This window comes from Saccostrea echinata, unplaced genomic scaffold (genome assembly GCF_033153115.1).
Source record: "Saccostrea echinata isolate AGI-Se365-2 ecotype Australia unplaced genomic scaffold, CSIRO_AGI_Sech_v1 ptg000028l, whole genome shotgun sequence".
Taxonomy (NCBI): Eukaryota; Metazoa; Mollusca; class Bivalvia; order Ostreida; family Ostreidae; genus Saccostrea; species Saccostrea echinata.
In genome coordinates, this window is record NW_026889777.1 from 6,836,228 (window position 1) to 6,908,316 (window position 72,089).

Below are 72,089 nucleotides of genomic sequence, written 5' to 3' on the forward strand. Positions count from 1 at the left end.
CACTCTGTGATGGTACATATTGTCGTTTTGTACATATTGTCGTCCATCGGTACATGTAGTCGCCGGCTGAAAAGCTACACGTGTACATATTGTTACTAGCGACATTATGTGCCTTACCCTCACTGCACATATTGTCGATCAACAGATATTGTTGCTTAAAGATTTTTTTGGTAGTTTTGTGATTTTAATTGGTTTGTTGTGAGTTACTATATATGTTGAGTAAATTTTTTATTATGAAATTTTACCAGTGGACTAAATTGAGAGTATATACAAGTTAAACAAACAGAATTTACAAACAAAAAACAAAAACAAAAAAACAATTACCGTAAAGCAGGATTTTTTAGCGGGGTGCTAATTTTTGCGGTTTGCTGGTAGTACATGTTGTCTAACACTTTAATCGCTAAATTTGCAACTCTGCCTGAAAACTCGTCTGGAAGATGACCTTCCTCGCTCTGCAATGTCACTGAACTCTGTGTCCGCCAAAATAATTTGAATATCTTTTAGCAAGCAACACGCCAAATTTTACACCCGCAAAAGAAATCCGCTATACAGTAATTCAATGGGGGAGGGGGGGGGGGGGGCTGTGCTAGACCCGCCTTTGGTTCTTGTGAAGAATTTTTAAGATGTTCTGTATATATTCCATTGTGGCCCCACCCTACCCCTGGGAGTCATGATATGAACAAAATTGATTTTGTTTTTGTTTGCTTGTTTTAACGTTCCTCTTTTTTTTTTTTACTTTTAATATTATGAAGCAGGGATGCATGGGGTAATCGTAATCAGCTGTAATCGATTACAGTTTGCAATGTAATCATGAGTAATCATTCAGCAATTTCAGAATACATGTAATTGTAATTTAACTGATTCCTCTGAAAAAAGTCGTGTAATCATGGTTACTTTTTGATAACAATGATTGGAAAGTGCATAAAATCGTGATCTTTGATGATATACAGTGTATATTTTTCAGTGTGCAACTTTGTTTATAAGCATTTTTTTTTTAAATTATAGGCTATATATATATACATGTAAGTATCATCTCTCTCGATCGATCGATCGACCCCAGTAAATATTCTTCAACACAACATGTAAGCGACAAAATGTGCAAATGTTTAAAGTACATATTGTCGCCGACGACAAATTGTGTCGATACGTGACTGTACATTTTGTCGACCATTATGCATGAGGAAAAAGGGTAGTCTCGGTACATATTGTCGCCGGAGACAATATGTACCAATGGACAACAATATGTGCAGAGAGAGTAGGTACATATTGTCGCCGACGATAATATGTACAGAACGACAACATGTACCGCCACAGGCTTCTTCTCTTATTCAACGTTTAAAATGTTGAAAACAATCTTATGTTTTCAGCAAACTTTTACAAATGTTCTATGCAATTATTATCTAAAATTATTAAGTTTTTTCTTGACTTGTCATAGCACCAATATACTAGTCTTGCTTCTTTCAATTACATATTTTTCCATAATGATTGTTTATTTATTTGTTTTAATGTTTACATTGAAACTAAAATTAAATTGATAACAGACATCAATTCAAGTTCTTAATGAACACATATTTCGAATTATTTGCAAAATGCAGACTAGAAGAAAATTATTAAGACGTATAAGTTTCTTGATACATTCCCATTGTGTACCGGATAACTTTCAGGGCTGAGTTCATCTACCCTAAGCACAATTATTTTGATATTGACTTTAAAATATGACCTTGATATTTCATATATCACCTTGCACCCAGGACACATCTTTATCTTACGAAAAGTGATATATACTGATATTGAAATAATTCCAAGAGTTCCTAATTTTGGCTTGGACACGATTTCACATCTTTATCGTGCCAACGCCTACCGTGACACGGGGCCTCTGATTTTAAGGTTTCATCCGAAAGACCCGCAATTTTCATTTCAAGGTGTTGACCGTTTGCCGAAGGAACAGTGGCTACCTAATTTTTATCGACTTAAGTCAGTCGCGGCCGTGATTTGAACACACGACCTTCCCATCATGGAGCTACATGTATATGAAGATAGCAAAGGTACTCATGATCAAAGATTCATTGAAACAATTCAAATTTTGAGCAGAGCAAACAGGGACCTGTAAAAACAACTGAGTGGGACCAGATACAATGCAGGGGTAAGCCCATAAACTATACTTCCAATGAATACGAAAACAAATCTGCAAATAACCGGTCGCAATTAAATGTAATATCCATGGGAATTCCAACAGATTGTTGGAAGACCAGATCAACTGGTACATGTATGTGCAGTGATGAAAGACGCAGTGCAATGTACTGGACTGTTTACTGGGTACTAGTGACTTGTGATACAATGTGCTGAACAATTTAAGTATAGTATAAAGCACTGTTATGTTTTGAATGCTTTGAAACATTTTTGTATGATTAATAGTGATGTACATGTATTGTGCATATTTCTTCAGAAATATCAAGAGCAAATCTTAAACATAAAATTATAGAAAATCAAACAGACTATTGGTTCAATACATAATCAAAGCATGTATGTATAGAAATAAAAAAAAATGATACAAATGCATGAACGTGCATGCACAGAGTTAACGTAAGAGATATTTGTACAAGCAACCATTGCCGAAAAAGAATACTTTCACACAATACCTAAGTCAAAAAATAAAATTTTGTCCTGAAATAAATGTAGGTCTTGCATACTTGGACTCAAAATGGGGGGGGGGGGGGGACCAATAACTAAAATCCATAAAAGATTAACATACATGTATTTGCTTACAGATTTTTGTTTCTTCAACATACAGTGGACTCCGGGTATAACAAGATGATGGGGACATTGATTTAGATCCTATAACCGATATTCGTTATTTCCAGTGTCTGCATTTTACAAGCTGAAAGCTGTTCTTTAATTTATCATGAGGAATGGTCGTATAAAGCATAAAAAAAATCATATGTTCATGTTTTAAGAAACTTAAGGTTTTTTGAGTTTTTTTAGAATATGAATTGATTTACAACACTTCTTGAGTATGTTGTAGCACAATACGTCTGAAGTTTCTCCTTCACAGCAGTTAATATTTAGGAGTAAGGATATGGGCTTGGTTGAACATTAACTGGACCCTGCAATATATCTTTGTAAGGATTTCAAAAATAAGTTTTGGAATCCAGTATAATTATGGTAAATCAAAAACTCTTTTCCATTGACTAGAATGTTAAAAGATTTTAAAATTGAAAGGTGATTTTAATAAATTTCATCTTTTGATTACCATACATATGTGGAATTAAAACTGAGTTCTTCAAGAAGTTGAAATAATGAACTGGATTAAAGATTGATCACTGTTCGTTTACATTATATAAGATCTTCTCTTGGTAAATAAATTTAGTCACTTGAAAGGGTCTTATCAAGTGTATTCTAGTAAAAAAAAAAAAAACAGGGGGTGCAATTTAAAATTGTTCAAACTACATAAAATGGAAATAATTGTATATGATAGGACAATGCCCTAGATGATTACCAAAAATCCGCATGCTCGAGGAATTGCTTGAGGGATGAATACCAGAATAACCAGGGGATTACATCATTATGAGGAGGGAAATTCCCTGGTCCCCTGGTCTTAGGGACAACCTTGTATTAAGATAATTATTATAACAATAAAAGTTAAAGAATTTAACTATAACTTCTTCTTACAGACTGTTCAACATAAAGACTTGTATAGGAATAAACAATAAGGGGATTAAGGGGAAGCATGCAAATTCTCATCATGGACACTAGATTGTTGTTAACTGGTTGTTTTAGGTTACATTTCATTTTCACAACAATATAACATACTACAATTACATATATATCATATTTCAAATTGATCAATATTATAAATGTGTTAAACATTATGAAGTTGAATAAAAAATATATCCTTCCAATTAATTTTGAAAATAAAGATCAATACATAATAACACATCATGCACACTTTCAATCTTGAAATCTGTGTGACATATGTATTTTCTTTTCTGAATGTACATTTCTGAATGTACAACATTACCTGGACATAGTAAACCATGACTCAAAACTCTTGATACAATTTTAAAATGGAGCATCCACGTCACCCATTTCCACATAGACAGACTTAACCTGTGTGTAGTAGTCCAACGTGTCAGGGCCATTTTCCCGACCTAATCCTGATTTCTTGTATCCTCCGAAGGGTACCCCTACAGGGTATACATTGTAGTTGTTAATGTATAGAGACCCTGCCTCTAGGGCTGAGGCGACACGGTATGCTCTCTGAAGGTTGCTGAAAGAGAAATAAATCTTGTTGAATCAAAAGAATGTATTCACTTTTCATACAAGTGAAATATAAAATACTCATCTTGGATGTATTTTCTGTAGATTCTGTTTACCATTCTACTATTAATTTTGCACCTTGCCATCATTTACCTATATCTTTAAGGTCAACTGCTTAAAAGAGGACAAAATTAGGGATATATATTTTGCAAAGGTTAACACCTTTCCTAACTGGTACAGTTCAGGATGCCCTCTTAATAAATGTAAAGTTGAACTTTCAACTCAATTAAAAAATCATGTTCATTGAAATGTTTTTCAAAATACTGAAATAAACCAACTTTGTAAAGATTCCAGCAGCTAGTCCAAACTCTGTATTGTTGGCACGACTGATGACTTCTTCCTCTGTGTCAAAAGTCAAAATGGACATGACGGATCCAAACACCTCGTCCTTGACCACAGTCATGTGATCCTCGCAGTTGACTAGAATACAGGGACTGACAAAGTATCCCCCCAAACTAGGGTCAGGATGTACTCTCTCACCCCCACACACCACAGAGGCACCCTAGGGTCAAAAGAGATACTAAGCTTATTTACAAAGATACAGTGAAACCTGTCTAATCTGACATGGACTTGGAGACAAATGCTTATGTACAAAGATACAGTGAAACCTCTCTAATCTGACATGGACTTGGATACAAATGCTTATGTACAAAGGTACAGTGAAACCTGTCTAATCCGACATGGGCTTGGAGACAAATGCTTATGTACAAAGATACAGTGAAACCTGTCTAATCCGACATGGACTTGGGAGACAAATTTTGTTTGGAATAGACAGGATGTTGGATTACACAATGTAAAAACATTGAAAACAGTGAAATGAGACTGAAAATAAAGGTCAAAATTCACAATGAAACGGATTGAAAAGGTGTCAGATTAGATAGTTTTCACTGTAAGTAAAATTTTCTGAACTTTGTAGTTGTACTATGTGAGTGTTTTTACTATCCTTTTTTTAAGTTATGTTGTTTTCAAACAAAATATGGTAAAACAAATAGAGACATATTTGAATGACCTTGGACATGTACTATATGAAATTATTTGAAGTCATTGATATTTTCCGTAAATTTTATAAAACGAATTCATCTTGATTTTTGCTATCTTAAAGCTAGTCCACATGGATTTTAATGGATTTCAAAAGGATACCTTCATTTATAAGCCTGTTACTCTTGAGTGCACTGTAAACATGGAAACTACTGCAAAAGGTACTTTTTGCAATTTTTGTCTACTATACATGATACTAGGATTGGAAGACCATATTGTGTTTAGGTTAAGTTTTGTAAATTTTTCACTTCAAATTACCCCCAATGATAATATTTTCTCGTTTGCAGAAACTTGTTCACTTACCTCTTTTTTGGCGATTTCGATGTAATGCATGACTTTGTCGAATTGCTCCTTACTAATTGTGGCTCCAACTGTTGTATCATCATGGAATGGGTTTCCAATCTTCATGCGTTTGGTCCTCTCTACCAGCCCTGCCAGAAATGGTCCCATAATGCTCTTGTGAACAAACACTCGAGTTCCATTCGAACAAACCTAATAAGAATCATTCTCTTAATCAGATTGATGAAACATGACATTGCCAAAATGAGAACACATTACTTTGCCTTTTATAAATTAGACATCAGTCATAAAGAGATGAAACTGAATTTTCCCTGCATTAAGACTTAAGATTTGACTTGTTTATTTATTAACACTTTAGATTAGACTTGTTCATTTGTTACAACTTAAAATTTGTCTTGTTCCTAAGTTCCATAGTTCAGAGTTAAGATTTTACTTGTTCCTTTGTTAAAACTTAGATTTAACATGTTCCTTTGTTAAGATTTAAGATTTGATTTGCCCCTGTGTTAAGACTTAATATTTGATTTACTTGTGTACTACATACTGTAAGACTTAAGATTTGACTTACTGGCGTGCTAAGACTTAAGATTTGACTTACGTGTGTGCTAAGACTTAAGATTTGATTTACTTGTGTACTAAGACTTAAGATTTAATTTACTTGTGTACTACTTAAAATTTGACTTACTTGTGTGCTAAGACTTAAGATTTCATTTACTTGTATGCTTAGACCTAAGATTTGACTTACTTGTGAGTTATGACTTAAGATTTGACTTATTTGTCCCTGTGTTAAGATTTCTAGAACTCAGGATGTTACTTGTCCCTGTGTTAAGATTGCTAGAACTCAAGATGTGACTTACTTGTCCCTGAGTTAAGATTTCTAGAACTTAAGATTTGACTTACTTGTCCCTGTGTTAAGACTTAAGATTTGACTTACTTGTCCCTGTGTTAGGAAGTTGGCTAGCATAGCTCCAGACACTGCATTGTGAAGATCAGCATCCTCAAATATAATACAAGGGGATTTCCCTCCCAATTCCAATGTCACATGTTTTATATCCTAAAAACATGGGTACCAGTTTTAAATGTATAATACTGAAAGACTCATCATACAATATGCAATTAATTATTTTATAATACTTTCTGTAAAGTTGAATAACAACTACATATATGATCAAATATTCAATCTGTTTTCAGCTGCATGTATATTTGAGGACATAATTAAAATTTACTGGACTGTTACCTTGGCACAGGTCTCCATAATTTTGCTGCCAGTTGGCACGCTGCCAGTGAATGACACCTTAGCAACATCAGGGTGAGAGGTTATCAGCCGTCCTGTCTCAGTCTCTCCCTAAATAACACACATACACACAACTGACATGTATTAACATAAATAACATTACAGTAAAACTCGGTTATAGCAAAGTTCTGGGAACCTGTCAGTTTGCTTTGCTATATCCGTAATTCGTTATATCCGTATAAGGAATTCTGAAAAGTATGCATAACCAATTCACAATATAGATTTTTTCATTCAAGTATGACTACCAAATGTATTTAGATAGTACGAAATACAAAATCAACCTTAGAGTTCAATAGTTTTCAGATGAATTGAGTTTCAAATGTAAATTCTTACAAAAAAAATGTCAGTTCAATATTTTGAAAATGTAGATCTTTGAAAATTCTCCGTAAAAGATGTAAAATTTGTAATTTTTAACTTCTAGGGGACACAAAATCAATTGGCTATAACCATAAATTACATAAATCTGAGTTTGTTATATCCGCAAAATTTTACTAAAATTGTTAAGAATTTTTCTGGGGATTGCAAAAAACTTTGCTACATGTATATCCTTGTTCCTACTAAACAAGTTTTACTGTATACAGTACATAATTTGCTATATCCGTATTTGTACTAAACAAATTTTACAGTATATACAGTCCTTAAATATAATACATATACATCCATTATTAGCAGTATAAAATTATTTTATGACTATTATAGACACAGTCAAACTCCTGATAAACTGTTGCCTAAGCTATTTTCAGCTTTGCTCTACCATTAATAAGATAAATCAACCTAACATATTTCCATAGACAGTCATTAAAAATATTAACAAGTAAAAAAGATTCCTCTTAACTCCACATCACAAAAACACAGACTTGTTTTACTCCATAGATTAATGTATACACACCTGTTTCACATTAAAGCAGCCATCAGGAAGCCCCACCTCCTTATAGATTACTGTATAACATAAGTACACACCTGTATCACATTATAGCACCCATCAGGAAGCCCAGCCTCCTTATAGGCCTCTCCTAACATGACAGCTGTCAGGGGGGTGAAAGGTGAAGGTTTAAACACAAAGGTGTTACCACAGGCAAGGGCGGGGCTGGATTTCCAGGAGGCCATCTGGAGGGGATAATTCCAGGCCCCTATACCCCCAACCACTCCCAAAGGCTCACGGACTGTGTAACTAAAGCTTCCATTGGATAGAGGTAGGAATTCACCTAAAAGAAAAAACAGAAACAGTGATAAGGGTGCCCAGCACCAGTGTGTGAACTTTTCCATGTATAACAAGAGGTCCATGGCCTACAGTGCTCACCTGAGTCCTGACAAATGAATTTTATATATGTAAAAAATGCAGTCTCTAAATGTCACCTTCACAATAAAATATTATTTGAACAAAATTAAAAAAAAACTTACAGTATATTAGGCTTGTTGTTAACTTTAAGCAAAAGGTCGATCGACCACAATGCTCACCTGAGTTTCTTTAATATAGTTCTATGTGAAATTTTGATCACCTATTGTGATGCCACCTTACCCTGGGGTCGTGAGTAGAACAGTTTAGAAACTACACTACCTCAGGAAGCTTTCACATAAATTTCATCTTTTCTGGTGTAGTGGTTCTTGAGAAGAAGATTTTCAACGATTTTTTCTTTGTACAGATAACTCTTGATGGCTCAAAATTCGATCTCTCAAAGTTCTCGATTGCTATAAGTGAGTCTTCGGTCAAAATTCTTTCCCTTTTATACCTAAGCATAACATCCAGTTAGACTAATTTTAAAAACTATCAACAAAAAAATTCCAGAATCTTGAAAACTCATACTCTTGAACTCGACATTTTTCCACTGTCCCACAGACACTGAGGTATTGAGAGGTACCTCCATATTTCAAAGTAAAGCTTTCATCACTTGATTGTGGCCCAAAGGGGGGTAATGATTTGAACAGTTTAGAATTTATGTCTGGAAGCTTTATAAATTTCATCTTTTCTTGTCCAGCAGCTCTCAAGATTTCTAATGATTTTTTTTTATCATATTTCAATGAAAAACTTTCATCCCCTTATTGTGGCCCCACCTCACCCCAGGGGGGCCATGAATTGAACAGCTTAATAATGACAAAAATAATGAGAAAAATAGACATCAAGAAAAAAAGTACCAAAAGAATTCTTACTCTCCGCAGATAATCATTGACTTAATCTAAATATAGCATATTCCTGCACCAACCTGAGATCCTGGCAGCGAGTCCCCCATAGTAATCTATTGTATCAGCACAACCTTGTATATCAAATCTCGCCTCCCAGATTGGCTTTCCTGTGTCTAAAACCTCCATCTGGGCAAACTTCTCCAGCCGCTCCTATATAAACAATTCGAAACATTGTAAAAAGATCTTCTTTTAACCAGCATTGTAATGCTTTATATTTTACTGGTAGATTTTGCAACAATAAATAAAATTCACTGAAAATAAACTCAATACTAGTAAACCTGACCATATGCTTACATGCAAGTTTGTGTGATTTACACATCAATAACATTCACAAACTGAAAAACATTCTTCTATTTACATTCAAAATGTTTAAAATCAACAAAAATATACAGCAAAACTGAATTTTGAATTTTTGAATTTTTTGTTACCCTATATTGCTACATTTACATCACCATCTCTTTAACCTTATTGTGACGTCACTTGTCCGAGTTTCTCCTTGTATATTTTTAAACTTGACTTTACACAAAAATGGTATTCCCATCAATTTCATAGTTGGTTTAGTAGAGAAACAGCAAATGTAAATACATGTATTCACTTATATTTCCTCTAAAAATAAGTAGCTTTATATTGGTAATTAGTTTCTATAGCAGTTATGATGCAATATACCATGGCATTCCAAAAATAATCCTCATGTGAAGAAAAAAACAGTATTCGGCCTAACTAACTAAAACATGATAATATAAATCGTTACAGTAAATTTCATTTTAAGTTTGACCCTGTGCATGTACAGATATAAACAGTATCCATGGGCAGATCTAAAGGGGGTTCAGGGTGCAGCTGCAACCCCCCCCCCCCTTTGGAATTTTTGGATTATTAAATTTCTTTTTAAAACTAACAAAACAATACCTTGGCCCCCCCCCCCCCCCCCCCCCCCAGGAAACACGGGACTCCTCTAAAAATGGTAAGAGATTCATCCATTTGATTAAAATTGGTTTAGAAAAGTGTCTTCTCCTACCAACCAATCAACCCCCCCTTCCCCAAAATAGGATTTTCAGGGTTGCTTAGTTTCCTTTTTTCTAAATCTGACATTTGTTATAGTTGTGGGGACCTCCCTCCCTGAAAAAAAAATCCTGAATCCACCCCTGCATAGAGCAAAATTTGTCTAATCTGGATACCTACCACTGGTTCCATAGAAAATAAACATTAAAAATAAATTTTAAAAAATAATAAATACATAAATACACACTCAATATTTGAAAACATTTTAAACAATTGGATTTACTGAAAGGGACTTAAAGACTGCATCATAATGAACAAGAATTTGGAATACACAACAGATTAGACAAGTTTTTCCATATATACACATATTTTTTTGGCACAGATTCAATCTAACAATGAATAACCTTTAGATTTTCACCTATTGATCTTTAATATTCTTCATGTAAAGACTCATTCATTATCTGAAATTGATCATTTGTCAATCAGACATAATTACATAAAGAATTCAATTAACAATTTCAATCTGAAAATTCCCAAATTGTGATAAAAAAAATTGCTGGGAAATTTTTCACCATAATTTAAAGAAGAAGAGTAAATTTTAAATCCTTTTATTGTAGCAATGAATACTAAGCCCTGCATACAGACAGATGGACTTGGCTATTCCTACATTCAACCCATACTTTGTTTCAAGAGGGAATATTAAATGACAGCTGATTATGTAGATTACCCTAATTATGTTTGCTGTTCTCTTGAGGACATTGCCCCGTTCGAACCCTGACAGCTTGGACCATGACCTGAAGGATTCCTTAGCTTGACCCACAGCTTCATCTACATCCTTCTGACCCGAGGAGGGCACTTGTCGTAAAACTTCATCTACAAAGAAAAGGAAGAAATTGCATTTTTAATGCAAGTTCTGGCAGAAATTTCTATTTCATCATAGCATCACTTCCAGCTTTTATTTTTTACACAATTTGCATGCAAAAGTTCAAATTATAAGCATAAATAACATATTCCTGATATCATAACAGGTAAACTAAGCTGTTATATTGATTCTTGCCACCTTGTTAAATCTTTATCTTCTCTTTGAATTAATTCAAGGATTAATTATCATATTTAAAGAAGCAAAGACATGGCATCAACATTATGTAGAGATGTCAGATATCAACATCATGTAGAGATGTCAGACATCAACATCATGTAGTGATGTCAGACATCAACATCATGTAGAGATGCCAGACATCAACATCATGTAGAGATGTCAGACATCAACATCATGTAGAGATGACAGACATCAAATAAATATCATGTAGAGATGTCAGATATCAACATCATGTAGAGATGTCAGATATCAACATCAGGTAGAGATGTCAGATATCAACATCAGGTAGAGATGTCAGATATCAACATCAGGTAGAGATGTCAGATATCAAATCAATGTCATGTAGAGATGTCAGTTATCAACATCATGTAGAGATGTCAGACATCAACATCATGTAGAGATGTCAGACATCAACATCATGTAGATATGTCAGATATCAACATCAAGTAGAGATGTCAGATATCAAATCAATATCATGTAGAGATGTCAGTCATCAACATCATGTAGAGATGTCAGACATCAACATCATGTAGAGATGTCAGACATCAACATCATGTAGAGATGTCAGACATCAACATCATGTAGAGATGACACACATCAAATCAATATCATGTAGAGATGTCAGATATCAACATCATGTAGAGATGTCAGACATCAACATTATGTTGAGATGTCAGATATCAACATCATGTAGAGATGTCAGACATCAACATCATGTAGAGATCACAGACATCAACATCATGTAGAGATGTCAGATATCAACATCATGTAGAGATGTCAGACATCAACATCATGTAGAGATGTCAGACATCAACATCATGTAGAGATGTCAGATATCAACAACATGTAGAGATGTCAGACAGCATGTAGAGATGTCAGATATCAACATCATGTAGAGATGCCAGACATCAACATCATGTAGAGATGTCCAACATCAACATCATGTAGAGATGTCAGACATCAACAACATGTAGATATGTCTAGGCTAAACTTAGGAAAAGAAGGACATTCATTTTCTAACATATGAACTATTTATTTGGATTGAATGGACTTCACCTGTTGCTGGATACTTCAGGTCAAATTTTCCAGCAGTGTCTGTCGGGTCACAGCGTCTACCCTGGAGGAAGTTCAAAGGTTGCTGGACCTGGGGAGAGGAACCAGTGACCGTCACCACATGTAGACTGCGATGGAAACAACGAGCAAATGGACAGGGTCTTAACATCTTCAGTCTGCAACAATATTTACATTTGTCATGTGTATATATAAATACCATGCATCTCCAACAGTTTAAGAACTTAAAATAAACATGAATAGCTGACTTTGTGATGGTACATCAAAATGAAGATTATTGCATTATGATACATTAGACGGGGGGATAAATCAAGGCAACTTTTAAGATCATAGAATCCAACCTATAGCTGCTAGGCTAGATAGCTTGGTCTGCTAAATTCACTGTCTGAATTAATGTTTGTTATGATTATGATGAGTCTAGCATACTGTTCATGATCATAGCTGCTACATTCTTGAACGTTGCCCAGCACTATCAAAGTGGATCAATTAGCTTAGATAAAGAAAAAATATAACATTTTTAAAACACCTAACACCTTGAATTAGAAAAAAAAGAACTTTAAGCCTAGATCCAAAAATAAAATACAGTTGAACTTCGATCGGTATCTTGAACACCGATATCTCGAATACGATGGATATGTCAAAGTGGTTTTGAAAAGTCCCAAACCACATATTCTTTAAGTATTTTACCCTCATTGATATCTCTCAGTTTTTTTCTCAGTCCCATCAAATTTGAGATAACGAGGTTTGACTGTAATAAAACAATCGTGAGTAAAGTAAATCAAGGATTCTTTAATTATGGTCTAAAAGAAAATTCTTCAGTGTTTTGTTTTACTTAATTAAATGACAAACAAAAAATGAAGAATAAAACTCAGTGTTCAAAGCATCTTAAAAACTAGAGATCTTATTTTTGGAAAAAAAGTGTAATTTCAACTTGGAATTAAGTTCCAGAGGTTTCAATAATTTTGAAGTGAAGAGGTGAATTTATCCATTTGAAGAGTCTGTTTTAAAATTATTTTCAATAATTATAATAGTTTATTTTACCAATTATGAAACTTAAAGCACTGCATGCCAATCATTAAAACAGTGATAAATCGCCTCTTGCCACCCTTATTGAACAGGTCTAGGTGGCCTCCATTATTGGGACACCACCTACCAGACTTTTCATAACAAAGGCACTTAAGAGCCATTCTCTGTAATGACTTGAAACTTTATATAGGAGCTGTGGCACGCATAGTCTCAGAATTTCCCTAAACTCTCTATGATGAAAGTCTTTGATATCGTAATCTCAAATTAGGAAATAATTGGTTGCTATATGTCAAGGTTACTATGGCAACGAACCATAAAGTCTGAAAAATGCCATATTTTTCAACATGTTCAATCCCATAGTTAACGTTTGCAGCAGTGCAAACAAGTGGCAGTTATATGACTAATTCCAAAAGCTGAAGTCCAGATGTCTTGAATGCATGAAAAACATTTGGGAATTTAAATCAGCTAATATACAAGTAATGAAGTTACTATGGAAACAAAGTATTCAAAAATATAATTTCATTCATTCATTTTTATAAAGTCATACACTCAAATATAATAAATAATTTCACATTTCAAAAAAAAAATCAAATATAATCCAGTACATTTTTTCCATGGTTACACTGCAAAGTAGCAGTTACTTTTAATTTTTCTTATGTTATCTGTGTTACAAGGTCCTAGCAAAGTATGTCATTGCATTTGCCAGTCTTGAATTTCAATGATTACTAGCTTCTCTGTGACTAGCATACACAATCTTTACATTTTTTTATCATATCATTACACCTTTTTGTCAATGTATATGTAAATTGTTAATAATATACATGTACTGGTCAGAAAGTAAATCTTTATGAATGGGTTGCTAAAAATGACATTATAAAACTTTAGTGGTGTTGGTGATTTATTCTATTTTCAACAATCAATTTATTTGACAATTTCTACTTGAAGCACTTCTGTGGATTTCTGATTTTATCGTATCTTTTAATTAAGATGTTTCAAAATACATATGTTCAACCTATTCCCTTTAGAGATGTAGGCGAAAGCCTGTCCACTTCTCTAAAGAGAATAACGTTCAAGCAAATAATTAAAACTCAAACATAAACTGTTCACACACCGATTAAACAGATAAGAAGGTATATCCAGCAGGGACCTAACTTATATAGGTCCCTGCTGGCTATACCCTCTTATCTGTTTAATCATGTAAACAAAACGTGATATTGATAAACTTAACGTTACATGTAGATGTGTTTGTTTCTGCTGAACATGTATCTAACCATCGTAAAACCTTTAAAATTATTTAATTCTTTTATTAATTAACTTTTTTCTTTGGTGCACTTACTTCTTCGATATATTTCCTATAGAATTTGAATTCCTTTTATTTTCTGTCAACTCTAGACTGAAGGAAATTCAGAATACCCACCGGTACGCTTTTCTACCTTCTCTACTAGAGAGTCCGTCGTGAAGGATAACTCTGGCTGGATGTACTTTTTTTAATTCTTAAAAAGGTAACAGATATAAGATCATTAAATAAATAATGATCATAAGTATGTTCATGCTTATAAATTGGATTGGGTGTTTTACATAGCAGGAATAATCTTTTTTTTTTATATTTTCATAATACAGTGGCAAAAATAAGGCAGAAGTTGAGCCTTTTGTGTAATTTTAAAAAGGAAATTAGAGTAGAGTAATAGGTATCATTTTATTACTTTATTTTAGGTTAAAATTATCGAAATTTAGAAACAAACATATACCATCTTTTTTATCAATGATTAACCTCCTGTTTTTTTTTTTAAAATACAACATGAAAAATTAAAGAACCTGAAAACCTAAGCTTCGAGAGCTACATCCATAGTGACTCTTAAGCTTGACCTTGGATTCCCTTTTCTTCAACACTGAAACATCGATGTAAGCACTCATTTTATTATTTTTATTTTTATTTTCCCCCGAAAGTAATGATTGTTTTGGTTATATTACAAATAAAACACTTTCGAGCTTAAAACACTCAAAATATGCTGTTTATCAATGTAACACACGCCAAAAAGAGTCAGAAAAAACATTTTATTCCTGTTATAGCAAAATAATAGCCGTGAACATTTTTTAAAATATTTTTTGGCTTAATTTTTTTTTTAAATTTATAAAATCTTCCAGAAACATTTTATTTAAAGGAAATATATTTTAGATGGAATTTGAAAATGAAATTTAATTAAAAAAATGTTTATAATAATAAGATGCAAGCTTTGATAGGTATAAAGGATATAAGCATGAAGCATGCGTGTGTGTGAGGGTGTGTGTGTTAATTATCAGGTAAAACTAACAATTTTCCTTTCCGTGCCTCATTCATTAAGCCTGGATAGCTACCAAGATGTCATATCTATTGTGCTAAATATAAATATTCTCTTTATTTATAGCGATGTACGAACTTTGCAACTGCCTTAACGAACTACAGATGCTGGTTTTCACAATTTTGCACAACTTGTAGCTAGCACGATAATGGAGGAATAGAATTTCATGGAGAAATAAAATAACTAATTCATCGGAGGCCGGAAATTAATACAATTGGACAATACGCATATATAAACATAATCCGGTAAGTTGTTTACACTCAAAATGAAATATCATTCAAGCATTGCAAGGTATGGACGTAGTGTTCATGTATTTAAAGATCACGTGCACACGAACCTAACAAGCTGCACCGCGGTATGCAGGTGCGTACAGAACGACTGTAAATTTCTACAATAGAAATGCATGTGGAATATGTTAAAATATGTGTAGTATCTTTCTACACCTTTTGCATGCATTATTACATCACTAAACACAAGTTTCAAATAATTAAATATACAAACCAATTATCTTCTTATAAGATACATATATGCATAACATTTCTGTTATACTCTAAATTTGAAGAAACAGATTTGATTTGGTTTGAAATATTTTATTGACTTTAAATTACAATTGGGATCGGGCAAAAGTTCTTAAAACTTAAATCGCCCTTTCCCTACATGTGGATTAAATCAAACATTTTTACACACATGGATCTCAGCTTAAAATGAATAAACACAGAAAATATAATAATCAGAAGATAAAATATTCTATAGGCCGGATATGTACAGTCCCCTTTGCTCTTGTGGAAGATTGGGGGATACCCATCGTCATTTCTCTCATGCAAAAAATATACAGAAGCCAGAAAAGACTTTTTCGACAAATTTATGCGAATGAGGAAAATGAATCGCTAAATAATGACGAGAATGAATTAATATACCTTTTTTTAATTGTTCAAACATTTATTAAAAAGTCAGGTGTTTGGGCTGTTGCAATAATTACTTCTTGCGATTTTTGTATTATATAATCAACGTAAGAAACACATTTCATGTACCCAGGCTATCGAAAAGTATTTAACCGACATCTTCTTTAACAACCATGCAGAAAAGGTTACCATCTGGTTTGTCAACAAAGTGAACTAAGCGTAATATGTAATTATGTCACCCGAACGAAATCGGGGGACATATTGCTTATTGTGCGCCTGTAAATAACGTTGTCCGCAGACTTTCTCGCAGATGGCTGGGACAATCATGCTGAAACTTTCCATAAAAGATGATGACCAGCTGTATAGTCATGAAGTGAACATTTTCAGTTTCAACATGGCTACCGTTGCAATGGAAATGTATTACTTGCATATGAATAATTTCATTCAACGGTAGTTAGAATTATTTAAATTTAATTTCCATCGTTTTTATTAATTTCGAAAATCCTGAGATCCGCTCCCACAGGTGCGTGAAGGCCTCATCACTACTGTACACAAAACATTCAACACACCGGAAATGTTCATGATTCTTCTTATCAAAGAAAGTTTACAAATAGTTCATCATCTCATAAAGAAGTCCCTGGTCTATGAAAAAAATGCCCGAACTGAAGAAGAAAATTCAGGAATTATTTTGCTTCAGCCGTGTTTCGACGTGAACCTGGCATTCTGTTAATTAAGGTCTTTCGTCTTCTAATGAAGACCTTCTTGTTATTCTAGGATATCCGAGAAAAATTAAGAATTTTATCTTTCACCAATCGGATCTCTCAAAAACAATTTTCTTCTACAAATTACCTTGTATATAAGCATTGAACGATCTTACGGTTTCTGGTTCAGTTCGGGGTGCCATACGGTATTACTTGCAATAGCAGATTTTCTAGATTTTCTTTCCTTTTTATATAAATTAATTGTCTGGAACGTTTTGCACTGTCATGTTGATAAAATTAGATTTCTTCAAAATGGTAAACAGATAAGATACGATAAGATACGATAAGCATCATGCTGACCTTTTCACCATTCGACATCTTCTTACAGCACGTAAAATGAAACCCGGCCTAATTAGAGAGGACCTAGTTATAACCGATTACATAAATATTTCAAGTAACAGGTAACCTTTGACAAATAAACTTCATCCAGGTACTTAATTCTGTGTATCAGTTATAAATTCTGTTTATCGGTTATAAATCTGTGTATCAGTTATAGGTTATAAATTCTGTGTATCAGTTATAAGTTATAAATTCTGTGTACTAGTCATAAATTCTGTGTATCACCCAGTTATAAATTCTGTGTATCAGTTATAGGTTATAAATTCTGTGTATCAGTTATAAATTCTGTTTATCGGTTATAAATTCTGTGTATCAGTTATAGGTTATAAATTCTGTGTATAAATTCTGTGTACTAGTCATAAATTCTGTGTATCACCCAGTTATAAATTCTGTGTATCAGATATAAATTCTGTGTATCAATATGTTAATATACATTTTGACGGACAATGTTGCTGCGGTCACCGAGTGTGAAAAAAATCGTTATACTTACCATAATTCCTAAATGTACCTCCCTTCTTGTCCATTGCACAAAATCAGTATGGTTTGCCATCGAAAGAATCGATTTTTTTGTGAAATTCTTTCAAAAGGTTACTCCTCCAATTTTCATCCGATTTCAAAAAAACAAACAAACAAACAAACAAACAAACAAGATGTGTTTGTGAAACACTGATGTATGGAAGCTTATGGCGAAGGTTAAAGTTTCTCAAATGCAAGTCAAATCCAGGCCAAAAGATAAAAAAAATGTTTGTACCCAAAGAAAGGTCTTGTCTCAAGGAATATACCTGTGAAATTTGAAAGCCCTAGCTGCAACTGTTCAAAAGTTATGGCGAATGTTAAAGCTTTTTAAAAGTAAGTAAAACGTCAAGGTCAAGGTCAAAGTGGTTGGTATCCAAAGGAAGATCTTGTCAAAAGGATTACATATGTGAAGTATGAAAGCCCTAGCACCAACCATTCAAAAGTTATGGCCAAGGTTTAAGTTTTTCGAAAGAAGGTCAAACTCCTATGTCAAGGTCAAAGGGTCAAAATGGTTGGTATCTAAAGGAAGGCCTTGTCACAAGGATTACATATGTGAAGTATGAAAGCCCTAGCATCAACCCTTCAAAAGTAATGGCCAATGTTAAAGTTTTTCAAAAGTAGGCCAAACTCCTATGTCAAGGTCAAAGTGGTTGATATCCAGAGGAAGGTCTTGTCACAAGAAATACACATGTGAAGTATGAAAGTCCAAGCACCAGCTGTTTAAAAGTTATGGCCAAGGTTTATGTTTTTCAAAAGTAGGTCAAACTCCAAGGTCAAGGTCAAAAGGTCAAAGTTGTTGGTATCCAGAGGAAGGTCTTGTCACAAAAAATACACATGTGAAGTTTGAAACCCCAAGCACCAACTGTTCAGAAGTTATGACCAAGGTTAAAGTCTCATAAAATTTTGCAAAAGTGGGTCAAACTCCAAGGTCAAGGTCAAAAGGTCAAATATGATGGTACCCAAAGAAAGGTCTTGTCACAATGAATACACTGTATTGAAATATGAAAGACATAGCTCCAACCAATCAAAAGTTATGGGCAAGGTTAAAGTTGACAACAGACAAACAGGACAAAAACAATACACCCCCAGGATCTTTCGATCCCGATGCATAAAAACTGCTACACAAGAAGACTGTACTAAGATAATCTTTTTTTTTCAGTGGATCACTCTTGAACTAGTCTTGTTTGACTTTAAAAATAAAACATGGCGTCGCACAAACTCTGTAAGGTGTAAGATTCTGTATTGCGTTTTTTTATGCCCCCGGATCGAAAGATACCGGGGGTATATTGTTTTTGTCCTGTTTGTCTGTTTGTTTGTCTGTCTGTTGTCAACATTAACTTTGCCCATAACTTTTGATTGGTTGTAGCTATGACTTTCATATTTCACATGTGTATTCCTTGTGACAAGACCTTTCTTTGGGTTCCATCAAATTTGACATTTTGACCTTGACTTTGGAGTTTGACCTACTTTTGCAAAATTTTATGAGACTTTAATCTTGGCCATAACTTCAAAACAGTTGGTGCGTGGGGTTTCAAACTTCACATGTGTATTCTTTGTGACAAGACCTTCCTTCGGATACCAACAACTTTGACCTTGACTTTGGAGTTTGACCCACTTTTGAAAAACTTTAACCTTGGCCATAACTTTTGAACGGTTGGAACAGGGCTTTCATACTTCACATATGTAATCCTTCTGACATCACCTTCCTTTGGATACCTTTGGATACCAACCACTTTGACCCTTTGACCCTATATTCCTCGAGACAAGACCTTTCTTTGGGTACCAACATTTTTTTATCTTTTGGCCTGGATTTTGACTTGCATTTGAGAAACTTTAACCTTCGCCATAAGCTGCCATGAGGGGCATCAGTGTTTCACAAACACATCTTGTTTTATTATTTCATTGAAGGAGTGTTGTCAAGATCACTTAAAATAGAATTATCTGATTTTTTTCGGCCATTTTTTACCCTCTTACAATATATGCCTGATATCAATAATTTTGATTCTATAATTCATCTGTGTATCAACTTGTATTAAAATCAGATCAAAACTAAGGCGTACAAATGGAGGTAATTTTTGGAAAAGATTGTTCTCGATTTTTTTTCACAACTCATCCATTGTGACCTATAAGTGGTTCCACAATGCATAATCACACAAAAGATCGTTCATAGAAACTCATCTTCCTTTGATAAAAAGGGTGTTATAAGAAATTGTTTTTCCATGGCAATTAATTATACATTTGTACATGTACATTTAAAAATCTTTTTTCCCCTTCAGAGAGCAAAAATGTGGCGGAATCTATGGAAACTAGCGCTTGGTACAGACATTGCAGACGATGAATTTTTCGAACCATTTTCGGCAAGCCTTGTGTACTTCTCGTTTGTAATGGGCTTAGGGATTATTCTCCGGATTCTCAATAGAATGTTTTCTCCGGAAGCTCTCAAAGAATACATTGCGGATTTCCTTGCTACAATGGAAATGTGTGCCTACTTCTTTGAGAACAATTTCATTTTTAAGCATTACGGCTCCGTATGGCTGTTTATCGCTGTTGTTATTGAGTGTTTCATCGCCAACAGGACATATTTTGGTGCGTCTGAAAATCCAGTTAAAGCTTTTTACCAATTCTGTAACTGCGAAATAGGACTCACCACAGCCGTTCTAAAAATAGCAGTGCAAACCCTAGCAGGTTTAGCCTCGTATCGGTTGGCAAAATTAGTTTGGTCCCTTGATCTGGTTCCCGACCACAGAGAAAGATTTTACGAACAAGAGTGCGCTTCTGACCTTAACGTGACCTTTGTTGTAGGCATGTTGGTGGAGTTTGGTGCCACTCTAATTGACACGTGGTTAGGGATGCAAGTGTTGATGAAAAATTCAATAGTGGATGAATTAATAAAACTAAGCAATGGATCCCTAATGATTGTAATGGGTAAGTTGGTGAGAAAATCAGCCCCTATATAGCTGAATGTGAAACACTGGTGGTCGATAGTATATTGACTATTAAGAGTAATTCCAATGATTATTTTGAGATGGAGCAACTAGGCCTAGCGTGTGATAAAGGAATTATACATTTTCTTTGTAGTTTTACTTTCAAACTTCAGTCGAACCAAAACTTTTAGCAGAGATTGTCAGCTGTAAATATTCTTCGGTCTAGCTGTTAACGTTATCTGCAAAAGAAATAATTATATTAAAGACCTATCCTCTCCCATTATTCTTAGAATACTCACTGATAACCTCAATGTTATCATGTTCCAGGGATTAACCTCACCGGAATGTACTTTAACCCAGCTATGGCCACCGGGCACCTGTTTGGCTGTAAGGGGACGGAGGCATGGGAACACTTTGTGGTTTACTGGATCGGGCCGTTCATTGGCTGCTTCCTGGCCATGGTTTTAGACCGGATGTTACACATCGACGCCACTGCCACACCGCTCGACCAATCAAAAAAGAAAGAATAAGAGGCGATATCTTTGTCCCGTGATTTTTTAAATATAGATTCCCAAGCATTCCCTATTGTATTGTTAAATATGACTGAAAATCATCCTTTATTTCATGTTGAAAATATATGTTAATGTTTTCCCCATAAAGGATTGTTACAGAATGTGTATATACTTATTACATTTATCTTCTGTCCAACTTAACGATAGTAGAGAAGAAAGTGAGGGAGGAATATAGGAAAAATTATAAAGATTCGGAGGTAATGCAGTAAATAATAAATTAAAAGTTAGCAAAAAAAATGTCAGCGAAAAATTGCTTCTTTGAAATACATTACACTTGCTTATCATAGCTATGCACTTAGTTTGCTTAATACCTAGGAGCAGAGAGGATTTCAAAGAACTTGTGTATTTTCACTATAACAATCAATAGAGGCCGTCCCTAGAACCAGAGGCCCTAGACCCAGAAATTCACAATTTCGGAAGAGGCACTCTTACTTATCATTATCTTGGATTAAGTATGTTTGCTAAATACCCAGGAGCAGAAAAGATTTTAAAAGAAATCAAGCATTTTCATGCTGTATTAAACAGAGACCATCCTAACACCAATACCCCTTACCCAGGGGCTATGAATTTCATAATTTCGGAAGAGGCATCCTTGCTCATCATAACCATACAATTAGTTTGTCTGCTAAATACCTAGGAGCAGAGAAGAAGATAGTTGAGGAATGTACACATTTTCAATATCTGATCTATAAAGTTCTACCCTAACACCAGAACCCCCTGACCCAGTGGCCATGAATTTATCAATATTAGAAGAGACACCCTTGCTTATTATAAATATGCACTTAGTTATTCTACTAAATACCCAGGAGCAGAGAAGAATTAATTTATGTTCACTTTTTTATCAATATACCGTGACCCAGGAGACATGAAGTTTACAATTTGGGAAGGGAACCATTGATCATCATAACTATGCACTTACCTTGTTTGTTTAGTACCAAGGAGCAGAGAAAAAGATTTTCAAAGAAACAATGTATTTTCACTATGTAATCATTAGAGATCCCCTCCAACACAAACCCCTGACCATGGGGCCACAAATTTCACAATTATGAAAGAAACACCCATGCTCACCATAACTTTGCACTAAGTTTTTTTGCTTAATGAGCAGGAGCAGGAAAGAAGATTTTCAAAGAATAATGCATTTTCACTATATAATCATTTAAGCCCTGTCCTAAAACCTCAAACTCCCTGACACAGGAGCCATAAATAATATTCCTTAATATTAACTTCGAAAAACACGCTGACAACATTAATTTTCATTATGCCTTGCTATTTTCAATGGCTTAAACACTGTTGAATCCTTCGTCGCCAGAGTATATACATGTATATACTTGATGCGGGTTGGCAGCAAAGAGCCCTTAAAGAGCCACTTCACTGATAACGATGCGCATCAAAAATAGTATTTAAGTTCTGGATGATTTCATCTTTTGGCTCAGGATTTTGCAAAATACTGAATTTAAACGAGATTTTTGTAAGCCCTGTAACATCAACTTTTTGTCAGTAGCTTATTTTTATTTTATAATTGATTATACACAGAAGATATTAGATTACCATTAACTTTAAAAGTATCCAAATATGAAACAGACGTAGTGTCTTTTGAGTTCACTGGCAACTATATCGAGTCGACACACAGATGAGAATGAAATTTGTTAATAAAACGTTGTCATTACATCTGAATGTCGAACTGAATCCAGCAGCAAGAGACTTCTTCTCGTGTAGAAGTTTTAAATAAATTCTGCTTCATGAGAATACTCAAAGCTAGTTAGGGGAAAAATCTGTGCTTTCCATTTCAATTGAAGAAGCAATTATCTTATAAATACGCCTGCATACGTGTTTGTGAATCCCGATTTATATTGCTCCACGTGACGACTGTGACACAGTTATAATTCTGAACCAGTGATGTTTTATTATATGTTCTATCAAACCTTTCCAAGGGCCCATGTTTTTCCTTGTTTACAGATCTTATGAGGTTGTTCACTGTTCGTTATCTTCCCATTTTCCTACACAAAATCGATATCTTTTACTGGTGCTATAGCTGCTTATTTTTATTAATTGAGCCATTTTTTTTACATGTACATCTAGGGCTGGGTATCGGCTGGGAATTTGTATTGCGATATATTGCGGTATTTTTAACTGTATTGCGATATGTATTGCAATATTTTTAATGACAGTTAAAATGCTCTTTTTTCTTATTTTATTAACCTTCATCTATAAGAAGAGTGTGTAAAACTCTTATAAATACATTATGACAAAAACAAAGTTCTTGTTGATTCACTATAGTTTTGGAACGAAATGCAACCATACAACAGCAACATTGCCATTTGGAACTCTTTGGCACGATTGCAAACATTTCTAACCTATTAATTTTCATATTTTACTTAAGAAATCTAAAGCCCAAGCAGTTTGCCGATATCGGTACTGGAGAAACGTATCGCTATATGATATTTTTTGTTAACGAATCGCAATATACTGGAATATCGATAATTTTGCGCAGCCCTATGTACATATATAAATGTATAAATGCGCTGTTGAACGATCGTCCTGATATGTTAAACATAAAAAAAAATAAACATTGAAATCATTAAAAAAAACTTTTTATTACTTTAACTTCTAATTTATTAAGACATAGATCATTCTTTAAAAACCGGAATGCTATAATTATATTTGATTCAATCGTAAAATATTTTGATTCATTATAATTATATAGACATACATATATATATATGTTGAAGTACAATGTACTGCTTAATAAAACAAAAAGTAGCCTATCCAAATTAAAAAAAAAACAAATCAACATCAAACACTTGTCGAGATCTAACAAATGGCAAAGTAAAGCATATAATTAAAAAACTCACCGGTAAGCATCTCTTTCTCTCTCTCTCTCTCTCTCATTGAATACAATTATTTAAATTCCGCTGCCAGTCACACAAAAAAGGAAGCTCTATAAATAATGCTGACACAAATCAACGATTTTATGCAAGTACTGGTTTTGACAAAACACCGCCTTTGTGTCACACAGAAAATGACATGCGTAAAGAAAGGTATGGATGGTTCAGAGAAAAAAGAAGATCCATGAGTCACACAGTTCTTACCTGCATTAAGATTGTCCTCCCCCGGTGGATGGGGTGGGGGGGGGGGGTAGGGGGGTCATGCTATTCCTTTAAATATATACTCCAATTTCAAACTATGAATATCTGATTTGTTCCCACCCTAATGGACCATATTGACCCTGCTGTTCTTAAAAAGATTCTTCTTAATTCCATGTATTGTGATCACTCTTACAATATATATACGCTGGACAATTCGTCAGAGGAACTCACTTGAGCACCGAACTCAAATTCATGTGAGTTAAAAATCACGATATATCGTTATTGCGGAAAAATTTAGAAGTGGCAAAATGCATGTTTAATGGCTGGGTATTTTTTCTTGATCGAAACTCTTATTTTCAGACATTTGACTTTGGCCAAAAAAAAAAAAAAAAAAAAAAAAAAAAAGAATTAAAATTTTCTTGTTTCTTGACATCTAATCGGAATGTTTATTTATTTAGTTTTGAATTTTCTTTGATTTCAGTGGTTTGATTGCTGGCACTTTAGGAATTATACCTGTTCTAAGCAATGATAATATCACTAACATACCACCAAAAAGCAGTTATTTTGGAGGACATTTTTCTCACGAGCCATACCTTCGTTTACCCACGTTTCTGTATATCTCAGTTGCTGTCTATGACAACATACAAACTGGTATCTATATTATTAAATATTGCACTGTTCTGGACTTCAACACGTGGATTCATTGATGTATTGCACTTCCGTTATGTAAAGTGAGCGGTGGCTCGATTTAAAAAAAATTGAAGGTGCTGTTTTCAGCAAAGATTCTGTGGGACTGTGTCTAATCAAGACTTCTGCTTGTTTTCCTGGGGTACAGCAAATACGGCGATTTCTTTGACTATCACCCAAGTCTCTTGTTTGTTGGTAATAATGATATTCAAACAGTGAATTTTCTGCTGCTTGGTGACAGATCGAACGTCATCAATTTTAAGATCGCCATCTTCAAAATAACCCAGCAGTTTGTTGTCTTTACATACGGGCATCCCAGGCCCCTTTGAAACCGAGGCAAGACTAGCCTCGAGTTTGGCGTAATGAATTTTATCGCCCGGGTGAGATTCTGTTCCGGTTTGTATGATTATTCTGTCCAGTAACTGGGGTTTATCAAACACTACAGACACCCAATCGTTTGCTTTTCCATTCCTTTTACTCCAGAACACACCGTCCTCTTTGTTGTACGCTTTATCCGGGTTAAAATATCCCTCGAAGGGTAGACTGGTGTAGATTTTGGCGGGTGGATTATCTCCCTTTAAGGTTTTAGGATGGGCCAGAAAGAAGCGATCTTTAAGAGGTTGTACTTTACCCGGAAGAGAAGAGTGATAGCCTACATGTTCAAATATGGTGGGTCGACGAATTCGTCGCTTAAATTGCAACATTTGTACATTGAAATTCAAATATGTTACGTCACAAGGCTGTTGTGCGTAAAATAGAAGCACCATTTTGGCAAGTTTTTCAATATCGGTAGAGTGGTATAACTTTCCTATAAAGCCTAGTTCTGAGAACTCTAAACACACCCAGCGGTCCTTCATCTTATTAATGTAATCTTTAATGACCGTTAGATAACCCGGTATAGTGTAAATATCGTCCTCTAGCTGTATGTAATACGTGGAGAGAACCTGACTATACAGAAACAAGAAAGCGTAATCTACATTCTGCTTAGCCCGCCATCTTTTCTTGGTCTCTGGATCCACAAACGTATGTTTTAAATTATCCAATGGCGGATAAAATGACTCCCATGCCTGAATTACGTGCAGCGTTCCCTTGGAGATAATGTTTTGAAAGTTTTTTCGTAATCTCTTGCTTATGTCCTCCTTCCATTTCGCGTCAAAATCCGCGAGGAAAACAACAATGTAAATTTCCGTAAGTTCGTTCTCTGTTGTGCAGTTCACTATGGACTGAACGGTGTTTAGGATGTATTCGTCTTTCTCACGTTTAACTGTTGGTATACCAATTGTCAGGAATCCTATATAATGCAAAACATTTTTTAGTGAACATGCTACTGAAAATCCTCCATATTAACCTATATACATATGTGGCATATGACAATGAAAAGTATCAGTATGTTGCGTGTCCACCTGCAATTTTTGCAAATCTTAAAAATATACTTTAACATCTGAAAATTGAGAGCTTAGAAATCAGGCTTCAAACACAGTATTTGCAATACAAAATTGTATTGAAATGATTTCTTATATCTTACTTTGTTTATTGCTGGCGTTCTGTATAATGCGGGCATCGGCTCTCCAGTTTGCCCGTAGCTTGGTGAGATCAACTGATGGCTGTAAGTTCAATTAAATTCTGTATAGTGATATAAGATTTTTAAAAAAAATGGTAAAACATAAAAGTTACCTTTGCAACTTTCATATGAAATGAAAGGCTATATATAAGAGTTATCTCCCTTTCAATTAACCTAAAGATCAAATTTGTGCCGTCCGCTGTTTTATAATTTTTCCCTCCATTTTAGTACTGTTTTATTAATGTTAAAACAATTGATGGGCTTTATGAAGAGATCACACAGCTAAAAACTATCAACAGTTAAAAACTGTTTACATATGAACCACTGTTTAAGGTTTACTTACCCTCTATAAAGAGAGATAACTCTCTTTGGGATTTATGTATATTATCCCCTTAAATGTCAAGTAAAAGGGCAATATTTACGTGAAATTTTGCACAAAAAGATATGCTGATATTTCTTGTCTATAAAGTAGTTTTAGTTAGGTTTCAATTAGGAATCATTACGACTTTATTAATGCAAAATTAATACGAGTGAACAAAGGGAAAATGAACCTTAGTGAGTGTAGAAGAAAAAAAAACCCATGCAGTCCGTGAATATTGCACAACCGTTTAGAAAATACAGAGTGTTTGGGAAATACCATCACCATTTTTGTTCAAAGTATTAAGGACATGCATGAAATTATTAAATTCCCCACATTTTACAATCATATTTTATTATAATACGGACTTCTCGGTGACTTTTGTATAAATTAATCCCCTCGGCAGCCTCAGACTTATAATTTGGTAGTCCAAAATTAAATAAGAGGGTGCATTATGAAAATGAAAGTTTAAGTTGTATGAATATTTAATATTAGAAATTAAAAAAAAAACTTTAATGACAATTAAAAACCCGCGATATCCATATAAGAGATTGTGTTAGGCATAATATTTCAATGGCAGTCAGTGTCGACTAACAGAAATAAATATTAATAGAAAGCAAGTAAATAGGTAACTCAATCAGTAGAGCTATAAATGAATAAATATTGCACCTAAATGCTTAAACGTATTTGCTGAACGTATCAATAAAGTTCTTGAAAAAGAATATTATGTTTTTCAACTTCAATCAGATACAGTTAACAAGTTGTGTTTGTGAAACACTGATGCCCCCGTATCCCTACAGGTAAATGTTGTTAGCTTATCTTGTCATAAGGAATATCCATGAAATATAAAAGCCCTCGCACCAACTGTTCAGAAGTTATGAAGTTTAGAAGTTTTTCAAAGGTAGGTCAATCTACAAGGTCATGAGTTAAAAAATGTTGATATTGTCACAAGGAATACACATGTGATATATGAAAGCCTTAGAACCAACCATTCAGGAGTTATTGCCAAGATTTAGTTTTTCAAAGGTAGGTCAAACTTCAAAGGTCTGGGTCATGAGGACAAAAAATAATGGTACCCAAAGAAAGGTTTTGTCACATGCATGCCAAATCGTAGACCAAATCATTATGATTTTGTTTCTGAAATTTTGTGGCAGTTAATGTTGCTCCCTGGAGGGGCCACTCGGGTGAGTGTTACTTGGTAATGGGGCGTTTGTATGTTACCTGGTTTAAGAAGTCTTGATATGACACCTGTCTTGGTACATAATCCTTTGCGTCATTTCCTGACGACAACTCTTTTGTGTTGGAGGAAAAATCTGAAGAAGAAAACATTAATTACTTAGTGGCTTGATTTATATTTTCACAAGTGTTTTATTTTAGTATACATGTATGACCACAGAATTCCCGCAGTTTGTATGAATTGTGCGATTTAGCACACTTTGATGTGCAATAAATACTTCATCAATACATAAACCACTTATATATTTATTTTCTTCTTATCTTTGGCACACGAGGGAGCATAAAATTTGAAGAGACGGTCGCCACCAAGTCATCCTAAAGCTGTACATACCTGTCTGGCAATACCTTTGATATCACGTGTGCATGTCGAATTCGTTAAAAAGGATGAAAGTTAATTTCAAAAACAGCTCACGATCAATGGTATTACAGCAACGAAAAAAAAAAATCATGGTCAAGCTGACAGCATTTTAGGAGCCTTCCACATCGTGATAAATATTGTATCGGTGTATCTTAAAATGATAGCAGTGGCGGATCCAGGCATCTTGAAAAGGGGGGGGGGGCGACCTGTTTGGAGTCAGGGTAGGGGCCCACAGCCACACCAAAAAAGAATGATTTATTAAATCTTATACTTCGGACACAAAAGGGGGACCCGGGCCCAGTGGATAGTTCGATAAAATATGTGTGCAAGAAGTTTCAGTCATATACACATTGTAGATGTAGACGATAGAAGCTCACATGCATAAAGTATAAATGCTAGATGCACGAGAGAGAGAGAGAGAAAATATAATTGCTAGATGAAATATAAATAATAATAAATATAAATATAATTGTTAAATAACAACCAAAGAGATACTAATTAAAAAACGAGGGAGGGAGAGAGAGAGAGAATAATTGCTAGATGCACGAGAGAGGAGAGAGATCGAGATCTATAAATCTCTGTTCTGTTTTACTTACGGAGTGTATAATTATCAGTCTGGACTACCACGCTTTCTTTCTCTGGATTTCCCTTGTCTCTGAATGACTCCCATTGCTGTGTTTCCTATCAAACAGTATCAATAATACTTCAGACTGGTGCGTCTAGATATATAATGTTAACAACGTAATCAATAATAGAAAATTCAGTTCATACTGATCAATTTCAGGTCATGTGGGCCGTCATGTTGCATATATTTTGACTTGATATTTGTACATTGTAATGACTTTCTCATGAAAATTCTCATTTCGACACGTACAATAAGACGTCCTAGCAGTTTAATGGTCATATCAAAGTTGATATTTATACATATTGTAAATGATGTACCATTTTCCTCGAATCGGTACTGCATTTCCGCGAAAAAAAAAAATCATAATCGATTTTCAAAGTTTTTTTTTCTGCATGCCCCTTCTGTTAGCCGACTAATGTACTGCATATAGCCCCCCACCCCCCCACCCCACCCCACACACACACCCTAACACACACAAACACACGACTCTTAACCACTTGGAGGTGATGGAAAGATTTTAACCTTGAAAAGTATCTGTAAAATGAAAAACATCATTAAGAGACAAAGCAATGGGTAAACACGTCTTAAATATCGTTGAAACGTGCACTTGATTTAAAATTATCCGCAGAATTTTTTTTAATCCAAAAAACCTTTAACGTGTCGATGTCAGCTGGGAGTTGAAATCCCAATTGACAACTGGATCTCTGTTGGAACGTTACTTGAAATTGTTGTAGCAAAACTACTTGCTCTGGCTTTGTAAGGAAATGTCCTTTCAAGACAGCACAACTATAGATAAAACGTGGTGGTTTATATTTTTAATATATTAATAATTATTATGTGCAGAATTTAGATTTTAAAAGCGCGGAACAGAGTATATATATATATATATATATATATATATATATATATATATATATATATATATATATATATATATATATATATATATATATAAGTATTACATATTATCTGTGGTCATTTAAAATCGCTGAAAGGACAAAACAGATTTTGGACAACCCTATGTAAATTGATTCGCGGAAAAGCAATGTGAAGTACTACCGGAAAAGCATCGTAAATCTGAGAGAGAGAGAGAGAGAGAGAGAGAGAGAGAAATAAATAGAAAGAGAGAGGAAGGGCATCTGTTTTACCTTTCTATTATTTAGCCACCTGTATTCTTTTTGTGACAGGTCTTTTGCTCGAAAAGTAAGAACATCACCTGGAAATAGAAAAATAAACTAAGAAAAAAAAATATATAAATGATTAATTAAAACTTTTGAGTAAGTTCAGTTCTAAAATATTTTTTTTATTTATGAAAAAGGTTTCGACGTTGGATGGATCAAATTGTGTAGACGATGAACCAGAAGTGTGAAGGAGAACCTCCCCCCCCCCCCCCAGCATGAATGAAGATACGGCGTAAATCAACCATGAGTAGTCAACTGCAAATCTCTCTTTTTCCAAGCAATTAGAAAGAAGAGAAGCATGGAAGGTTTGGTCAATTGGAATATGTCAGTGTTACATGTATAATGCATTTCAATACAGTAATTATACAATGTGATAAAAAGGCCCGTTGGCCACAACACTCATCTGAGTCACTAATGACCCCATGTGCGGATCTAGAAGGGGGGTCAGGACCCCCCCCCCCCCCTGGAATTTGCAGAGGTATTAAAAGTATATACTGAAGCATATAAAAAAGACCTTGGACCCCCCTCCCTAGAAAACGTGGATTCCCCTATCCACATCACGAAATAGGTGTTTTTGCCGTCCGGAAAATGGATTTTACGGGGGGGGGGGGTTTGTTTTTGTTTTTTGTTTTGTTTTGTTTGTTTGTTTTTTTTTTGCTTGTCAAGAAATTTTTGGGTCGGAAATTTTTTTTTTGACTGGAGTAGACCCCCCCCCCCCCACACCCTGGAAAAAAATCCTGGATCCGCGCCTGGACCTTGCTGTTCTATATCAGCAGATTCCCCCCTATATATTCCTATATATGTAAAACTTTGATAAATTGTGGCCCCATCCTTACCCCGGGGGTATTTATTTACTTAATTTGAATACAATCTACCTGAGAAATCTTCCATAAAAATACGACTAATCATGACTTATATATATATATAGGTGTTCTTGAGAAGAAAATTTAAAAAAAGAAATTCAATATATTTAAATAGTCCTAATGCTCATCTGATATTTCTCATCAGCAGAGTCCCCTACGTAAAATTTTGATTGCCCGTTGAGGCCCCATCCTTCCCCTGGGGTTATTGATTTGGATAAAATTGAATCTGCACTATACCTGAGGATGCTTCCATAGAAATATGACTAATCAGGGCTTTGATTTTTTTCTATCCAATGAAATAACGTGTTACAATCTGAATTACATAATATTCTGAAGATTAAATATCAATTGTTAAGTTTTTATTTTTTTCTGCCTTTTGTCAAGACTTTTTGTTGTGTACGGTTCTCATCGCTTTGCCAAGTTTATAGCTTTTTATTAATTAATGGTAATATCCAGGGGAATAATACTTTTTTCCCCCAATCTCTAATGACGTTTTTAACGCCTGCAATATAATCATATGATTACATATAAAAATATCCAAATACGGAAGAGCGAGAAAAACCAGACGGCTTAAAATAGCAGTCGATTTGCGTTTATTTTATTATTCACACGTGCGTGTATATATATATGTACTAACTGGGACAAGATTTACCAACAGGAATAGCACAAAGAAGCAATATTAAATCACTTGATTTAATCACAGGCACTTGTGGATTAATTTTATTACACTCAATAATCATATATACCTTATGGTAATATTTCCAAATTTTTTGTTGTAAACATCATAATTAATTAAGTCACTAATAATCACAAGACAGGGGATTGTATTGGGGGTGGTGATCCACAATTACAACTATATCTGCAGATTACTTGGAAATCAGAATTAAACATGCCTTTTCAGTGACAAAGCAGAGCATTTTTTTAAATGATGAAAAGATTTGATATCCATCTTTTCAGCTATAGGTTTCTACATACAGACAGTGTATTAAGTTTCAAATCAACAAAAGGCACTGCTTATCTATATATAGTACCATCATGATAGATATTATGTAATACATCAGATTATCATCAAGGTATCAAATCACACCCCGTTTATTATGAGAGAATGATAAAGGCTTAATATTTAATAAATAGCTGCTCATACACGCAGCAAAATAAGTAAAATGAGCCTATCTTCGATCAAACGGTTTACTCCTTTATAATTTGAAAACTCCATTACAGGGTTCAATCTAATGCTTATAAAACCATTATTATTTACTACCATGACGTGCCAGATACATATAAATTTTACAGCTCATTAGCTTTTTTCTGCTTTTAATGATAATGTTTTTCCTTGGAGACGTCTCTTATTTTGTGGTACATATATGAACAGCTCTAACAACGCAAATCCCTTCGTCGCTCAACCATCTTCACAAGCCAAGAGTTTGTGGTGGAGCGATGGGGGACCGAAAACCCTTTGCTTGTGAAGATGACGTACACACAGACGATGAAACTTCAAACCTCCTGTAATTCATTTTTTTCCGAGTTGATGTCTACGTCTCAGCAATTGGCAAATCCTCGTCTGACTCCGCTACGCTCGAGGAGCTCTGAGTGACGTCTCAGAGGCCGTATAAAAGATTACGAAAGCCTATTAGGATCAAACTACGGTAAAAAAAAAATTTAAAAGGCGTTATAACGCCTTTTCAAAAGGCGTTATAACGCGAAAAAAGGCGTAATAACGCCTTTTGAAAAGGCGTTATAACGCGGAAAAAGGCGTAATAACGCAAATAAAGGCGTAATTACGCCTTTCCAAAAGGCGTTATAACGCGAAAAAAGGCGTTATTACGCCTTTCCAAAAGGCGTTATAACGCCTTTCCAAAAGGCGTTATTACGCCTTTCTAAAAGGCGTTATTACGCCTTTCCAAAAGGCGTTATAACGCCTTTCTTAAAGGCGTTATTACGCTTTTCCAAAAGGCGTTATTACGCCTTTCCAAAAGGCGTTATTACGCCTTTCCAAAAGGCGTTATAACGCCTTTTGAAAAGGCGTTATTACGCCTTTTAAAAAGGCGTTATTATGCCTTTTTAAGGGCCATTATTATGTCTTTGACAAGCCCGTGCTTTTAAGGTGGGGGGGGGGGGGTCCCATGAAATTGACAAGCAAACAAAAAAAAACAAGACCCCCCCCCCCCCCCCCCGAAAAAATAAACTGTCTAAACTTGAGGGGAAACCTTTTCTAATTTTTCGGTAAAACTTTTTTTAAATGCAATGACTTGCCCGAGTTTAACCATACTGCAACAAAATGTTAAGGGACCAAGCAATCAATAAATGATTTTTTATATTTAAACTATAGCAAGACTATTCTCCCAAAAAGTGGGGTGGGGACCCCCCCCCCCCCCCACTCACATTCGTACTACTGGCCTGTTCGAAAAGGAATTGTATCCAAAAATGGAAAGGCGTTATTTTAAAATAGTAAATATATGAAAGATTGAACCAAAGCCATCTTTATTTATGCAATATTTAGATTATAGTTTTAATATTATAAATTATATTATAAATTATAGTATCATCAATATTCCTGCACATCTCGCAGACAGTTGTTTGCATTTTGCATGCATATTAAGAGAAGTCATCACTCTACTTTTGAAAATCCAGGATATAGGCAGAACCAGCTTTGGGCTTTGCTAGCCACGTATTAAAAATTCATGTCAAATTTGAAAATATTTTTCTCTCCTCTTGGTAAAAAACAGGGAAAGTATTTGCATAGGTATAATGAGCAATTAGCCTTCAACAAAATTTCTGAAATCCATACACCTTGGTAGAAGCGTCTGGCATCAGAGAAGGACTAAGTTGGTTTAACACTGAAAATATTTTACATATTTAAAAATCTTTTTTCCTAGAAATCTAATTATAATCAGCCCCCAGGGTGGGCTAAGTAAGTCATGTATTGAAAAAAAGAGGCGTAATAACGCCTTTTCAAAAGGCGTAATAAAACCTTTTGGAAAGGCGTAATAACGCCTTTTAGAAAGGCGTAATAACGCCTTTTGGAAAGGCGTAATAACGCCTTTTAGAAAGGCGTTATAACGCCTTTTGGAAAGGCGTAATAACGCCTTTTTTCGCGTTATAACGCCTTTTAGAAAGGCGTAATTACGCCTTTATTTGCGTTATTACGCCTTTTTCCGCGTTATTATGCCTTTTCAAAAGGCGTTATTACGCCTTTTTTCGCGTTATAACGCCTTTTGAAAAGGCGTTATAACGCCTTTTAAATTTTTTTTTACCGTAGTTTGATCCTAATAGGCTTTCGTAAAAGATTACATCACCATAGGTTATGGCTTATTACGACTCTCTTTATAAAGGGTGAGAATGTCCAAAGGCGGATCCAGCGTCGGCGCGTCGGTCGTGAGCCCCCTTCCCCCCCCCCCCCCCCCCCCCCCCCGGTTTGAATTTTTTGTATGTAGAACTTATACGTTCATTATCCTAAAATCAAGGAAAAAACACCTCTTATTTGCAAGGATTCGTCAGCTTTAGGGGGCTTCGCCCCCGGACCCTTTGCCATGGACCCACTGGGGGCTTCAATACAGCCCCCAGACCCCCCTGCCTTCTACTGCCCCCCCCCCGTTATGAAATTCATGGATCCGCCACTGATGTCTTAAGTATTGAGGCCCATTTGTTTGACAATTTTCGAAACTTTTACCATTTCTATCCTACTATATATCTATACGTACTATTTCACAATTTATTGCTGAGGCTCACTTGCTTGTTTTGGCTTTGAACTTCATTTTTATCCTATATATATGTTTCTTAGTATAGAAGATGCTCTTAAATATGAGATAAATTTTCATTACAATATGCACAACCTTTTGAACCCCCCCCCCTCCCCTCCGGGTCCTATGAAATAAAACACAAATCATGTTGAGATTCCCTTACATGTTATTTCGACACACTTGGTTTGTCTCTCAAAGATGAAGATCTTTAAAACAAATGAATTTACACTACATGCTTTCATGACAGCCCGCCCTACAGGAACTGAACCGATTGGATAGATTTCAGAAATTTCATACTTTATATTTAGAACGCCCGGAGTTTTTACTCTAACATCCATGTACATTTGGTTTTTCTCAGAGATGCTTGCTAGTAAAATGAGAAGCTTATTACAAATTAATTGTATTTTTTTTTATACTTTATATAGAATATAAGAGATGATAGCCCAACCATCAGGCAGGTGTCGCCTTTTGACTGAAAAATCCTCTTCTGAATATAATTATTAATATTTGTTAGTATATATTGGGCACGTGATATAAAGCCTCTAGAGTGGGTTTGGGCGAATTTTGGATGAAGCAGGAATTTATAAACACTGTATGTTCAATTTATGCATACATACATGTATGTATAAAAATAGAATTCTAGTTATATATCAATAAGAGTGTACTGCTTTCATGGAAAACTCGATCAAATGTGTTTTTATATAAAAACTTCGTACTTTAAAATTTTTGTTAAACACAACTATACTTAACAAAAAGCATTTAAGTAAAGACTTTCGTCGCGTGACTTTATTAATCTGGATGATACCAAGGCAAAAGCAGTCAGGATAGGGGTTATACAGGATAGATTATGTAATGTTTATGGCACTCTTAAGAAAATAATTTTCATTCATCTTTAACTGTTTTAAATACATCTGTATTTGAGTTTAAGGAAAAAATACATTAATGAGTATTATATCACAAATCATGCACCAAGTTCATTTAGATTATTACGTCGGTTATTGGTTCGACATTACAGATATTTAACGTTGTCTTGCTAGGGGCAATACATTCATTTTGATGCTCAATCATGTCAATACAACTGCTGCATATCGCTTAACAAATATATTTTAGGTAGTTCTTTGCTTTATATTAACCATTAAACTCAGTTTGTTTCTGGAAGATGTTAAATATTGCATAGTCATTCGCCATTTTGACCCCGTCCACAAAGTCCCTGTGAGTGTACTTCATGAAATTAAAAGTTTTTGGAACCTTTCACTCAAGGGCGCTCCAGATTAATGGTGGTTTAAAATGGCCAAAAAGTTTCAAAGGAATATTTGAAAATGCAGACAGTCAATGCAGGTCCTTCAAGTTTTGACATTTAATTATAAAATGCACAATATACTCATGATACTTGGGAATCATTTTTCTATCTTAACTTTTTCAGTTGCTGTCGTTTGTCATTTAACATTTTGCCATATACTCTCATTAAAACCCCGTATGTGGCCCAGCGTCAAGCCCAAGGGTAAACAGAGCAAAGGAGAAAGAAGCATTAAGATCAATAGCTGTCTGTCCAAAATTTCCAGAGAGTACTGTTAAAGTCTGTCTTCTAATGATCACAGACAGATGTTGCATATAATTAAACTGAGACGCCGATAAGTTCTCCAACATCGTACAAAGTATTCACTTATTTCTGGATAAGAGGCCCATGGGCCTTGACGGTCACCTGCAGTAACATAAGCTTCTCAGGTTATGAATGAGGTTATGGACACTCTGGTCCACTACAGAACTTCAACCGGAACGTCACTCGGCCTTTTCCGTCAATTTTTTTCTCGACTTGACGGAAAAGGCCGAGTGATGAATTTGTCTCGTGACGAAAATTTACAATTTGGTAAGGATTCTATCATCGTATTTTTGCAGCTTATCTCCTACAAAATTCAGAAGCAAAGAAAATAATGTACATGATTGTAAAATAAACTCAATGCCCGACCAACTAAGCATCACCCTGGGTTCTAAAAACTGAGGTTGCCATAAAGACTCGAGAATATGCGATTGGCTCAACTTAGCGGAATTTTGTCTCAGATGAATGTTATGATACATAGTCTATGTTCTATTGTTCATTATTATGACGTTTCAAAAAATAATTGGGACATAAATAATCAAAAGCAGGACTGCAGTCGTATGCATTTCAAGGTGTGTGAGTTTTGCAATTTTGGTTCACTGATGGCTTAAAGTAACGTGGAATCCACCTGCTCATCTAAATTTTAAACTTGCCACTAATCCGAAAAATGAAGGTCAGGAGAACCCACTGAAGACTGATGAAGGACAGTTAACTTTCCTAGAAGCACCATCCATCTTTAAAGTCTGATTCACGTAGAGCTTACAATTACTTTGGAGTGAACCTGCTCTAAGAATCTTTACCCTGACCATTAGTGACCAAACATTACTGGTATAAAGACACTCTTTATGCATATTTAGCTATCTTTCGTGAATGTTTCTGGTAAGGCTTATAACAGTTATACTGGGAAATGAACCAAGATACTTGGGTAAGAACCAAGATACTTGGGAATGAACACAGATACTTGGGAATGAACAAAGATACTGGGGAAAGGACTGAGATACTTGGGAATGCACTAAGATACTTGAGAATTGACTAAGATACTTGGGAATGAACAAAGATACTGGGGAAAGGACTGAGATACTTGGGAATGCACTAAGATACTTGAGAATTGACTAAGATACTTGGGAATGAACAAAGATACTGGGGAATGAACCAAGATACTTGGGGATGCACTAAGATACTTGAGAATTGACTAAGATACTTGGGAATGAACTAAGATACTGGGGAATGAACCAAGATACTTGGGGATGCACTAAGATACTTGAGAATTGACTAAGAAACTTGGGAATGAACAAAGATACTGGGGAATGGACCAAGATACTTGGGGATGCACTTAGATACTTGAGAATTGACTTAAGATACTTGGGAATGAACTAAGATACTGAGGAATGGACCAAGATACTTGGGGATGCACTAAGATACTTGAGAATTGACTAAGATACTTGGGAATGAACAAAGATACTGGGGAATGGACCAAGATACTTGGGGATGCACTAAGATACTTGAGAATTGACTAAGATACTTGGGAATGAACTAAGATACTGGGGAATGGACCAAGATACTTGGGGATGCACTAAGATACTTGAGAATTGACTAAGATACTTGGGAATGAACTAAGATACTGGGGAATGAACCAAGATACTTGGGGATGCACTAAGATACTTGAGAATTGACTTAAGATACTTGGGAATGAACTAAGATACTGGGGAATGGACCAAGATACTTGGGGATGCACTAAGATACTTGAGAATTGACTAAGATACTTGGGAATGAACTAAGATACTGGGGGATGAACCAAGATACTTGGGGATGCACTAAGATACTTGAGAATTGACTAAGATACTTGGGAATGAACAAAGATACTGGGATATGAACCAAGATACTTGGGAATACACTAAGAAACTTGAGAATTGACTAAGATACTTGGGAATGAACTAAGATACTAGGGAATGGACCAAGATACTTGGGGATGCACTAAGATACTTGAGAATTGACTAAGATACTTGAGAATGAACAAAGATACTGGGGAATGGACCAAGATACTTGGGGATGCACTTAGATACTTGAGAATTGACTTAAGATACTTGGGAATGAACTAAGATACTGAGGAATGGACCAAGATACTTGGGGATGCACTAAGATACTTGAGAATTGACTAAGATACTTGGGAATGAACTAAGATACTGGGGAATGGACCAAGATACTTGGGGATGCACTAAGATACTTGAGAATTGACTAAGATACTTGGGAATGAACTAAGATACTGGGGAATGAACCAAGATACTTGGGGATGCACTAAGATACTTGAGAATTGACTTAAGATACTTGGGAATGAACTAAGATACTGGGGAATGGACCAAGATACTTGGGGATGCACTTAGATACTTGAGAATTGACTAAGATACTTGGGAATGAACTAAGATACTGGGGGATGAACCAAGATACTTGGGGATGCACTAAGATACTTGAGAATGGACTAAGATACTGGGGAATGAACAAAGATGCTGGGATATGAACCAAGATACTTGGGAATGCACTAAGAAACTTGAGAATTGACTAAGATACTTGGGAATGAACTAAGATACTGGGGAATGGACCAAGATACTTGGGGATGCACTAAGATACTTGAGAATTGACTAAGATACTTGGGAATGAACTAAGATACTTGGGGATGCACTAAGAAACTTGAGAATTGACTAAGATACTTGGGAATGAACTAAGATACTGGGGAATGGACCAAGATACTTGGGGAATGGACCAAGATACTTGGGGATGCACTAAGATACTTGAGAATTGACTAAGATACTGGGAAATGAACCAAGATACTTGGGGATGCACTAAGATACTTGAGAATTGACTAAGATACTTGGGAATGAACTAAGATACTGGGGAATGGACCAAGATACTTGGGGATGCACTAAGATACTTGAGAATTGACTAAGATACTTGGGAATGAACAAAGATACTGGGGAATGAACCAAGATACTTGGGGATGCACTAAGATACTTGAGAATTGACTAAGATACTTGGGAATGAACTAAGATACTGGGGAATGAACCAAGATACTTGGGGATGCACTAAGATACTTGAGAATTGACTAAGATACTTGGGAATGAACAAAGATACTGGGGAATGGACCAAGATACTTGGGGATGCACTTAGATACTTGAGAATTGACTTAAGATACTTGGGAATGAACTAAGATACTGAGGAATGGACCAAGATACTTGGGGATGCACTAAGATACTTGAGAATTGACTAAGATACTTGGGAATGAACAAAGATACTGGGGAATGGACCAAGATACTTGGGGATGCACTAAGATACTTGAGAATTGACTAAGATACTTGGGAATGAACTAAGATACTGGGGAATGGACCAAGATACTTGGGGATGCACTAAGATACTTGAGAATTGACTAAGATACTTGGGAATGAACTAAGATACTGGGGAATGAACCAAGATACTTGGGGATGCACTAAGATACTTGAGAATTGACTTAAGATACTTGGGAATGAACTAAGATACTGGGGAATGGACCAAGATACTTGGGGATGCACTTAGATACTTGAGAATTGACTAAGATACTTGGGAATGAACTAAGATACTGGGGGATGAACCAAGATACTTGGGGATGCACTAAGATACTTGAGAATGGACTAAGATACTTGGGAAAGAACAAAGATGCTGGGATATGAACCAAGATACTTGGGAATGCACTAAGAAACTTGAGAATTGACTAAGATACTTGGGAATGAACTAAGTTACTGGGGAATGGACCAAGATACTTGGGGATGCACTAAGATACTTGAGAATTGACTAAGATACTTGGGAATGAACTAAGATACTTGGGGATGCACTAAGAAACTTGAGAATTGACTAAGATACTTGGGAATGAACTAAGATACTGGGGAATGGACCAAGATACTTGGGGAATGGACCAAGATACTTGGGGATGCACTAAGATACTTGAGAATTGACTAAGATACTGGGAAATGAACCAAGATACTTGGGGATGCACTAAGATACTTGAGAATTGACTAAGATACTTGGGAATGAACTAAGATACTGGGGAATGGACCAAGATACTTGGGGATGCACTAAGATACTTGAGAATTGACTAAGATACTTGGGAATGAACCAAGATACTTGGGGATGCACTAAGATACTTGAGAATTGACTAAGATACTTGGGAATGAACAAAGATACTGGGGAATGAACCAAGATACTTGGGGATGCACTAAGATACTTGAGAATTGACTAAGATACTTGGGAATGGACTAAGATACTGGGGAATGAACCAAGATACTTGGGGATGCACTAAGAAACTTGAGAATTGACTAAGATACTTGGGGATGCACTAAGATACTTGAGAATTGACTAAGATACTTGGGAATGAACTTAGATACTGGGGAATGAACCAAGATACTTGGGGATGCACTAAGAAACTTGAGAATTGACTAAGATACTTGGGAATGGACTAAGATACTGGGGAATGAACAGAGATACTTGGGAATGAACAAAGATACTGGATAATGGACTACGATACTTGGGAATGCACTAAGATACTTGAATTGGGAATGGACTACGATACTTGGGAATGCACTACGATACTTAGGAATGCACTAAGATACTCGGGAATGGACTGAGATACTTGGGAATGGACTACGATACTTAATTGGGAATGGACTGAGATACTTGGGAATGAACAAAGATACTGGGGATGTACTGGCGCTGTAGGTGCTGGAGAATTGGGCTACTCCGATGAAAATTAAAACCAGGTCATTCATCCGGAAACAATAGAGTCAGATTCAGCAATCGTAGCATGATTGATTTTAAACTTCCCCTAAATTGCTGCAACCTTGATGCAAGTTTGGCCAGTAGTGACTACAAGAAATTGAACTCTATCCCGGGGACACCTCTACCATGCGTATAACAGACAGTGTTTTTCACTTACTAACAATTCTCCATTGCCAATGCATACTAGTATATGACTAATACAACTTTAAAACTAAAAAAAGACGTGTGTAAAACACTGATGCCCCAATATGGCAGCTCTTCGCAATGGTAAAAGTTTAATTACTCAAATGTAAATCAAACGTCATTAAGGTCAAGGTTAAGAGGTTATAAATGATGGTATTGTCACAAATAATACACATGTGAAATATGAAAGTCCTAGCTCCAGACATTCAGAAATTATGGCCATGGTTAGAAGTTTTTCAAACGTAGGTAATACTCCAAGTTCAAGGTTGAGAGGTCAAAAGTATCCAAAGAAAGGATACACATGTGAAATAGGATAGCCCTATTAAAACATTAAAGCAATATGAGCTGCATTTTTAAGAATTTTATTTTGCTGTTAAAATGTGTTATTATGATGAATTTGTATGCAATTTAAACTTTTTTGATCAATTAGACAGACATAAAGTATCAAATTGTTTCAGAATAAAGGATTCTGTACATGAAATATATAGCATTATATAAGAAATCAATATTGTACAGGACGACAATAATGTAACTTTGCTTCAATTAAAGCTTATAAATAGTTCTTCTATCGCAAATATGAACAACAGAAGTTTATAAACGTTCTTTTTTCTGTCGCTGAAATAGTAAAATTATTTTGAAACAAGAAATTCTGACATCAAAGTTGCAGCTCATATTGCTTTAACTGTTTCAACTTTATAGGCAAGGTTGTAATTTTCGGGAAAATCACACATATGAACAAAGTAAACTATATATATTTATATATACATATATGCCAAAATCTTAAATTACGGGGGCCTAAAAATGTAATTTGGGAGAGAATAATAGCATAAGCTCATTTCGATCAGCTGAATTAAAATTCTTTTGACTATCAATTTACTTACTATAGATAAGTTTGCACGTGATATCGATCATATGTTGATATGAGAAACACATTTTTCTTTTTATCATCAATATTAGATTTCCGGCTCCCCTCCCGTAATGTTTCACAATGTGTTACAACAGCTGTGACCTACTTTTATTTTTAACTTGCTATTATCAGGTGTTAATGATTCAGAAAATCCTTCTTTCTTTATCTATATATATTATGGATAAAAATATCCCCTCAAGATATGTTATTAATACATTTCTCTTATATCTCTGTTCATTTCTTTTTCAAGTTTACACAGGCCTGTAGGAAGCAATTTCAGTTGGGGGGGAGGGGGGCACAACCATGTATTTTTTCACTTTAGAAGCAAAAAAAACAAAACAAAACAAAACAAAACAAAACAAAAAAAAAGGTCATCAGACATTATTATTGAGGGGGCACAAGCATATAGTAGTTATATGTTTTCTATAGTATTCTATATATCGGCAAAATTATTGGGTTGCCCCCCCCCCCCCCAACCCACCGCCACTCCCACTTCCTACGGCCATGTTACACACTTATTACATAACTCCTTTTTAACGTTAATATTCATATTTTCCTTTATTAATTGTTTTATTTGAAGTTGTTTAATTATATCCCGGTTTAAAAGGCTTGAGAGCATTTCATATATACAAGTAGTTGGAAATATCACAACTAGTTCTATATCTTCCTTATTAACGTTACGTGGGTATGTTTAGACTAGTGTAGAATGTACAAATATGTATTGAATATTTACAAAAATCTTTAACTCACGTTGATAATTTGGCTTTCGTTCCTTTTGTTTGTTAATTTTAGGCTTTGTCTCCAATCCTATTCATTTCTATGAATTAGATATCTTTTTGGATAGCTGACTAAATATTGGTAACAAATCTTGAATGTTAATTTCCGCTTCAATCCCCGACATGTTGCGAATTAGTTCAAAAGTAAAATTAAATGCAAAATGCGTCACCATCACTTACGGTCGGCACGTACATGTAACTTTGTTTTTCATAAAACAAATAAATGGTGAATATATAAAACATATATACATAGTGAAGGGGAGGACGGTCAGAAAAATAGTTAACGATCAAAAAGGGGGGCTTGAACAATTATTTGACAAGCAAACACCAAAGTTGAAATTGATGGAAATGGAAGTGCAAGAAAATGGAAGGAATGCCTCCTTCGACTAAAAAAAAAATATATAAAAACTATTTTAACAGCAGAAAAAATATTGTCAGACCCATCGACTCCCTCCCCCAGTTACTATAGGCCTGTACGTACAAGTATACTGAAAACTGAGATTATACAAACACATTCTAAAAATTCACAATTTATTGGCATGAGAGCAATAATACTTAATACATAGTCACGTCACACAAGTATAGGTTTAACAGTTGTTTTTCCGAGGGTTTATATATTTGTGTCAAATATTTCATAAGAAATATAAGTCCTCTTTATTTTAAATTTAAGCTTAATGAGTTATTTTCAAGTTAAAATATTAGCAGTATGAAAAGCAATTCAATGTAAATACATGGCTATAGAAAACTAATTGTCTCTGTACGAACGCGAAACAAATGATCAATAGACCCTGCAGAATATTAACTCCTCTGTCCACAGAAATAGGATTTTAAGGTATTATTCCAAAAATTGGACCCGGGTTATTCCGGAAAAGAATAAAATATATGACTGAATCATTTTTTCTGACTTTTTATACCCCCAGCAATATGCCCCTCCTTATAACTGTGATTTAACTAAAGACGTGACACACGATTCTGATAAGTGTATACAAATACTACCGCTATTTTCTTCATGAATGCATTAATGGACCGTTAAATACATTTGACTAGGTTTGAATTAACCTTGACAGTCGTTCGTTATCTAAAGGTTCATTGCTTTATCTCTATGTAACATGGCACGGATAAAATTAATTCTTTGCCTGGGTAGAATTGCAAGTGGCTTACAAATGAAAAAAAAAAAGAATGTTAACCGGCGAAGGAAATATATCTTTTTTTGAATTAGCTTTCGATGATGGTGAATGTGGCAAATTGCTTATCATAAAAGAAAATAGGACACTCATTATAACATGGACAATTGCCTTTTGTGTCGATGTTTCTAATTATTTCCAGTGACACAAACCATGCTATTGCATACATTTACTACACAATGGACTTTTCAAACATGCTGTGCAACTTTTTACTAGATATATATGTTTCTAAAGGACAGGGACGTATCATCTTCAACCTTTTTTGATATTACATTAACACAAGTGGAGTTGACTATGTTGCAAATAAATGGTGCTAGTTCAACTGGCCCGTCTGCAAAAATTTCCTAGGTAACTAAATTATCAGCAAAAAATTATGCTCGGAAAAATGGGAGGGGGCAGAACCCCTACTGCTCCCCCATACTACGTGTTACATAAACCAGAGCTGTGAATATGGTTAAGATAAGTCCAGTTTAGAGGAAACCGTCTGCATGGCCGAGCGGTGTATTGATTTCTTCCTTTACACTAGCTATCCCCATTATATACAGTATCCTCTACATATACGCCTTACCAGCAGTTCTTATGGATGATCTAACTACAGAGTTTAATAAGCATGCCCTTTTAGATAACACACACGCCCTCTCACACATTCTCACAGAGAGAGAGAGAGAGAGGAAGAGAGCGAGAGAGAGAGAGAGAATCAAAACAGACACAGAGAAGAGATTAAAATTTATCTGATTTTTTTGGTCGAGTTTCACACGTGTTACCTTCCTGTTTTAAGTTCTTAAGTACAAAATAATCCTTCCTTGGTAAAATTTTATACAATCGTGATAAAAGGAAATCAAAATCCACTAGTAGGGAAAAATACATCACTATACATGTACACATAATAATTTGGCAAGCAGAGTGATCATTGAATCACAAGTTAAAAAAAAAATAATGACCTTACATATGTACACTTATCGCCAATTCATCATGTTCATGTCTACGTTAGGTACCTACGGGCAGGCGTTTGTAAATTGAAGAAACAACGCCAATCATACAAGTACTTGTAAAGTAAACATGTTATAAATTTTATTTTAGTCTAATTTGGTGACAAAAAAATCTAACTATATCTTCAGCATTGAAATTAGTGTCATTTATAACACAGGGCTTATATTAATTTATACTACGCGCATCGCAAACGACCTTTCAAAGCAACATGTGTTTTTCCACAATGCTTTATCGGAAGATAAACACTTACTTGATCGGCGCCTATTAAGCACAGTAACATGGAAGACTATCGTCAGAAAAGAGAGTATCAGAATCCCATATCCGATCCGTTTTAAGAACCCCAGCTTCATTCTTTCCACAATGAAAACATCCTCACATGTCTGTGTGTGTTAAACGTCACAATGAACCGCTTATCAAGGGGGCGCTGTAAGGGGAATCGATATGTACAGTTGCCAATCCTTTTGCAGTCGAGACTTGAGGTGAAACTCAAAAAAAAAAAAAAAATACACAGATTATGATAATCCCTGGTATTCCCCTAAGAGTGGTTCAGCAGCTTTGAGGGATGATCCTAAATTTTACAGGCTTTGAATGGAATTATTTAACAGTCCGTTATTAGCTTTATTCATGCACTTTTTCCCTTAATATATAAATGTATTTTTAGGTCCCGGATTCAACCTAATACATTTTTAGTTGCAAGGGAGGGGGTGCTGATATATATATATATATATATATATATATATATATATATATATATATATATATATATATATATATGGGTGCTCGATCGAACATCCGAGTATCGAATATTAAAAGCGGTACTCGATTACTCGGATCTATATTTTTTTTTCCATGTTTCGAAGTGCATACATGAATATTTATTCAAAACTTACCAAAAATGTTTTTTAAATGTGTACTGTTGATATATCTATACATGCAGAAATAAGCTTCACCGACACTAGTTAATATACCCGTTATCGCCTGTGCCTTTGTACATGTATATTGTAATAATTTCATTTTTGTCTGTTATGGGCTCTAAATTAGAAAATAAATGTTCTGTTCTGTATAGTAATTAATGTGACCAATCACTTTCATTCATTCATCTTTTATTTCTTCTGTTACAGAGATTTTTTTTAACATGACAATTATATCTTAAATAAGTTATAAATTAATCATAATGTGAGGAGTAAAAAAGAAAGAATACATATTGTAAGTTATAATGTAATGAAAAAAACCAAAACAAACAAAATCAAAAAGAAAAGAAAATTCAAAATGTAAAAAAAAACAATACACAGGATAGCGAAATCGAACATACCTGTACATAGAAATACCGATACCAATTCAAAAGTGAAGAAATATAAAAAAAAAATAACTGAAGATTTAAAAAATGTTATAAGTCAGCAGTGCAAAGTAAATTTAGCGTATACGGGGGGGGGGGGGGGGGGGATCAACCATATATATAAGGAATCACTGTCTACTTTGTTGGGTATGCCAGGGCATCAAGGGCAGTTTGAAACGTGGGATAATTCTTGCATAACGGTGAAGTTGTAGTTGAGAAATCAACATAACTTTCAGAGTTATTACAGAGGAAACATTTGAAAATGTAACTAATATTCGACTCGCGATCACGACAACGTTCATTCCTATTCTCTTTCGCTGGTCTAATTATTACAAAGACTATAAGTCCTTATCTTCCTTTGGTCAGATTGTCTTCCTAAACAAGAACTGTAAAGCATTTGTAATAATTGGTGTATTAATTGATCATGTCTTAAATTGTGTTTGCTTGACACATAAAGTACCAATAAATCGTTTTCGCTGGGCTTGATGTTTATGTACATTCATTATTTTTTAAACGAAAGAAAACATCGATGTGGTAAACAGGTCTCAATAAAATCATTCAACTTATATATGTATGTACACACTTTTTTCCGAGTACCCGGGTACTCGATCGGAAAATTGCGTGTATCCGTTTATCAAATTTTGACCAATTGACCAATTTGACATACCTAATATATATATAAATATATATGTATACTTACATACATACATACATACATACATATATATATATATATATATATATATATATATATATATATATATATATATATATATATATATATATATATATATATATATATATATATATATATATATATATATATATATATATATCACTAAAAATTAAAAATAACCAACGACACTAACAATGAAGAATTTTCAAATTTTCGGGACGCCCTGTTCCTTCCTCAGGTTATGAAGTCATAAAAACAAAAGAAACAGAAACAAAAAACACTACAAATAAACTACCAAACACTATATATTTACAATTTTACATGTTTAATTTGAAAGTTTATAACCAATTGTAAAGAAAGAAATCCGGGCCGCTATGAAATACGTCCGGTCTGTCGGATGTACTCTGGTGAAGTCACCTGACAGATCGGACGTATTTCCCCTGGAAGTCTTGCTCTAGAGTAAGCCTTCCCGCTAGGGGACAGTTTTACTCTAAAGCAATGCTTCCCTTCCAGAGCTATACCCCCCCCCCCCCAAAGAAAAAGTACCAAAAGAGAGTAAGCCTATACTCAAGGGGGAGCCTCACTTTAGAGCCTTACTTCCTATACCGCAAGATTTGTCCAACAATGATACTATCCCCTAGTGGAAAGCCCACTCTAGGGCCATGTTCCCCCGTTGAAGTCTTGCTCTAGAGAGAAACACCCCCTCCCCATTTATGTACATTCTTAATTTGTCAACTTATTGGAAAGGAAAAGGAGTATATAAATTTCATATTTGAAGTAATATTAATTAATACGAAAGTAGTGTTCATGCGGTCTTATAACTTTTATTTCATACTCCATTAGACATACGACTGCGGTGTACTTATCTAAACCATACGAAAAAAATAAAATTTCATTGCAAGAAATCAAAGGTTTTTTTTAGATCGAAAGTGTTAGGCATAGACAGAATAAGATCTAGTCGGACGGACGGAGAGACAAACGGACAGTCAGATCCTCCACTTTCAGTAAAAGCGGGGACAACTAATGCACCGCTGTAAATGTTTGGTGACTAAATCATCTCTATAGAGTGATTGTGTACTAGTAAAAGCAAGATAAAACCAGAGGAACTTTGAGCACTGAGCTCACAAAATGATATCCCCCGCCCCCATATGTTTACATGTATCATGGCCTTAGGAACGGAGGGAGGGGTCACGGGGGCCGTGCCCCCAATAATTTTGCCGATATATATGTATAGATTACTATAGTAAACGTAGATATTATATGCTTGTGCCCCTTCAATAAAAAGTTTGATGACCTTTTTTTATTTGTTTTTTTTTTTTATTTTATGCTTGTCAGGAAATTTTTGGTAGTGCCCCCTCAACTGAAAATGTATGGTTGTGCCCCCCCCCCCCCCCCACACTGAAAATCTGAAATTGCTTCATACGGGCCAGTTTATAATGGCAAAGTTTATGTTTTGCTATGGGAGATCAGAAATAAGTGTTCGATCAAAAAGTAAAATAAGAGGTATACAATGGCACTATGTAATAACGATTACGTGAAAATATCATGAAATTTTATTTAGCAGTATAGGAGGAGTTGCGGATAAAAGATGGGTACCCCTCAAAATTATAGAAAGAATGGCAATGTTCTATTTTGTGCTTTTAGAAACCCGAAATATGTGTCAGATCAAAAAGTAAAACATAATATGAACAACATATCAAATATGTTAAAGATGACATTACTGACAACATAATTTTTGATTAAAGTTTTACATACTAGTCTTAGGAATAAATAGGAAAAAATCTTTAAAAATCTGAAGAATAGCAAATTCATGTTAAGTCATGTTGATGTGGAAGCATCCTCAGGTAGTGTAGTCAAAAAATAAAACATTTCCATGAACTTTGAAATTTGAGTTCGTAATAACTTAATTCAATAGTTAGGAGGGAAAACAAGTCCTTTTGTATCATACATGCTTCTAAAAAATTATCGTCCTCATATATTGCAGTTTTAATTTTTTAAAAGGATGTATGATACACTTAGACTTATTACCTTTCCGGACAATTGAAATGGGTTTTTGATACTCTATTTGTTTTCAAAATAATACAGAATTATGAAATAGCATGACATTTCCGTGAAGAATTGTTAATTGAGTTGAATTAATAGGAAACGTTCATATTACGCACGTAATAATCATATTACGTACTATAAATAACTACTGAATACTGAAAAAGTCATTGATTATGTTGAATCCCTACATTTTTGTTTTCTATCATCTAAAAACGAGATTTCTGATTGGCTGAAGCCTATCCCGACATTGTATGTAACAATACTGATCAAAATTTTGCTATACACGTCGGGTTCCTTTAAGTTTAGGTTTTAGATCTATGTCGAACATACGTGTCACTAAATATAGTTAAAAACTTTGTAATGTACAAAATGTGTACAAAGTATACAACCAAATCTTAAAATATATGCACATTCTTTTTTTATTTAAGGCAAAAATATCCCTTATTATTTTTGTTTATTAGAATCGGCTTTGTTTATTCCTTTAAAACTTAAAATTTTTTTTGTTTATATACATGAATATGTATGTATGTTTTTTTAAAAATAAAAATTCATTCGTGAGGTTAGGTCATGTGTGTAATTTTTTTTCTTTTACAATTGTGAAGGATCAGATATACATCTGAAACCGTCTCAAGTTCTGGAAAGAAAACACGTACATGTACCTGTATTGTTAACTCTCCAGATGTAATTTTATGGATTTATTTTTGTCATTAAATGTAATAGTTTTCAAAAATTCAATCAGGGCTTTTCAACATCGAACGACCTATTATTTTAGCAGTTTTATTATTTTATTAAGTCGTCAAAAATTTAGAGAAATCTATGAAGTTGACATATTTTGGTCTGACTCCATTCTCTCCCTTTTTGGACTTCTTGTTACGTAACTTCCTGTTAACAGACTTATCTGTAAAATTCAAACATTTTCTTTTCTCGAAATGTCAGACTCGGAGGTGTTAGAGGTTTGAGAATTGAATTCTACATTACCAGACAAACAAAAAAGTACCTTATTACCTTCTTAGTGAAAGTTATCCTGAATACTTGAGAAAGTGAGTGTTGGTAGTTTAACTCAACTAAGAAAGTATCAAACCAAATTATAATCGCCCAATTTCTTCCAATATTTGTAAGAGAGGTATAATAAGTCATACTACTTAGTTTCAGAGCATGTGGATTAATGGAAACGCTTATCATCCGAATGAGAACCAGAACATTAATTGGACGTAAAAACAAAATTAGAGTCGATCTTGATATATTATTATTATTATTATCAAATTCAATATACATTACAAGTTACATACATTTAGCCATTCTTGATACATCATTAATGTCCAGCAAACACAGCACTGAGGAATGAACATAACTGCTCGGGAGAACACTTGTCGAATATCCTTAAGGGCCCAGATGCCACGACGTCCCTACGGCAACCTAAGCGTTTCTACGGCGTTCTCGCGGCGTGCTACTGCGTTCCCACGGAGATCTCTTCGCGATTGACTGCGCTTCCTCGGAGCTTTTACGGCGTGTTAGGAGTTGTCACTTCGCGTTCACGGCGTTCTCACTGCGCTTGCTGCGTTCACAATGCGTTCTTTACTATGGATGTGTACGTAACACATTTTTTTTTTCAAAGATTCAAGTCACATGACGAAAAGACTTCTACTTATGCCAAGAAATATTCTTTCATTAAAAATGATCTATATGAATGATTTAGTACTAGATTATTGAAAGTTTTATTTTTAGAACCCTTCTTTTTTCAATTATATCAATTCAGATGAGTTTTTATCTTTTCTTTCTTTGATTTTATTATGAATGTAAAAAATAAACACACTGAAAAGTTGTTGTAAAATTTAAGTAATTCCACCGCAACTCCACTGAAACAACAGAACAAGTTCTGGTGTAATTTTCCTTCCCAATTCTACTCCCATGCTCCTGGTCAGGAGTGCAACAAACATAGGCGTCGGAACCGGGGGGGGCTGGGGGGGGGGGGGCTTAGCCCCCCCCCCCCACTATTTTTGCAAAGATAGACATAATATAGGCATTGAAAATTGGGGCTTACCTTTTTTCGTTGGGTTAGCCCCCTCACTTTCAATTAGCCACCCCACTTTCAATTTGCTTCCGACGCCTATGACAAATACGCTAGAATTATTGCTGATCAAATATGAGGCCATTGCTCTTGTTTTTGAGTTGGCTGACAACACTCTAACAACGCCGTGAAAGCGCATTGTGATCGCCAACGACGAGGTAGAAACGCCAAGGGAGCGCAATGATCGCAGTGACAACTCCTTGTTGTCGCTGTGTAGCTTTCACTGCGTCGTTGGAGATCTCACCGCGCTGAGCACTGAATTCGGCGATCATACTACGTTTCTACTGCGTTCTTATCAGACCGCGATCATACGGCGCGTACTTTGTGCATACCCAAAGTGCGCGCCGTCCCATGGCGTTCTAGGAAACCCTACGCGACCCTACCGCGTTCATTGGAGATCTCGCCGCGTTGTCACGACGCTCTACTGCGCTCACCTCGGCGTTTTGCATTTTTTATGGACGCCGTGCGATCGCCGTGAGGACGCAGACCCGGTGTGACAGTGGTTTAACGAATTAACTAAATTAATGGATATTTGTTTCCAATGCATTTGAATACTATTTGTCTTCAGAATTTAAGTTTACAAATATTTTTAAATAGGTGAAAAAGTTTTACAACGTTATATTTTTAAATTTTTTTTATATGATCCGAACATTCTATCAATTTACGTTAATATTTAATCTTTATAATGTATTGTAACTTTTATTTAAGCAGAGCTCTATTACCATGCCAATAGGACGACCCTTGTTGAAAGATGATTGTCTTTGTCTTGACCTGTACAATAACAGGGTGTGCATAGGCTTTGTCTGTTGCCCAATCCTTACTGATTTGTCAATAAAACATGTTTAAGGTAAGGGGACAATCGTTTGATTTCGGTGGGTGAGCGGCCGGGGGTTGGAAATAAATAATCTGTTCTCGAAAATATACTAAATTAATCTGTCTTCACTGAACTCGAAAGAAAATACACTTTAAATACTAGTAGTATGTCCTTGTCTTGTGTCACTACCTCCACTCCCTTTCCCCCAGAATGAAGTTTTGTAGTTTGCCATTTTTTCTTCTTATTTTCCCAAAAATTTTTTCAGTGAAGAAGAAAATAAATAATCTTTTCCTGATAATCTTGAACATAAAAATCTGACGTCCCTCACTAGCCTAGCATGAAAATAAATAAATCTTACACGAAAAATTTGTCAGACAGCCCCCTCCCCTTCAAAATCATATGCTCGTACCCTAAAGAAAACCTTTAAGACAGAGAATAAATCAAATTCGACTCTTATTTCTTATTTTATGTTTTATACTGGAATTAATTAACACTGAAATTCTTGATTCCTAGCAATGGAATTAATTTCTTGATTTATCATGTTCATATAAATTTATGTTGATTACGCTGGATTAATTTTTCTTTATTCTTAGCATAATAGCTAATTTGTTCATGTAAGACAAGCTTTTCAGAAAAGAAAATAATTGTATCTAGATTAGATACAGCGATATAATCATATCATTATCGAAATATGTATTGTATGACTTACCCATTGAAAGAAAACCGGAAGTAAATAACATTTAGCGCGCTCTTTCAAAAGATGGGACAAATATCGATAGAGTATGTGGTCTCCTTCACTTCACAGGTATGTTTTGCATTGTAAAAATATATATATTTAGAAAAAGAGGCTTTGATTACATTACGTATATTGCTGTAAATATTTGCTCGGATATTTTGTCATTTTGCGGAAATAGATTAACATGTACGCGGGATCACATTATATCTCTGATTGTGTAATTTTCCCCCAGTTAATGGTATTGACACATTAACTAACATTTTCTGCTGGTTTGAAAAATATTCCAGGGGATATTTTAAAAAGTAGAAGGGGGTTCCTCCCCTAACAGGAGATTGAGGCGGGATACCAGAATAACCAGGGGATTACATCATTATAGGCGGGGGAATTCTTAGGGACAACCCTGTATACATGGTATAATGATTTCGATATATAATGATTTTCTCACCCCCCCCCCCCCCCCACCCCCTCCACAAGTTGCTTATTTTCCAAAATTCAATGGTCCCAATTCCAAAAAGTGATGAGCCCTGTTCATAAAGATCAGGCCCGGCACAATCTCTTGATTAAGCTATATAGCTTGATTTAGCTATATAGCTTTATTAAGCTATTCAGAATAGCTTAATTTAGCTATTTTATCACACTTTTTTCTCAAATCATTTGAGACAAATGTGTTATTTTCCAAGTATGCACAAAAAGTCGCACCTTGGTGCAGTGATGATATTCAACCTTGAACTCTTATGAAAATAATGCATGTAAAAATCACTCATCAAATTGCGTCCCCTTAAGAGACTTTGTACTCAAAGTTCTAAAAGTTTTGGGGCTATATAAAGCAATTGATACAGTTACTTCTTCAATGAAATTATAAAGGAGGCCAATTATGGTCAACAAGATAATTGATTGGTAATAATTCAGTACAATGAGAAGCAATCATACTTATCCATGACTCAACGCACACAAGGTAGTGTACAGTTACCCAAACAATGGAAATTCATCTTTTGCTTAAAAGTATTCAAATGCTGCAATGTTAGAACTATCTTAGATTTGGGTTGTTGATTTTATGACCCATATTACATATATGAATAGTCAAATACTTGCGACTTTTTGTCTATTTTGTACCAATAACATTTTTGTGAAAACCTGCATATAAATAGCTTTATCAAGCTATTTTGAATAGCTTAATAAAGCTATATAGCTATTTCAAGCTATATAGCTTAATCAAGAGATTGTGCTGGACCTGAAGATGTGAATAGGGAATAAACTTTCAATCAAACCCTTTGTTCAACACTCAACAGTAAACCTTAATTTAAGACATCATATTTCCAAATGTTGCCAGTATTCGATGTGAAATTCCCAACTGAAAGGCTACAGGACGTTGTTACAAAACCTGCATTAGTGCAAGGTATGATCTGTCTAACTCTGAATTACATCCAAGGAGTAACCCAGAATTGCAGTCATACACTTTCAGAGAAAAAGCACTGGCAAACTTTTTTTTCACCATTCTCTACTATGATATTTTATCTACACAAACATATTTGGCATTCTTGTCTTTACTTTCTTTTATATTTAATGATCTGCAGTACCATTATCATGATTAGGATTTGAAATTATAGAAATAATCTGGAAACATATATAGTTTAATATAAGATAAAGTTGGTGGGTTTTCTCCATCCAATAATTTTTTAACAACGAACCATCTGTTGCCAATAAACTTGGAAGTTGTTGATAAATAACATTAAGTATTCCAATCAACTATTTTTTTTTTTTTTTTTTTTTTTTTTTTTTTTTTTTTTTTTTGCAGGATGAAAAGTTTAAAGCAAATAATCTGACATGTAACACAGGGTATAAAAAGTGGCTGACGTCCCCCTCAGACAGGTCCGGACAGGCAGTGGTAATGGTCCAGCTTAAACGACCATTAATCATCTCATACATAGACCTAGGTAGGTTAATATTTTAATAAGCCTGGCTGTAAATAAATTTTTATATGCATAAAAACTTGTACAGAAGGCATGTAATATCTACTGGTGTAATGCACTAGCATAAATCTAAAATTTACCTTAGGTAGGCTTAATCCACATTTTACTTGTTGTTTATGTAAGATTTATCATCATTCTAAACATTATATGAACTGACTTGTAAATAGGTAGCACTAATATTATTTTGTTTTTTTACTGTCCACAGAAACATGAGAAAAGGCATATTGCATTTCCGCAAATTTTGAGAAATTTCCCTTTTATCACAAAAAGTTTTGTTACATTTCTGCAAAATAATATAAAATTATTATTGTACCCAAGCACTATTGCTTTGGTGTCACTGACAGACTAGCAACAGTATGCAACAGTGATAAAGTCCGACTAGAGTATCAGTGTTAAGAATATACAAAATTATAAATACAAAACAGGAACTTTCCAGGATAGAATTTCAAAGGACTGCTGGGTGCAGTTTTGGTGCCTGAACAAATATGTAAGATGTTCCGACACCAAATTTATACCAGAAGGTGCCTGTGATAGTATATTTAGAACATTGAAATGTAATATCAAATTATCAATTTAAAGAGACTTGGTGAGAGGGCATGTGCTCACTGCTGTCTACAGAGCAGTAGCCTAAATCCAAAACTTACTGATCCCAAACCATCAAACCATCACTTTAAATACTTTGAGCCCTGAAAAGTTCACCTGTCCAAGTATAGTCAACTAATAGTGTGTTGACAATATTAATTAAAAATTATTTAAAAATACCTATATCAAACTTTTCAAAAGATTAATTTGTAAAATCATAGAAGTTTGGGACCAAAAAGGTTATTTATTTATTTTTTTGAACAGTGAAGTTCAGACTCAATACATGTATCCTCTCTGTTTTTTTCCCCACAAGATATTACATAAAACAATTGCATAGGAATACATGTTTATTGGGAAAAAATCTGCTGCAGAACAACAGAGCCAAAGTGACTCAGGTGAGCATTGTGGCCCATTGGCCTCTTGTTTTCCACATGATATTTAACTAAATAATTGCATTTATATTTTAATACTAGGAACCATATGGTGTGCCACTGTGGAGATCAAAGTTGGACGATCAGAATTGCCGCTAGATCAGGAATTTCTTACCCTGGTCCCTACGTCAAGTATAATGACCCCCCAGGACTGTAGGACTGAATCCAGCTCTGGACAAACCCGCATGTTTGGACCAGGTACTGATGACAGAACTATGTAAGAGTCTAAAAAGAAGGGGTGGTCACAGCTGTTTTTTTTAGACTATTTAAATCTCATGGAAAAGAAGAGCTATGTATAAATATTCTAAATATTGTAGGTGGAAATTGTGGGTTTTTTTCTTTACTAAACAATTGTTTATGTTAAGAAACGTCTTAATTCATAATTTAAGATGGATCTGTTGGGTAATTTGTTGACCACCCAACTTCCTTAATATTGATAAATTGTCTCCAATTTCTTTGTTTCAAAATGAATTAAATGATATCTCCATGTGAACAAAATACATCAGCATTATAAACCTGAGATGTTTTAGTCAGTGATTCATTGAGTAAGAGAAGAAATTCAGTCTCGTATGTCAGTGGATCAAGTTGTGTTTAGGGTTGGATGTATTATATATTTTAAACAATTTAAGTGTGTGAATTTACAGATATGGGTACTGGTATCAAATATCAAGTTTTAATCCAATAACAATCAACATAAAATATCATAACAAGTAACAAACCGTTTCTTAACCACCATTTTTATTTACAAACAAAAACGACGTTTCGAATGGAATCACGTGCCCGATTTTAATATTACACCTCGATGGAGACTTTATAAGAAAAATTTCAGGGTGTCATGTGATTAGCTTTTATCCAATCAGCAATCTACAAATTTGTCTGAAATGGGATAATGAAATTTATGGGCTGCTTCTGTCAACATCTGATTTATTGGAATTTTTAATAGGTGATAAATTGTAGAGTGAAACATTTATGTTTGTTACAATGTTTGCTATAAACACACAGATGACAAGGGATTATATGCAGATATAAGTTTATAAATTTTAAAGTAGTTTGTCATTTTCATTTAGCTGACTTTGCCTCTGATGTTGTAAAACAGAAATGGGACAGAGTGAAAATCATTTGTCGCCAACCATTCAAAAGAAACGTACAGATGGGACTGTCTTTCATCTGTGTTAAAATTCCGGGAAATGGCGAGGCATCTCCAGAAAAGAAACAGAGCACACCCAAGACTGTCAAATCCATACAGAAACATTTCTTTGGAAAATTATCATCCAGGTAAAAACATGTTGTACAATTAATGAATGTTAATTACTTAATGGCAGCTATCATTGTCCGAGTTCTTTGAAGATTGCAATTAATCACAACAATTTACAGAATCATAGAATATTTTTTTTTTTTTATATCAAAGAAGTAAGTGCAATCAAACATGAAAAAATCAAATATTTCAAACATCAGAAATTCTACACACATCATAACCCTTAAACATTGATTTCCCTCATCATAGGATCTCGCATTGAAAATGTCAGTTCAGCATGCAATTCATATTTTTTTCAAGTACAGTTGAACTTCCTTATCTTGAACACCAATATTTTAAAATCAGGAATACATAGAGGTGATTTGGCAGTCCCAATGATTTTTTGTGTTTTTTACCCTAGTTATCTGGAATTCTTGGATATATCAAAGTTTAGTCTTGAACTTGCTGAATTTGAGATGAAGTTTGACTGTTTTTGCATGTCAAATATCTTAAAAATGGGATCCATTACTAAGTTAGGTTTTGAAAGTTTATCAGTAAAAAATATGTACAACTCCAATGTTATTTTTCATTTCAATAGTGACAGCAAAACATGTGAACTGAAATCGAGGCTGATGAAAATTGCCAGCTCAGGAGAGGAAGGAAGTGAACAGGAACACTGTCTGAACAGGAATGCTAAACTGGTTCTCGCTGCAACAGGAAGTGTAAACCAGTTCTCTGTCCCTCCCAAAATAACCTCTCCAGAGGGAAAGTCCAAACTATACTCTAGGCATGTGGCCCAGCAGCTTTCCCCACAGGTTTGTTCTCAGTTTTGTAGAAGGCATGCAATAGGTCCTTTTCAAACATTACTTCCCTTGATGTATTATTTAAGAAATGAAAACGAGTTTCAGTCCCTAAAATCACTTGTCTGCCCCACACTCCCATGTCACCAAAGCTTCACTTTTTTATTAGCTCACCTGAACTGAAAGCTCAGGTGAGCTTTTCTGATCACATTTTGTCTGCTGTCCTTTAATTTTCAAATTTTGTACTTCTTCTCAAGAACCACTGGGCCAATTTCAATCAAACTTGCCACAAAGCATCCTTGGGGAAGGAGTTTGATTAAAAGAAGGACAGCACACTTTTTCAAGGGGAGATAATTAACAATTAGTGAAAATATACAGGTAACTCTCGATACCTCGAAGTCCGCGGGACCAAGGAAAAACTTCGAGAGATCAAGAGTTCGAGTTTTCAAGAGTCCGGAATTTTACGGGTTTGTTGACAGGTTTTAAAATTAGTCTTACTGGATGCAATGATTTTCATGTAGTGCTAACCTTTTACATGTGGTTTTTATAAAACAACGATATCTTTTCGTAATTTAGATGAATATTTCATTAAACTGAGTAAAGCAAAACATGTATATCGTCATTTCATATATATTTATGTATTCTTTGTAATATGGACATCATACTACACATTCGTTACATAAAAAACGACATTTTACAGCGTCATACATAGCATTGACTATTCCAAACATGATCATTGAACGCAATTCTGTATTTGTCTAATAATACTCGTCATATTGATATTGAAGCTGTTTCTGCTTTTTCATGTTTCGTTTAACTTTGACACTGACTCGAAATAAAAATTAAATCAGTATTTGGTCTTTTAACCAACTACTACTTTTCACTGAACTGCATCTCTAAATTATCGTAAGACAGTCGTTGATAATTATTAAAATAGCATATAGGCTAAATATGATTAATTATTAACTAATTATCACCTCGCAGCATAACTGTTACCCGAATAAACATCCCATATTTCGAGACCCGCGACTCCTGCCTGGGGCCATTTAAATGTCCAGGTAAAGGTGCTAATTATATAACCTTGTATACACATAGCCACTTCGAGGTATCAAGGGTAAATTCCAGTAGAATATGCATAGTGGGACCGCATTTTGACTTCGAGGGATCAAGGGTTTCAAGAGATCAAGAGTTCGAGAAATCAAGAATAAATTTGGTTATTTATAAAGAGGAAAAATTTGGGACCGGAGACTCACTTCGAGCGAACAAGAGATCGAAGTTCGAGCCATCAAGAGTTACCTGTAGTAATATCTTTTAAAAATCTCAAGAATCAATTTGCCAGAAAAATTGAAATTCATAGGAAATACACAACAAACATTAGAATTGGAAAAATCTTTGAAATCTTGAAGGTAGATGATAAGATCTGTGCTTAGCCTTAATTTCTTTGATTATCCACTGACTGAACAATATATAGAATAATCATTAAATAACCTCATAGAAATTAAATTGTATGTATAATTATGGTGATTTTTTTTTTCAGTTTGAGGAGGAAGCACTATCATTTTTGGACAATGACTATGAATTTAAGAAAGAAGAGCTGGACAAAATCACAATAGCAGGTAAGAATAAAAGGCTGGACAAGAGGGTACAGTAAAACTCTCTACAGAGACGGTACAATTTTGACTTCTCCAGAACCACTGGACAATTTCAACCAAACCTGGCACGGTATCCTTGGATGAAGGGGATTCAAGTTTGTTCAAATGAAGGTTCACACCACTCTTTCAAGGGGAAATAATTAAGGAAAAGTAAAAATTGGTTGTGAAACACTTTAAAAAAGATTTTTTAAAGATTTCCCCCAATGTGCTGCTATGTAAAATTGGGGATGAAAAATGTGAAAATTCAAGTTTGTTCAAATCACATCACTTTTTGGGAATGGGGCTGGGGACATAAAGATTGGGAAAAGTTTGGGGAATTTTGGGATAACCGTTATACTTTAAAATCATGATCTATTGGGTTTATGGTCTTTGTTATCCACTAAATTATGTTTTTTGCAGGTCAGAGGAATGTGAATAGCAAGTTTTAATACACTTTTTAAGATATTTTAATCAATTTTATATACAAGTTATATATTGGTAAGAGCAATCTAACTATCATAATTTTTTGACTTTGACCTTCCTTAGACTGTTCTTCCCTTGACCTTCACTTTTGAAGAATTATTTTTTATAAAATTCCCTATATACTAAGATACATATTGCTTAAAGCAATTCCTTCATAATTTTTTTTACCTTGTCCTTTCCAATGACCTTGACCTCACTATTCCTTCATATTTTGCAGTTTCATCACATTATTATCTCTGACAATAGAAGGACGGTACATTCATGTTGCAATACAAACATACTTTTGTTGGGGCATTTGTTTCATATTTCTAGTTTTCTCTATTCATTTCTTTCCTACCAGATATAAGACACAAGTTTGAGAAGAAAATAAAAAGGAAGTTAACAGCAGAGGAAAAGAAAGTATTCATCAATCTAAGCAGCGAGTATATTTGTGAAATCTTCATGGAGAAGGACAGAGAAAAAGAAACAGAAAACGAGACCTACTTAGCTGTAGGAGGAAAAAATAGCTTCACATCAGGGGTAGATGGGAATCCTTTTCAGGAAAGAGACAAAAATTGTACAAACAAACCAACAGAGAGTGTGTCAACAAGTTCTAGTCAAAAAGCATATGGACCATCCTACAAAAGCACAAACAGTGTAGATTGTAAAACTGGTACTTTTGTGAATACATTGAAAAGTCCTTATAAAGTGAGGCAAAGTTCATTTGTCAGTACAAGTGTGTGTAAACAATTCGTGACTCCACTACCGAAATCCTCCACAGACAATGAATGGCTCAGCTGTGCCACTCCACCCAGCAATGGAAAAAGAAAACGAGAGTCTGATGAAGCCGGATCTGATAGAAAGTTAAACAGGGGGGCTAAGAGACAGCAGCTGGAGGCCGAGGAGAGAAACTGGCTAGGGATAGAGGGGGTCAAGTCTGGGTGGGTGTCCACAGCAGCCACTCCAGGGGTCACTCCTAATAAGGTGACCAAAACTGAGGGAGGAAAAGCAAGGTGTGTGGACACTCATGGAGTTTTAAAGTACTGTAAAACTCGCTTAAAGGAAGTGGAATACACAGAAATCCTGGTTATAAGGAAGTTATATGTTTTGTTTATATTTATTTCCCTCATACGATATAAGGATAACTTTTCTTTTATAAATACATATTTAAGGAAGGGCTAACTTTAAAAAAAGAATGCTTGCTTGCCCTCTCCTGACCTGGGATAAAAAAAAATTGGGTAGATAGGAAGGAAGAAATTTATTTATTTTTTTCAGAAATTTTCACAATCAATGTTTTAATTTTAAAATTGACAGGATGAGAAAATTATGGAATGAATAAAAAGTACAATTGTTTCCTTGAGGTTTGAAAAAAAAAGTTTGAGTTGGGTCATTTTCAGTCAGTCAGTCAGGCGAAAACAGACAATTTTTTAAAGGTGGCCTAGGTCCCTACTTGAGAGGTGTCATCAATAGTAGTAATGAAAATATCTAACAATCAATATATACATTTGTGGTATCTCTCTATTATATAAACATGCAGAGAGCAAATATCTTCATACCTGTATGAAGTTTTTCGAAGGTCATAGGTCATTACGTGACCTAATCACACAGCGCATTAATATCTACATAAAAAGACTTACTCCACTAAGCAATATAGCATGTTTTTCATGCATAAAAATGTACAAAATACGCAAGCAAAATAATAATCATTTTATTTACAATGTTAAAGAGTATTTAATACAGTTCTTGATCGATTTTACATAGAGAATAGAAAACTACGTGTTATAAGTTTCATGTCTGAGCTGCATAGTCTCTACGTTTACCCTTATTTTTCTCGCAGACCTCTGAATGCTATAATTTTTTTTCATTAAACTTTACTCACAATAAATTTGAAAATCTGTTGAAAAATATCAATGTAATGCAATCACGCCACAAACAGCTGACAAGCACTGCACTTTGGAAGTTCGGTAGGCACACCTCCATCATCGAGATCGTTGTGACGTTGTCTTAACAATGTAAGCTGTCGCCAGTGTCTCCATGTCAACATCATAAATTAATAAATATGCCTTACTGAAATCGTAGATTTTATGTTTTTGATCAAATTTTGTACTTGATTTCAAGTTATCTGGTCCGGACAAGTCTCTCCATCCATCCCTTTCCAACCGAAATTCCTCCAACTTTTTATTATCAAACATCGGACGTGTTTCTTGTGTTTTTAAACATCGAATATGGATTCTCATGAATACAAAAAATTCCAAGACACCAATATGCTCACTATAATTGATCACAAGTAGCCTTTCACAGAATATTCCCTTCAAAACAGAATCCTTTGCCAGATGAATTTGAAGCGTAACCGCTTTTCAAGCCGATTTACACCTAGCGTAATTAGTCAAAATCTACGACGTGCAGTTAGTGCAATATTTATATTCGATTACATTCGATTGTCCGTCTCAAATGTATATATAAGTAATAAATAACAAGTTTAAAAACTTCAATGGGAATTGAAGTGGGTCGGTACGTGATCAAATCTTCTGAGAAGGCCTTCGGCCTTCACAGGATTTGATCACGTGACCGACCCACTTCAATTCCCATTGAAGTTTTTAAACTTGTTATTTATTTCTTAAATAGAAGAATGATTGTAAACCTTTCTAAATGATATCATATTAGTAAAAGTTTCCTTTATTCAGTGTGTAATGAGGTTTTGATTAACTTTACAAAATGTTGTTAATTGTACAGATTTCATGTACTGTTCATACAAAAATTACTGTTTCATAAAAGATGTATGTAGTGCCTTAGGTCTGATTTTTTCATCCCCTTCCCCCCCCCCCCCCCCCATCTTCATTTTTCATGCATAATTTTTCTTACTGTACTGAAATGCCTGATGTCTTAGTGTCTGGTTTTGAGTTTTACTATTTTGACATGGGTCCTTAAAACATTTGTGTTAAGAAAAACTATTGCACAAATCCAAGTACATAAAATAATGAGAATGGTTAAAATCACATGGACTGTATGATTTTCTTGCTTATGCATATTCACGTTTCACTTTGTTACACATTAAAAGGAACTAAAAATTCATGTGCACAGGACTTCCCTATAAGCAAGTTTTTCTGTATACCATATGGTAGATTGATTTTTGAGTGATTCGTGGGTTTTTTATTGTAGAAAAAAAGAGAAGAACAAAAGGGCATCCCAAACGCCAGTTAGGACTGTAGAGAGTCAAGGAGCAGATGTCACCAAGTCAGAAAAAGGTACGGGGAGGCATTATGTCTAATATCATATAAAGAAGGAAATTTACAGGGTTCCCAAAGAGTTTTACAACTCCAGCCTTCCACTCTTGTTTTCTTTCACTCAATTGACATTCAACATGGGCTTTGCAATTGATGTGAAGTATTAAAACATTTCCGGCACTTTATATGCCTATTCTGTTGTTACGTACTAAATGGTGCCAGGTAACTCCACAAAAAATATCCCATTGAAAATGATACTTTAAATAAGGTTTGAAAATTTAATACTTTTTTAAAGGTAACATACAAATGTAGGTGAAGGAAGGGAATATCTCGTAAAAGGGTGAAATTTTATTATTTGTACCTGAATTGTGATACCCTTCTTTGGCCATAGGCTTTTAATGTATTTGAAATTGATCTCTGTAGAGGACTCAGAGAGGGAAATTTTTAGATTATCTTGTGAACGAACTTGAGTAGAGAGTCATCTTTGAAATAATGGATCCGAAATAATCTCAAATTTGGAGGAAAAAAATTCTGATTAACTCTGAATTGGACCGTTTTAAAGATGAAGAAGAAAACAATTTATCATGGTTTATATGACAATGTAGGTCTTGTGAATACTTTTCACATTTTCTACTTCTTCTCCAGAACCTCTGGACCAATTTTACTCACACTTTCCACAAATTGTATTTAATTACAAGAATTGATTCAAATTTATTTGAATGAAGATACAGCCAAACTTTGTAATCTCAAATTCAATTGGACTGAGAAAAAACTACTATATATCCGAGAGTTCAAGATATTGAGATTAAAAAACATTTAAATAAAGGGTGGTTTGGACATCAGAATCACTTTGACAAATCATTGGAGATATTGAAGTTAGAGATATTGAAGTTAGAGATATGGAAGTTCAACTTTAAAATGAAATCTTAAAGACATAAAACAGATCACCAACACTTTGTGAGAATGCAGTGCTCAGTAAATTTATTTTGTTGACCAGTTTTGACCAGGGACAGTCGTCATCAGAACAATCAAGCATGTAAATTTATCTATTGAAGTAAAAAATGTGGATGACATTGCAGCTATAAACAAATTAATATGGGGAATTTTTTTTTTTTTTATATTTGAGGATCTGCTTAACAACTGTATTTTATACAAGATATAGTCTTATATAGAGACAAGATATAGATTGATTGTTTATTGTTTAATGCCAAGTTGGCAATAGTTCAGCCATATTTCGGCGGAATTTGGTAGATGTATGATGTCATTATGTAAAAATACGGAAGGTTTTTACATTTTGATTGCTTTAATCCTCTGGTCGAAACCAGTCAATGAGATAAATTTACTGCTGCATTCTCACCAAGTGTTGATGATCTGTTTTGTGTCTTTAAGTTTACAACATTACATACAGACCCTATTGAATACCGTTCGATATCCACTTGTGGAAAACTTCCACATTTTCAAATTACGGTTTTGGTTTCCAGTTTGTTGGAAAATAAATAATGAAAAAAAAGTGGAGTCATCTTTAAAAAAAATTCTTCTCATTAACCAACTTGGCAAGAAAAGACAAAACTTATCATGAAATAACGTGTTATTTCCCTTTCTCTGTTTGACTGTGTTGTGAGTAAAAGGTGAAAATACATTTAAAAAAAAAAGAAGTCTTTTGTAATGTATTGCAGTGCCTAGGTAGATATAATTTGGAGAAAAGTTAGACACAATTTCTGCTGTTAGGGGAAGTGGGGGAATTATTAAGGTCAGAATGTATGTATTTTGAAATGGTGTTCATACAAACCTAATGAAAAGTTTTTTCACCCTGGGTATTTAGAAACATTTTTCTCATTAACTAGTGCCTAAGTGTTCATGTTTTCTCATTATTATGAAACCTCATTTACATTATTAGATGTGAATATGTCAACATTTTAAGTATTTAATATTCAGGGATAGTAAAAAAAAAGTTCAAGAGTTCAATGAAGCTGAGCCACTTATAGTTTTGCCAAATTTACATTAAATTACATATATGTCATTTGAACCGTAGACAGAGGAGTGAAAAGAGTCCAGGTTTTAAAATAGACTTGAATTCTATGGATTTGTATTTCATAGTACTTAGAGAGACAAATGCTTGACCAGAAAATAATACTAAAGACTCCTGACCTTTTTATTGCTAGGAACTCCAGCAACAGAGCTTGATGTGTATGAAGAATACACCCTTGATTCACCAACAGCTTTTGTGGAATGCCCAATCTGCACGGAAATGTTTTCCAAGGAGTCCATTGAGGTTCATGCTGCCGTTTGTGTAGAAATGAATTCTGTTATTTATTAATGACATTTTCTTAGCTTAAAGAAGAATTCATTGATTGCTTGTACATATTCATCATATATAGAATGAAACTTGTACACCTTTTTAGGATCTTAATAAGAAAATTATTTACTGAACTCAGTGTTTTAAGTTTTTTTCTGTTCTTCCAGCTAAAAGCATTATTATGCAATAGGAAATCATTAAAACACTACTAGTCTTTCCTAAATGGGATTGTTTTTGTCTTTTTCAATTTTTCACAGTTATGTAATTTTAACTACAGCTTTTTTTACATAGACATTTTAAGCACCTATTCTGGGATTCAACAGCAGTGATATTTTTGAAGCTATTCAGATGCTTTTGTGATCAATAATTGTCATATGCCTGTCTGTTATCACTTTTCACATTGGCCCAAGGAAATAGGGAGAAAAGGGGACATAAAAAAGTTTGGGGAGGGGGGATTAAAGTATATCAGGAAAAATCTTTTAAAATTTCTTTTCAAGAACAAAAAGGCTACCAGTTAGCCAAATTGATGTACAAACATTAAGGAAAGATTTAAGTTTCTTCAGATGGCGTTCCTAGATTTGGTACACAATATTGGGTCAGATGTATATGCAAAATCTTTAAAAAAAATGTTCTGAAGAAAGGAGAGGAAATAATTATTCATTTATATACAAACATCATCATGTATTGAAGGTTCATATTTGTTTAAATCATGGTCCCTCTGAAAGAATGGGGCCTTAGTTGTGGATAAAAGTTTTACACACTCAGATATAATGGATAAACCCTGAAAGAAAACTTAATTTATATTTATTTTTATTTCAATGTTAAGGTGATTCTGGTGAGCATTGTGGCCCTTTGTTATATCACATGACTAGTGCTAAGTGTGTTTTGAGTATAATGGCTGTTTTCATGTATAAAACATATCTAGGTAAAAAATTTATTTTTTATTTAAAAAAAGGGAACTCATCCGAATAATGTATCTCATCCACAAAATGATTGAAGGAAAAATGAAAGGAGGTGGGTGAACAAGGCATGCAAAATGCCTTTAGCTTCAAATGTACAACAATTTTATTCAGTTTGTGAATTAAGTATCTAAAGTAGGACAAACAAAACTTTATGAAATAATTTTCAGCAAAATATAAAAAAAAGTATTCTTGGGGTTTAAGGTTCATTGATACTCTGATAAGAGAGATAACTCTTAATAACATAAATGTCTATTATTCCTTTATAAATTTGTCAAGTTGAAATGTCTTTTTTGTCCAATTTCCCCCTGCAAGCTATGCTACAATTGTTTGTATTTAACTTTTAAAATACATTTCTTTTGGAAAATCATTAAGGTTCAAGCAACATTTTATATGAGTGAGCAGAGGGTTTATGAACCTTAATTTGAATCCAAGCAAAAATAAAAAAAAATCTTGAACATTACTTTCCCTTCAATACTAACATTGTAATGACTACACTGTTCATAAACTGTTAAACTGTTCATAACAAATAGTGGCATTTAAATCATGTTTGTGATATGACCCTTTACTAGTAAATGGGCTTGAAATATTTCTCAAAAAGATGCAAATGTTTAATTGTATCATAAAAAAGTGTATTTTTAAGGTATAGTGGGTCTTTGCTCCATGTTTTTGTTGACCAAAGAATGTATATTTTTTTGCATACTTTGAGTGTAATCGTTCAAAAAAAAAATGGAGCTCGTGTGAAGACCCATCTTTTTTGCCCTCCTTGATGTATGTATGCTATTTCCTAGATAATAATTTGTGAGATTGTAGCAATTTATGGAGATTTTATATATAGTATACGTTAATGTTACATGATATAAAGAAATTCTTGTAATAATTAAGCTTCAATTTTTTACTTTCTTATTTGTCCCATAATGAGCATTTCCTCACCTTGTTTACCCATTTTCTTTCGTAATCTTTTCCTTTAGAGAATTTATAGACTTTCAGTTTTAGTTTGCATCCTTTTATGTATATTAAATTTCATAAGTTTCTAAAGAAATATATTGACAAATTCAAATTCTCCTTGTGTGTTTTCTTCAATAAATAGATATTGCCCAATTTTGATTCAGCACTTCGTGTATTTTTTTTGTATATTAAATAGTTTATACATTTAAACTTGTCTAATCCGGATGTTGTGCATTCCGAAATCTTGCCAATTACAATGAAGTCCCTTTCAGTTAGTTCAGTTGTTTAAAAAGTCTAATCCGGAATGTCGTCCTGCAAATTTCTGTGGAACCATAGCTGCCCATATTAGCTATGTCTTGCATCACAGGGGGCAATGCATGATGATGATGTGGATTAAAAGCCAAACAGCAATGGTGATGATGTGATAGATTGGGACTAAATCAAAACGACAGTGGAGGTGATATCATAGATTGGGGCTAAATCAAAACGACTGTGGTGATGATGTGATAGATTGGGACTAAATCAAAACGGCTATGGTGATGATGTCATAGATCGGGACTAAATCAAAACGGCAGTGGTGATGATGTCATAGATTGGGACTAAATCAAAACGGCAGTGGTGATGATGTCATAGATTGGGGCTAAATCAAAACAGCTAAGGTGATGATGTGATAGATTGGGGCTAAATCAAACTGGCTTTGGTGATGATGTGATAGATTGGGGCTAAATCAAACTGGCTATGGTGATGATGTGATTGATTGGGGCTAAATCAAACTGGCTGTGGTGATGATGTGATAGATTGGGGCTAAATCAAACTGGCTATGGTGATGATGTGATAGATTGGGGCTAAATCAAACTGGCTGTGGTGATGATGTGATAGATTGGGGCTAAATCAAACTGGCTATGGTGATGATATAGATTGGGGCTAAATCAAACTGGCTGTGGTGATAATGTGATAGATTGGGGCCAAGTTAAAACGGCTGTGGTGATGATATCATAGATTGGGGCTAAATCAAACTGGCTATGGTGATGATATAGATTGGGGCTAAATCAAACTGGCTGTGGTGATAATGTGATAGATTGGGGCCAAGTTAAAACGGCTGTGGTGATGATATCATAGATTGGGGCTAAATCAAACTGGCTATGGTGATGATATAGATTGGGGCTAAATCAAACTGGCTGTGGTGATAATGTGATAGATTGGGGCCAAGTTAAAACGGCTGTGGTGATGATATCATAGATTGGGGCTACATCAAATCGGCTGTAGTGATGATGTGATAGATTGGGGTGTGACCGGTCGGCAGGGGATGCTCACTCCTCCATGACGCCTGATCCCACCTCTGATGTCTTTGAGGTCCGTGTTTGCTCTACTATTTCGTAATGTTAATGGATTTTGAGCTCGTACACTGTTCGTTATCTCCATATACTTCATTCGAGAAATGGTGTTAAACAGAAGTGGACACTTAAAAATTCCAAGGAACTTTGGAAAATTTGAAATCACAAAACTTTACCAAAATCACTAACATAAAAACTTACGACTTTTCAACTCTATATACAACCATTCCTCACGATAAATTAAAGTCCAGGCTCTTTGACATAATTGACCGCTAATTTTTGTTTTTTAAATAAAAATGGAACGTGTACCTTGTCATTGGTCACCTGCAAAATTATTTTGTTCAAAACATTCTGATTGTACAAACAATTACTCTGAAGTTGATATTAAAAAGATGCTTTAGTTTCTGATTGACAGTATCTATGTGGTTTTTGGAGACCAGGTCTTCCAACAATCTGTATCTTAGTTTTGAGCCAGAGGATTTATTCATGTCATTGTTCTGACCATTCAGTACCGCCGATATCGACATCAGAGGTCTCAGACCAACAGAGCATGGCTACAGCAATACCGCTCAATAGTTTGGTTAATTTACCTATTATTCCAGATTTTTAATTTTGCAAAGCTTGATAGAAGAGTCAGCGTGCACAGGTTTCTAATGAGAGTTTTGCAGAAAACTGCGTCCGTAAGGTTCATAGATTTGGTGTTGGTAGTGCAATGATATGGGCAAGGGACTGATCTGGTTCATATTTAAGGGATTTGGACGGCACAACAGTACTCTGTCGATGTCCTACCTGCACATGTTTTTCCAATAATGTAGCATACTGGAGTCATATTTCAATGTAACAATACAAAGCCACATGGAATGACAACATTCTTCCAAACCGCAGCATCTAGTCCTTCCTTGATCATGTAAATCGCCAGATTTAAATCCTTGAGCATGCATGCATTGGACGAAATGGATAGGCATATCCGTCAAAGACAAGGTCATCTCCAGACTCTGTGCACAACAGCTGACCCAAACTTAACATTTAGATTGGGATTGTATCCTGATACAGTTTTTCTTGCTTAATTTATCAGTGAAATATAGATAGTGATAGTTTATCTGTGAAAAAGTTGAGAAGAAAAAAATCGTATACTCAGTATTAATATAATTAATCGAAGTATCAAAGGAAAAGGTTTAAAGGAATACTTTTTCTTAAATTCAAATTTTTCCTTTAATACTTTGATCAATAGTGAAAAAAATATGCTTCACATCTTAAGATATGGCCATGCAATGCTAAATTCATTGTTTCAAAATTTTATTTATGGGAAAAATCATATAAGGGTTTCCAAATTATATGAAAGTTTCTTGCACAGAGAGATACCAGGTCACAAGATTCCCTCAACAAACACATCCACTTCGCAGAGAGACTTAACTTCCGAAATCAGCATTCAAGCACTTTGACTTCCACAACAGAACCACTTCGCATTGAGTGAAATACGGGGCCACTAGACTTCCACAATAAACAGAATCACTTCGCATTTAGTTAGATATGGGGTCACTAGATTTCACAACAAAATCCTCCACTTCACATAGAGTTAGGTATGGTATCACTAGACTTCTACAACAAACAGATTCACTTTGCAGAGAGTTAGATACGGGGCCACTAGATTTTCCACTTTAAACAGTTCCACTTTGCAGAGAGTTAAGTATGGGGTCTCTAGATTTTCCACATTAAACAGTTCCACTTTGCAGGGAGTTAGATACAGGGTCACTAGATTTTCCACAACAAAACATTCATTTTGCAGAGAGTTAGATATGGGGGTCATAAGACTTCCACAACAAACAGATCCTCTTTGCAGAGAGTTAGATACGGGGTTACTAGACTTCTACAACAACAGATCCACTTCGTAGTTAGATATGGGGTCACTAGATTTCCACATTAAACAGATCCATTTTGCAGATAGTAAGATATGGGGTCACTAGTCTGCCCCCCCCCCCCCCAAAAAAAAAAAAAATACCAGATCCACTTTGCACAGTTTTTTACGGGTCTCTAGGCTTCCATATATAACAAAACATTCACTTTGCAGAGAGTTAAATACGTAGTCACTAGACTTCTTATATATATATATATATATATATATATATATATATATATATATATATATATATATATATATATATATATATATATATATATATATATATATATATATATATACTTCGCAGGAAAGTAGACATGGGATCACTAGACTTTCCATTAAAACACATACACTTCACAGTAGATACGGGGTAAATAGATTCTACAATACATATACATGTGTATCTTCTTTGCGGAGAGCTAGGTACTGGTCACTGGACATACACCCACTTCTCAGAAAGTTATACCCGGGGTCTAAACTTCCACAACAAACACATCTACTTCACAGAGTGTTAGATATGGCGTCACTAGTGAAATTTGTACGTATCTCCCCATAGTATACGGTAGACAATTAATGGTTACTAATTGCGACAGTACTCCAGGACCAGCATAGAATCCACAAAACGAGGAAATGTTCAACGTTGTTATACCGGTACTGATTGTTACATCTCTAAGTCTAGCCGACTCATCTATAATTGCAAAGAGATTCAATTTTTTTTTTTTTTACAAAAATGCTAAGAAAAAAAGGTTCATGCTTAAAATTTTTTTTAGCAAAATATTCCATCTTTGAACCTACCTATTCCAAACATGTCCATGCCTCTGTTGAGAATTCTAAC

The 72,089-nt window shown here is 34.6% G+C and overlaps 5 protein-coding genes across 5 annotated transcripts in view; 2 read left to right on the forward strand and 3 right to left on the reverse strand.

Moving 5' to 3' along the window:
* Window positions 1–3,229: 3,229 nt before the first annotated feature.
* LOC133194077 (4-trimethylaminobutyraldehyde dehydrogenase-like) lies at window positions 3,230–14,743 on the reverse strand. Its single transcript, XM_061330029.1, has 10 exons — window positions 14,659–14,743; window positions 12,282–12,454; window positions 10,854–10,999; window positions 9,148–9,277; window positions 7,907–8,151; window positions 6,890–6,997; window positions 6,587–6,706; window positions 5,659–5,847; window positions 4,596–4,819; window positions 3,230–4,267 (listed from the first exon to the last, which is right to left on the reverse strand). The coding sequence occupies exons 2-10, from the start codon at window positions 12,445–12,447 to the stop codon at window positions 4,060–4,062; spliced, it is 1,536 nt and encodes a 511-aa protein (XP_061186013.1). The 5' UTR covers window positions 12,448–12,454; window positions 14,659–14,743; the 3' UTR covers window positions 3,230–4,059.
* Window positions 14,744–15,764: 1,021 nt separating this feature from the next.
* On the forward strand, window positions 15,765–21,776 carry LOC133193681 (aquaporin-11-like). Its single transcript, XM_061329634.1, has 3 exons — window positions 15,765–15,906; window positions 20,456–21,104; window positions 21,431–21,776. The coding sequence occupies exons 2-3, from the start codon at window positions 20,465–20,467 to the stop codon at window positions 21,631–21,633; spliced, it is 843 nt and encodes a 280-aa protein (XP_061185618.1). The 5' UTR covers window positions 15,765–15,906; window positions 20,456–20,464; the 3' UTR covers window positions 21,634–21,776.
* Window positions 21,777–24,256: 2,480 nt separating this feature from the next.
* On the reverse strand, window positions 24,257–46,168 carry LOC133194078 (alpha-1,3-mannosyl-glycoprotein 4-beta-N-acetylglucosaminyltransferase C-like). The gene is made up of 6 exons (XM_061330031.1): window positions 46,058–46,168; window positions 30,735–30,802; window positions 29,558–29,642; window positions 28,589–28,680; window positions 26,974–27,052; window positions 24,257–26,739 (listed from the first exon to the last, which is right to left on the reverse strand). Exons 1-6 carry the CDS (start codon window positions 46,155–46,157, stop codon window positions 25,565–25,567), a joined length of 1,599 nt encoding a protein of 532 aa, XP_061186015.1. The 5' UTR covers window positions 46,158–46,168; the 3' UTR covers window positions 24,257–25,564.
* Window positions 46,169–53,487: 7,319 nt separating this feature from the next.
* Window positions 53,488–68,055, forward strand: LOC133194079 (uncharacterized). The gene is made up of 9 exons (XM_061330032.1): window positions 53,488–53,552; window positions 55,279–55,417; window positions 56,509–56,664; window positions 57,534–57,741; window positions 58,299–58,515; window positions 60,038–60,116; window positions 60,955–61,606; window positions 63,753–63,838; window positions 65,980–68,055. Exons 1-9 carry the CDS (start codon window positions 53,508–53,510, stop codon window positions 66,132–66,134), a joined length of 1,737 nt encoding a protein of 578 aa, XP_061186016.1. The 5' UTR covers window positions 53,488–53,507; the 3' UTR covers window positions 66,135–68,055.
* A 3,672-nt stretch (window positions 68,056–71,727) lies between these two features.
* Window positions 71,728–72,089, reverse strand: part of LOC133193959 (fucolectin-like) — a 3,909-nt gene continuing 3,547 nt past the window's right edge. Inside the window, exons 3-4 of the mRNA XM_061329871.1 lie at window positions 72,050–72,089; window positions 71,728–71,942 (exon numbers count right to left, since the gene is read on the reverse strand). The exon at window positions 72,050–72,089 is cut by the window's right edge and continues 205 nt beyond it. Of these exons, the coding sequence (XP_061185855.1) occupies window positions 71,728–71,942; window positions 72,050–72,089 (255 nt within the window). The remainder of the gene's footprint in view (window positions 71,943–72,049) is intronic.

Coding starts and splice junctions, on each gene's coding strand:
- LOC133194077 (XM_061330029.1), bottom strand. CDS start 12,447: ATGTTAAGACCCTGTCCATTTGCTCGTTGTTTCCATCGCAGTCTACAT. Junction 11,000..12,281: donor CCTGAAGTATCCAGCAACAG/GTGAAGTCCATT, acceptor TTTTCTTTGTAG/ATGAAGTTTTACGACAAGTG. Junction 5,848..6,586: donor ACTTCCTAACACAGGGACAA/GTAAGTCAAATC, acceptor GATTCTTATTAG/GTTTGTTCGAATGGAACTCG.
- LOC133193681 (XM_061329634.1), top strand. CDS start 20,465: ATGTGGCGGAATCTATGGAAACTAGCGCTTGGTACAGACATTGCAGAC. Junction 21,105..21,430: donor ATCCCTAATGATTGTAATGG/GTAAGTTGGTGA, acceptor ATCATGTTCCAG/GGATTAACCTCACCGGAATG.
- LOC133194078 (XM_061330031.1), bottom strand. CDS start 46,157: ATGAAGCTGGGGTTCTTAAAACGGATCGGATATGGGATTCTGATACTC. Junction 29,643..30,734: donor GGTGGCTAAATAATAGAAAG/GTAAAACAGATG, acceptor ACTGTTTGATAG/GAAACACAGCAATGGGAGTC. Junction 28,681..29,557: donor GACTGATAATTATACACTCC/GTAAGTAAAACA, acceptor TTTCTTCTTCAG/ATTTTTCCTCCAACACAAAA.
- LOC133194079 (XM_061330032.1), top strand. CDS start 53,508: ATGGGACAAATATCGATAGAGTATGTGGTCTCCTTCACTTCACAG. Junction 53,553..55,278: donor TGGTCTCCTTCACTTCACAG/GTATGTTTTGCA, acceptor TTTTTTTTGCAG/GATGAAAAGTTTAAAGCAAA. Junction 55,418..56,508: donor CATCTCATACATAGACCTAG/GTAGGTTAATAT, acceptor TTTTAATACTAG/GAACCATATGGTGTGCCACT.